General features: G+C 35.7%; 1 protein-coding gene across 1 annotated transcript; it reads right to left on the reverse strand.

The window, feature by feature from the left end:
- Window positions 1-21,317: 21,317 nt before the first annotated feature.
- LOC131033957 ((R)-mandelonitrile lyase-like) lies at window positions 21,318-23,817 on the reverse strand. The gene is made up of 5 exons (XM_059208522.1): window positions 23,663-23,817; window positions 23,326-23,399; window positions 22,526-23,176; window positions 21,458-22,280; window positions 21,318-21,360 (listed from the first exon to the last, which is right to left on the reverse strand). The coding sequence occupies exons 1-5, from the start codon at window positions 23,815-23,817 to the stop codon at window positions 21,318-21,320; spliced, it is 1,746 nt and encodes a 581-aa protein (XP_059064505.1).
- Between the last annotated feature and the right edge of the window lie 48,272 nt (window positions 23,818-72,089).

Raw genomic sequence — 72,089 nt, forward strand, 5'->3', positions numbered from 1 at the left:
CTCGCATCTCCAACCCGGGATCCTGGAATACCCGTCTCAGTGCCTCCCTGTCACCATCTCGATCGTATGGAATCAACTCTCCATCGATCGGAATATGCAAAATCCTGTAAACATCCTCCAATGTCACTGTCATCTCACCCATCGGCAGATGAAACGTGCACGTCTCAGAGTGCCATCTCTCAGCCAACGCAGTCAGCAAACCCATGTTTGCCCGAAACTCAGGCACAAATAGCACATGTGTAAGACCCATCTCCTCAATGGAAATCCTATCCTGGATCGACAACTCTGGTCGCAACCTCTGAGTCGATGGGAATCTCTTCCGTGACTCCAACATAGGCAGATACTCCTGCAGTCAACCAATCAATCTTGTCAGTTATCGTGGCATTCACTGTTTATCACAAAATGCTACTTGCTATCTAAATGCATTTGGTTATCTATCTTAGTGACACTCACTATTCATCACAAAGTGTTGCTATCTACCCTCGTAGTACTCCCTATTCATCACAAAGTACTACGTGTGTGACATTCCCTGTTCATCACAAAGTGTCACTCACATTCGCACTCCCTGTTCATCACAAAGTGCTGCCTATCTTGGTGCTCCCTGTTCATCACAAAGTGCCTTGATCTATCCTAGTCTTCCTCAAGGACCTGCTTGAGTGTATCCCCTCAGTAGCTTATCCAATTGACAACGTATGTTCATCACAGAACTGCCGATTTGACCTAAAAGACACAACCTATGCATTTTGACACACAAACGCACTTTTAACTCCTAAACGCGCTTATAGACTGCACAAATGCGCTTCTGCAACACAGACGTATTTTCTGAACGCAAATGTGCCTATACCATGCACAAACACGACCAGGGAACACAGACATCCCTACATGACATAAACGCCCCTACAGGGCACAGACACTTCTACATTTCACAAACGCGTCCGTATTCAGCACAAACGCGGTTCCAGGCATAGACGCGCCTGTCCGACACAGACACGCCTGGCACTAACACAGACGCGATTGCGCATTTTTGCACTTTTTAACTACCCTATTCCTAGTGCATTTATTGCTACTTAGCATGCATTAATGACAAAACTTGAAATGCGTGAAAGTACGAGGAGGTTCTCGGGTACTTACTGGCTCTCCTGCATCTGTTGGTCGCTGGAATCGGCGAACACGGTCGAATCTATGAATGAAAGCCATCGCTGCTGACTGCTACTGCTCTTTTCTCGCTCTGCACTGTGATCTTGTAAGGGTGTAGATGACAATGAGGATGTATTTTCCCCCGTGGTCTATCTTATAGACTTCCCTCGCATTCATTTCCCGAGTCAGTCTTCGTTATCCCGTGACTTTGTCACTTTATCTGGTCAATCCATTCTATCTTGTCTTTCTTATCGAGAGATTGTCTGGGATCTTTCCAGACATTTTCATCCAATCTCTCGAGGGGGCATATCATTCCCATTTTGGGGCAACTCTGTATCAGTTCATCTTATCTTCTTTGAAACAACGCGACAAGCCGCATTGTCTCAAAGAGGGGCAAAATGTAGACACCTAAAATTGTCATGTCTAATTAAATAAATATTTTATTTATTTAATTATCTAAGCCTAATTCCTCTATTAATTAAATAAATCTTTATTTATTTAATTAATTCATGTATCCTCTTCTAGCCTTATTTCTCATTTAAATAAATACATTTATTTATTTAAATTATCCCTTTCCTAAATTAAATAAATATTTTATTTATTTAATTGTCCTACTTCTTCTATTAATTAAATAAATCTTTATTTATTTAATTAATTCATTATCTTTTTCTACACATGACACATGTCATTCATCTCTTAATTCATACACTACATACCTCTTTCATTATTTTGGTATTTCTTATACCTACCCTCTAATCCTAGCCGACCTCTCTTTTTACACCTCTCAATCTTAACCCTCCATTTCTTATTGTGTCTTCTATTTAAGGAGATGCTTTCTTCATTGTCAAACCCTAATGACATATGCTAATGATCTTTTATGCAATTGACTACACTACGATCCTACTTGCAACCACATTCCGTTCTTTGTTGAGCTCTTGTGCATATAAAAATCTGAGAGCAAATATATCAAGCAAGATCAATGGAGATAGGAAGAATGGAGATCAAAACCCTATTGGACATGTGATGGTATAATCTTTGTGATTTTGAGTTATTTGCATTGTCTTAGGTAGTCTTCATATGTTATGGTGGATCTTTGTTCATTGTTAGGCTAAGGTTTTGTGGTTGAATTCATTTAGCCTTTCAATATTGTTATTATTGTTATCTATTTTCACAATAAATAGGTTGCTCTCATTGTTTTTTCACCTTGAAAAATTTCACACTTTCATTTGAAACCTATTGGGTGTGAAAGAGGGGCAAATCCTCTAAATGTTTTCTTTAGTTTCACTTGAATCCATTGATTTTTGACAAATTTACATTCATTTTTGTACAAACTATCAAAAAACATACCCAGGGTTTGCTGAGAGTAAAATAGATGTATAAGTCTACGTCCCACCATTGAAAAAAATCTCAAAATGGGTGGGAAGGTATATTTTAATGTTGTCTTTCATTTCTCCATGGTTGTAGGGCTCAAAAATCAATGTGGCATGTGCTTCATGTGATTGTTAGTCTGATATTGCTGATGTATCAGACTTATGTAACAATGAAGAGTGGATTTGCAGGGGTATATGCAAAGTAGACCCATTGGGGTTTGGGAGAAGGAAGTGAAGGAGTGTGGGGGTTGGTGCAGACCTATCCCAAGGTCTTGTGGGCCTTGGTGTAGACCAAACATCAAAACTAACATGACTATCCCTAGACAGTGCATGTGAATGTCATACATTAACTAGTGATATAATAAGGCTATATTTGCAACATGGAATGAATAGCTGGTGTTTTTGTGATGTCAAAGGAAAGAGTGAGGAGGTGCTAAATAGCCTTTATAAGTGTCAAAATTCCTTAGGAAGAAGAGGCCATTAAGTGGAGGTGATTGTCTTAAAACATCTTTACTGTCACAGTCATAGGATCAAACTTGTACATGTTGTTCAGTGAAATGTTTGAAATCATTCTTGGTTGTAAGGCCTGTATGAACTGTCTCAAAGTTGTGTAGGGTTTCCCTAGCATGGAGAAAAAGGGTTTGTGGTGTTGAGAGTTCTTAGGATTGTGCCTCTTGTCCATCAGATAGTTAGTCCCAATGGTAAAGCATTGATTTTTCTCAAAAGGAAGTGTAGATAGAAACTTGGAGTCCAAAATTTTGGTTTATTTGTAGTATCTTAGTCTTCAACAATACATTCACTTTGTCCAAATCGATACCCAAGGCCTAGTGAATGTCGAGTACTTGTGTGAAGGCTCAAGCCTTGTAGAGACCAATGTTGAAGTTAGTTAATACGCCTAAAAGGAGTCACGTTTTCAATGTCCTTGCATCTGCATCACTTTTGTAGGCCTTATTCTAATTTTTGCATAAATTTTGCAAATGAAGTTCATTTTTTTGCACATCATATATCATCGAAAAGCTCTTTTCACCAACTTCATGGTGGTTGAGGTATTTTTTTGATATTTCTTAATTTTCTACTCCATTTACTTTGATAAATTTACATGTTGATTTTTCTTTATTTATTTTGACCAAAGGAGTTATTTTGTGAGGGAAATTTGTTGCCTTCTATTTCTTGATCATGGATGATTACAAAGTTGTATGTCTGATTCTATATAATTATCTTGATTATAAATCGCCAATGGAGCTATTATTTCTAATATTAAATTTTCCTAAAATCACTTTTGGTCAAGATAAAAAAAACCACAGGTGCTATAGAGAAGAGGAAATGGTTTGATAGACGAGATGAAGCTCTTGGTACTCTTCATTTATCCATTTCTCTTGATCTTTGATATCATGTTGAATCTTGTACACATCTTACTTATATTTAAACTACTTGGTGAATTCATTTGGCAGGCCAGATAAGATGAGGAAATTTCATTCGGAGAATAAACTAATGAGCCTTGATCCTAGACATTTTGATCATATCCAGGATTTCTTCACCAAGATGAATTTTCTTTGAAACCAGTTGTCTAAATTTTGGGTTACAAAAGATGAAAATAAGTTGAATCTTTCCATTCTCTCTAAACACGGTCCTGATTATTGTGTATTTATTTCTCCATTTTATCCTACTATGGATGCTCTAGGTAGTGCACACAAAATGCCTTTTGTTGATGGTTTTGCAGCACAACTCAGAAAGGATCAATAAAAGTTGGCACAGATGGGCACATTGATGCCGCCATAGTTTCGAGAACATTTTGCAAAGGGCTCAAATCCAATGACTAAAAGTGACAAGGACAAGAAATAGATATGGATTCTAAGTATAAAGAGAGAGCTAAGGATTCTCCTTTATAGCCTACTCCTAAGTCCAAAACCACTTCTCAAGTGGAACCATCCAAATAGAAGATCAAATATGATTATTACAATAAACAAGGACATGATTAAAATAATTGTTATACAAATATTACGGATGATATTTCTCACTTTCTTCAAAAGAACAATATTTCATTGTCCTCATTAGTATCTCCACCTTCTTCTTTATCTTCTAAATTTGTATCTTTTCCATCTTTATTTGCATGGTCAAAAACTTCATATTTTGGAAAAGGTAAATAAATGTTGGCTTCTACTATTCTTGACAGTGGTAGATGGCTTCTTGATTCAGGCGCATCACATCATATGGCATCTTCTATAGATATGTTTTTTTTAACCTTATAGTTCACCCTGTTAGGTCCCGGAGACAACTGAGAGGGGGGGGGGGTGAATCAGTTGTCTAATAAATTCAAACCAAAGACAACTCAACCAACTTAATGCTTAATACCGGTAAACCAGTGTAATATGCCGGTAGATAGTTTTAATAGTTAAATGAAATACCGGCAAGGATTAATGCATGAAACAAAAATACAAAGTCATCCACAACACATAACACCAATATTTGTACATGGAAACCCTGTAAGTGGAAAAACCACGATGGGAAACCTTACCCACAATCAGATGATACTACTGCAGATAGTAAGTGTATACAAATGGGGTCTGCACATGCAGAAAGGCCAAGCGCCTAGAGCTCACTGCTCAATCACAAAATGAGAATCACACTGACTATAGTTGGATGGTTAAATCCAATAAGAATGTACTACTCAAAATAGCATCTTCATATGCTAGATTCAGTACCAGTGTAGTTCTGATTGTCTTCTCAAAAACCCTCCTTCAATATTCAAATGATGTTTGTGTGTATAGCTTTTCTTATTCTCGTATATACCTTCACACAATCCTTTTTCGCATTCTACTTTTGATCTTACATTTTGTAGCGTCCTAAAATTGCGACACTTGCAATTTCGACTGCATTTCGGTCTTCACGATGGCGACGCAACACGCAACCTGAATGGAGACCCCGAAACTTGCTCACGACACTGAAAACTGCATTTTTCAAGCACCCTGGCCTGAACCTCCTTGCACCCTGCTGTCCCGGGAGGTGGGACCAGAGCGCCCAGCGCCCTGGTCCCCAGGACCATGGTGCCCAGTGCCCTGGTCCTTGGGTCCTATTTTTGGCCCGGTCTCCTAAGGGGTCTCGGGTCTTTTTGTTTGCAATTTGGAAATTATCATTTCCTGGTCGGCCTAAGGTCGGGAAAATCAGTCTATCAGCCCTAAATGACAAGTATATAAACTACATTTTCCTCTTTCATTCGATATGATGAAAAAGGCGTGGAAACTATACTCAAGCATTCAAGCATTCAAGCATTCCTTCTAAGTCTCCATTCAAGGCTAAGTGTTGCATTCAAGACAAGGATTCAACCATTGAAGAGGAGATCACATACTACATACTACTACAACATACAACATACAACATCTAAACCTTTGCACATGAGGATACCAACATCCTTAGAACAAGGTATTAGTACTTGTTTTACAGTCATTTACATTTACAGCTCTTGCTCATTTCTTGGTTAATTCCAAAACCAGGGTTTGACCTAAAGGCAAACCCCTAATCCCTAACCCCCCAATCGTCTTCACTTTTTTGTGTGTAGGTTGCAGGTACGCAGCTGAGATTGAAGATCTGGAATCCTTGTGCAGAGATGAATAGATCCCCCTTCGTTTCGCGGATTTTTCGGAGGACCGTGGCGCCGGGCGCCATCGTCCCGACAAATTTTGTTCAAATTTGCAGGACAGCGCCGTATCAACATTTTACTACTAATTCCAGGTCCGCAGCTTCATCCTATAATACAAACTCAGTTTATAAGCAAATCTTTGTCACTTTCTGTGCATTCCTAGCTCAATTCCTTTATCAATATTCTTTACAAAAGAGGGTAGCCTTGCTATCTTGACCCTTGAAATTCATTTAGCATCCAATCTTGCATTGCATGGGATTGGATCTTGTGGGTTTCAACCCCTCTTTTGAATGTAAAGTCTCCCCCCTAAGTGAAAACCATCGAATCCTAGCGAACCTCCCTTCTCTCTCCTTGGAGTTGGAAGAGGGGAGAGCAACTAGGGTTCGGTCGCGATTTTCCGCTTTACATTTTGGTGAACCCGACGTGAACATCCTTTCTAATTTTTTATGCTTAGATCTGAAAAAATTGATTACATTTCCATGTTTGATCTTTTGTAAAATTTTAGAGGTGATTGCATAAAAACCCTAAATTTTCTTTTTAGTAATTGAACTTGCGAAATGTCTAAATGTTAATGCTTGTTTCAGATCTGTCCTTCTATTACAAATTATCAATTCATATCTATGCTTTAATTTTGAAAATTAAGTGGTTAAGTGTCAAAACCCTAATTTTTGAAACCCTCTTTATTCAATCTTTGTCCGACAATTTCACTGATCAAAACATCTCCAAATTAGCTGTAACTTTGGATTCCGCAATAAAATCACAATATCTTTCATCCCTGAAAATTTGGAAAAAAGTTGCGAGGACCGTGGCGCCGAGCGCCATCGTCCCTGACATTTTTTCCGAAATTTCGGGAGCGAGATCTTACTGTGTTTTTCTGCTAAAATTCAGAATTTTGGCTGATTTTATCAATTATAACACCTTCAAAATTACAGTCAAAGTTGGTCTTGTGATTGCTGGGATTAAGGCTTCTAAACATTCAAAAATCATTGAAACTGAAATTTTGTGTCAAAATTGTGTTCTTACTGTCCTAAATCTGAAAAGTGTGTTTGCATTCATTAAAAATTTCAGTGCTTTATTCAAATTCTTGCATTTTGTGACTTTTGAAATTAAGTGCTTAATTACAACAACTTTGATTTCCGCTTTCAAAATTGAATTTTGCGTGAAATTGAGTCAATTTTCAAATTTCAAAATTTGCATTGCTCTTGACTTTCCCTCTAAAATCATAAAATTCAAAATTTCAGTTTCCCTCTCTTTTTCAAAAATTCAATTTTTGCATTTTTCGACAATCTTGGTAGGGTTCAATTTCGAGATTGCAACTTTAATTTGGCCTATCTACAGATCGTAAAATCACTCAATTTTTTCAGATTAGCTCTAAAATCATCATACCTTTCATCCCTGCAAATTTCGAAAAAAGTTGCAAGGACCGTGTTGCACTCCGAGCGCCACGGTCCCGGACATTTTTTCCAAAATTTCGGGCGACTGTCATGATTGCATTTAACAGCTTAAATCTAGAAGATTGGCTGATTTTACTAAAAATTGCTACCTCTAAAATCAAAATTTTCTCTCCTTCTCTAGTGCATGAGTTTTACAACAATAAGCCCTACTTACACTATTCCCGTTAGACGAAGCCATAGAATTAAGTCTTTCCGAGGTTTAACTACCGAGGAGATGGAACCTAATTTGAATAGCCTTTTTAACGAGGACATGGGTAATTCCTCTAATCCTCCTAATGATGAAGAAGCTCTCCATGAGGTTTCTGAAGAACAAATTTTTAAATTGGATAACCAATTTGATGATTTTCGACAATGGATGTCTCATGAGTACCCTGATAGTCAAGCTCGTCCTTTAATTGAGGGTCTAAAACGTATGCTTCAAAGTGATAAGAATGGAATTGATATTTTGCGTGGTATTGCACACATCGTGGATTCAAATGTGATGCCTATGAAGAGTTGTGCCAAAACTTTAGGTTATACACAACCTCCTACACAAGTCGATCATTCTATTCCTTTGATGACTTCTATTGCTAGCATACCTACTTTTACATCGAACATAATGGCTACTTTTACACAAGACATTCCTCCTGTGATCACTAGTCATGGGGGCAATCCTTCCTTTTCAATTAACCCTCTTCCTTCATTCAATCCGACTTCTTCATTCACTCCTTCAATGAGTGTTCCTATTACATCTTCATAAATGAACATGACGCAAGGGGGCAATTCATTTAACCCTTCCATTCCTCCTTGTAGTGTTCCTCCTCTCCAATCATCTCCTATGACTAATTATCATAGGGTCCCACCACCTTACTCTTTACCTTCCTTCAATAACATAACACCTCCATCTCAATCTAACACATCCAATATGAATTCTTCGACTGAAGCGACCATTAACAATCTTGCACAAATTGTCTCTTCTTTACAGCAACAAATTGCCTCTATGAATCAATCTAAGTTTAGTGTGCCCACATTTGATGTTGCGAGCCCACTTTCTCTTGACATTGTTCGAGCTATTCCCCCTAAACATGTTGAAATTCCGCATTTGGAACTTTATAATGGTAAAGGAGATCCTCTAACACATGTTAAGACTTTTCAAACAATTTGTACTGATTTTGCTTATGACCAAAGGTTGCTTGCAAAACTGTTCACTAGAACATTAAGAGACAAAGCCCTACAATGGTATTGCTCGTTTCCTTCCTATTCTATTACTTCTTTCGAACAACTTGCAAATGCTTTCATTCAACAATTTCAAAACAATATAAGTCCTAAAGTTACTTTGATTGATTTAATGCATTGTAAACAAGGTGTTAAAGAAAAAGTGACTGATTTCATTGGTAGATATAAGCATTTGTATGCTCAAATTTCTTTTCCAGTGCCTGATAATGATATTCAAAGAATCTTTATTTCTAATTTACAAAAAGATATTCGAGACAAACTTCTATTTTCTGAGTTTACTTCTTTCCAACAGTTGTGTGCCACTCTTCACAATTATCAACTGATTGTGAGTCAAATGGAACAATCACATCCTATGGCTCCGAGTGATAAGGGTGATAGTAGTCAACAACCATTTGGGAAGATTAAACCGAACAGAGATTCCATCAAATTCAATGAAAACATCATCAACAACAATGTGAATGCAGCATCAGGTGTGCCTCCTATTTCTAAATTTTTCAAGAAAGAAAGAAAGTATACTCCTTTGAATGAATCATTGCATAGTATTATGAATAAATTATTGGAACAAAATGTGCTTACTCTTCCTCCTATAAGGCAAATTGATCCTGCAAAGATTACTTCACCTTATTTTGATAACAAAGCCTTTTGTCAATTTCATCGTCAGCCTGGGCATGATACTGAAAAATGTTTTTCTTTAAAGGGTAAAATTCAAGATTTGATTGATAATAATACTATTTCTGTTTCTGGAGTGAATGATAAAGGCAACACATCTGTAGCTCCTCCTAACCAAAATCTTCAGATTTTCACTGATCCATTACCTTCTCATACTTCTCATACCTCTAATGCAATTGAGACTAATGATTCCTCTTTTTCATCTGATGGTCTTGTGTCTATGGCTCCAAATGTGATTAACTTTGTAGAGCAGAAAGAAAACCCTAAAGAACCTTCCATCACATTTAATTCTAGTGAAACCATTAGGGCACCTGATGGTCCTTTATACATAGTTGCAAAAGTCAAGAATACACCTTGCCGTGGAGTGCTTATTGATCCTTCGTGCATGGTTAATGTTATTACTGAAGAATTTCTTTTTACTTTGCAATTGAATCAAGTGATTTATGACAAAATAGATGTGATTGTGAAACTATTTGATGCATTTTCTTCTCCTGCAATTGGTTCTATTACATTGCCTATTGAGGTCTATAACAAATCCCTTGATGTGAACTTTGCTATTATTCCATCTTCCGAACAATTTCGTGTGAAGCTTGGCTATCCTTGGCTATCTTCCATGAAAGCTATTGCTTCTCCTATTCACAAATGTTTGAAATTTCCCCATAATGGTGAAGTTGTTACTGTCAATCATAGTCTCTTTAAACCAGCTGAAAGAACCTCTAGTGTTCCACTTGATTACTTTTGGCCTAAACAATTCCAATCTCTTCCTCCGCAAAGTGATCATCTTTTCAAATCTTATCAAAAGTGGAAAACAGATATGATCCTATCTTTAAGTGAACCTAGAACACCTAAACTTGACATTCCTATCATTCTTGAGAAGGAAGTTCTTCCTTTGAAAGATAAAACTAATGTCTTTCCTCAAGAAGATTCCCAACCCATCCCTATGGATGTGACTATGTCTATGCCTAATAAACTTCCTAAAAGTAGACCTATCCCTCCTCGTCATGACGGACTTGGTCTCCTTCCTAAACCAAATATTCCTCCTTTATATGGAGCAGTTCCTCCTCCTTCCTTTTATAGAGAGAAGAGACCTTCTTCTTCTCCTATTATCTAGCCTAAGAGACCACAACCTAAACACCCAAGTGATAGGGATGAGAACATTCCTCCTCCTCAATCTTCTTCACTTCCTACTAAGACTAGACGTAATCGTTCTGCACGTGAACGCCGACGAAAGCATCGTCTTAGGGCTCAAGAAGTTGCTTCTCAAAATTTACAATCTCCAAAAACACCTTCAACGAGCATTATTCCATTTTCTCCTCAGCCGGACATTGAGCCTAAATCTCCTAAACATAAGATGCATGATGGTCTTGATCCTGTGCGAGTTAAAGATCCTATTTTTATAAATCTTGATGATGATATAGATGAAAATGTTATTCATGATGAAAATATTACTTCTCTTGCTTCTGATAGTGAATATGAACTTGTTGATATTGATAACCATTTATCTACTGAATTTTCTAAAGCACTTATCCTAGCTCCTAGACAAGAACAATCTGGCTTGGAACATGAACATAGCCCTTGTTTGGATCTTGTGATAGCTCCATCTGCCGTGTTGAATGTTCCTCCTCTAGCGTGTTCCCTGCCTTCCCGAAACATTGATCAGCAAGATCGGGGGGTAGATGACGTGCCAGACTAGTTACATTAGCATAGCAGATTCTCTCCTCCTCTCTTGTGTTACTTCTTCTATATGTTATTCTCATTCTTCTATTTGTTGTCCTTAGTGTTGTCTACTTGAGGACGATGCAAAGCATTGAGATCTCTCGATCTCTCTCATGTTGACTCAAAAGACACATGTGTTCCCTTCTTCTAGGTGACCTTCCTTGATTGGGGAATGAAGAACAATTATGCATACATACATATGATATATATACATGACTTATCATACAGCATACTGACCCCGAGGAAAGCGAAGTCACCTTGTGCTTTGTGTTTTGTGTCTATTATCCTTGGGTTTATCTCACACTTGGGGGCTAAATCCTTGTGATAACGTGCTCCTTTCTCGTTTCTTATATGTATCACTACCTTAAAGCAATCACCCCCGGTGAGGCGTGTGCGATCGCTTTAACATAGGGGGGCATACATCCCATTCATATCTTTTCAAGATACTTGAGAATTTCTTGGCAAATTTAGCTTTGCCTTGAAAATTCTTGATATCTTTCTTGCATGACTCATAGTAAGGGAACCTTACTACTGACAGTCATGGTTCTTCCTCGTGATCTTCCCTTTTACTTTGTCAATCGAAGTCGTAAGATCCTTAGTCCACTGGGGGCTTGGTGTATCTTGCCTCCTTGACGTGGTGAAAGTCTTTCAATGTTGTTTCCTTGTACTTTACCGGAAGTATGAGCATACATACTCCCGCTAAAGTGGGGGCTAAATGTAGCGTCCTAAAATTGCGACACTTGAAATTTCGACTGCATTTCGGTCTTCACGATAGCGACGCAACACGCAACCTGAATGGAGACCCCGAAACTTGCTCACGACATTGAAAACTGCATTTTTCAAGCACCCTGGCCTGAACCTCCTTGCACCCTGTTGTCCCGGGAGGTGGGACCAGAGCGCCCAGCGCCCTGGTCCTTTAGGACCAGGGCGCCCAACGCCCTGGTCCCCAGGACCATGGCGCCCAGTGCCCTGGTCCCTGGGTCCTATTTTGGGCCCGGTCTCCTAAGGGGTCTCGGGTCTTTTTGTTTGCAATTTGGAAATTATCATTTCCTGGTCGGCCTAAGGTCGGGAAAATCAGTCTATCAGCCCTAAATGACAAGTATATAAACTACATTTTCCTCTTTCATTCGATATGATGAAAAAGGCGTGGAAACTATACTCAAGCATTCAAGCATTCAAGCATACAAGCATTCAAGCATTCCTTCTAAGTCTCCATTCAAAGCTAAGTGTTGCATTCAAGACAAGGATTCAACCATTGAAGAGGAGATCACATACTACATACTACTACAACATACAACATAAAACATCTAAACCTTTGCACATAAGGGTACCAACATCCTTAGAACAAGGTATTAGTACTTGTTTTATAGTCATTTACATTTATAGCTCTTGCTCATTTCTTGGTTAATTCCAAAACTGGGGTTTGACCTAAAGGCAAACCCCTAATCCCTAACCCCCCAATCGTCTTTGCTTTTCTGTGTGTAGGTTGCAGGTACGCAGCTGAGATTGAAGATCTGGAATCCTTGTGCAGAGACAAACAGATCCCCCTTCGTTTCGCGGATTTTTTGGAGGACCGTGGCGCCGGGCGCCATCGTCCCGACAACTTTTGCTCAAATTTGCAGGACAGCGCCGTATCGACATTTTACTGCTAATTCCAGGTCCGCAGCTTCATCCTATAATCTGAACTCAGTTTATAAGCAAATCTTTGTCACTTTCTATGCATTCCTAGCTCAATTCCTTTATCAATATTCTTTACAAAAGAGGGTAGCCTTGCTGTCTTGACCCTTGAAATTCATTTAGCGTCCAATCTTGCATTGCGTGGGATTGGATCTTGTGGGTTTCAACCCCTCTTTTGAATGTAAAGTCTCCCCCCTAACTGAAAACCATCGAATCATAGCGAACCTCCCTTCTCTCTCCTTGGATTTGGAAGAGGGGAGAGCAACTAGGGTTCGATCGCGATTTTTCGCTTTACACATTTATACCATAACTTAGGACCAATTTTAGTAGGTTGGCTCTAAAGGATAATATAATAAAATTAATTTACAAATCAATTAATACCCGATGCAATAACCAATTCAATATGTTGGCTTAATTGATTTACAACAATAATAAGTCATCTCCATAGCATGTCATGTTGATCTGGAAAAGATAAATCTGCTTTTGTAAGCTAGACCTATTTGCCGGTAACAGCAAATATGCAAATGCTAATATACCAATAAACAAAATTCCAAGACAAAGTGTCCACACAATGTCTTCAACATAACCAAGTGTTTTCCATATCATTCCAAGTGTCGGTGATCATTATATCTTGATGGTGTACCAGATACCGGTGACTGTGCATAATTCACTTGCTTGCTGGTGAATGTTGCTGATTCTCCAAAGTGCCAGAGTTGATAAGTGTTTAGTAGGTGTTGACATCAATGAAAAAACCATACCAAAATACCAACAATCTTCCCCTTTGACATTGATGGCAACACAAGATGGAAAACCCATCAAAGTGCCAAAACATAAACGCCAAGTACCAAAAGCTAACAATCTCCAAAGAAAAGATCATAACCAGAAATCAAAATACAGATACAGAGAGTAATAATCTCTCCCCAACAACAATCTCTCCCACTGGGAGCAACATGTGTTTTCTTTGTGTTTTTCCATATGAATCTCTCCCCCTTTGACATCAAATGCCAAAGTTATTACCAAGCCAAGTTCATATACAAAATACCAATCAATTTAGTATACCAACTACTCCCCCTGAGAAGTAGCTTCCCATCAAAGATAGAGTAAAAGATTTCTCTGTTAATTTTGTCAGTTGATGACAATCATCAACTTCCTAAGTCTCCACCAGTGGGGGTATGACCCCAAGCTGGTCTCTGAGATATTCAAAAGTCTCCTTAGGTAGAGGTTTAGTAAAGATATCTCCAATCGGCTCTTTTGTATTCACATAAACCAATTTTATTTCCTTTGCTTCAACATTTTCCATTAGAAAATTCAGTTTGATAGAAACATGTTTGGTTTTAGAATGTAATACCGGACTCTTAGATATATCAATTGATGCAGTGTTATCACAATAGATAGTAATAGGTTCCTTGCATTTTACCTTTATGTCTTTCAACATTTGCTTATGCCATAGTAACTGTGTATAGTTAGTTGCTGTTGCAACATATTCTGATTCTGTTGTTGATAAAGATGTACAACTTTGTTTCTTACTCAACCAAGAAACTAGTCTGTTTCCAAGAAAGAATGCTCTGTTTCCAAGAAAGAATGCTCCCCCGGTGGTGCTTTTTCTATCATCCACATCTCCTAACAAATTTGCATGTGTATGCACATAATTCAAAGTTTTCATCTCTAGGATACCATAATCCAAGATTTATAATGCCTTGTAAGTACCAAAAAATCCTTTTTACTACTGATTCATGATTTTCTCTAGGATTACTCTGAAATCTTGAAACAATACATACTGCATGCATAATATCAAGTCTAGTTTGTGTCAAATACAGTAAACCTCCTATCATAGATTTGTATCTAGTTGGATTAACAGGTGTAGATTCATCCCTTAGTGATAGTTTGTCATTTGTAGTCATAAGTGTGCTTACTGGTTTAGAGTTCTCCATCCCAAATTTCTTTAGTAACTCTTTTAAGTACTTGGATTGACTCAAGAATATACCTTTATCAGTTTGTGAAATCTGTAATCCTAAAAAGAATTTTATTTCTCCAATCATAGACATTTCAAATTCTTGCTGCACTTTAATAGAAAATTCTTTACATAATCCATCTTCTCCTCCAAAGATTGTATCATCAACAAAAACTTCTATAACCAAGATGTCATCATTAGTCACTTTATAATATAAATTTTTGTCTACATTACCTTTAGAAAAACCAATCTTCAAAAGATACTTATCCAATCTTGCATACCAAGCTCTTGGAGCTTGCATCAATCCATACAAAGCTTTTCTTAACCTGCAAACCATATCTTTGTTATCTATCAAATAAAATCCATCAGGTTGTTCAATATAAACTTCTTCTTAAAGATCTCCATTAAAAAATGCACATTTAATATCCATTTGATATACTTTGTAGTTCTTATGTGCTGTAAAAGCCAAAAATAATTTGATAGCCTCAATTCTAGCTACCAGTGCAAAGGTTTCATTGTAATCAATTGCATCTTTCTGATAATATCCCTTACACACTAGTATTTAATCCAATATTTATGTTCACATGCCTCATTAACTCATGATGGTTCAATTTGAAAAATAAGACATACCTCTTCATTTTCCAATCTTCCTCTTGTCATAACTCCTTTATACTTGTTTCCAATTATCTGATCTTCAAAGTGATTCAGTCTTACATACCGAGGTGTCTTTGTTTGTTGTTGTTCCTCAGTTACTATGGAATTTTCCGATGATACTGGGGTAACTGGATCTTCATTCTGTACCGATGGATTCAGAGTAGGTTCATTTGTCAAAATTTCTATTGCCAGTTCAGAGTCAATATACCTTGAAGTTCCTTTGAATTGTTCATCAATCTTTACATTTGTACTTTCAACAATTTTCTGCAATCTTTTGTTAAAACATCTATATGCCTTTCTCTTAGATGAATAATGAAGAAATATTCCTTCATCACTTTTAGGATCAAATTTTCCAATATACTCATCTCTTCTGATATAACATTTACTTCCAAAAATTCTGAAATATTTAAGAGTAGGAGTAATACCAAACCATAGTTCATGAGGGGTCTTACCAGTTTCACCTTTGATGTGAACTTTGTTGAATGTATAGACCATTGTACTAGCTGCCTCTCTCCAATATACATGTGGTAGGTTTGCTTCTGATAACATACTTCTTACTGCATCCAAGATAGTTTTGTTTTTCCTTTCAACAACTCCATTCTGCTGTGGTGTCTGAGGTGCTGATAGCTATCTTCTGATTCCATTTACTTCACAGAATGTATTAAATTCCTTAGATGTAAATTCTCTTCCTTGATCTGATCTTAGACATTTGATTTTCTTACCGGTTTCATTTTCTACCATTTCTTTGAATAGTTTGAACTTTCCAAGTGCTTCTGATTTTTCTCTAAGAAAAGTAACCCAACACATTCTAGAATAGTCATCAATGATTAGCATGAAATATCTATCACCTTGTAAGCTTTTATTTCTAGCTAGACCACATAAATTGGTATGAATTAAATCAAGAGCATTATTGGATTTTTCTGGAATACTTTTGAAACTAGCTCTAACTTGTTTTACAAATTGACACTCCTTACATACTGTATTGTGAGGTTTGACAATTTTAGGTAAATCTCTAACTACCTTAATAATGCTAATTTTCACCATGCAATCAAAGTTTACATGACAGAGTCTCTTATGCCATAGCCAACTTTCATCAATATGTGCAATTAAGCATTTATTTTCACTATTATTCAAATGAAAAATATTACCTCTAGTCTGATTACCGGTCACAATTTCCAAACCAAATCAATTCATGATTTTGCATTTTCCATTTTTGAATTGTAACTAAAATCATTTCTCAACTAATTGACCAACACTCAAAAGATTATGCTTTAATCCTTCAACATAGTAAACATTGTCAGTGTTATGCTTACCATCAAGAGATATTGTACCCTTACCTTTGATCAAACAAGCTTTGTCATCTCCAAATCTCACTAAGCCTCCATTGTATTCTTGAAAGTTCAAGAATTTACCTTTGTCTCCTGTCATATGATGTGAGCATCCTGAATCAATGATCCACTCATCCTTTACTTCAACTTTAGCTGTCAAGGCCTGTTCTACTAGTTGAGCAATAGGTGCCAGTTGATCTTCTGTTATAGCAACAAAAACCCATCCATTGTCTATCAGATCCTCATCAGAATCATCAGTCACTCCTTCATCAGTAGTGTAACAAGATTTGTCTTTATTCTTCTTAAATCTGTATCTCTGATATTCAGGGTTAGGCTTGTATGTTCTTCTAGCTTCTTCTCTTATCTAGCATGTCTATCAGGGCATCTTGAAGCTATATGACCAATCTTATTGCAGTTAAAACATTTAAAGGGTGATTTACCTTCATACTTACTTCCAACTGGACCTTTAGGCATTTTCCTTGCAAATAGTGCTTCAAGTTCACAAGTTCTTCATTTTCTTTGCTGCTTTCTTCAAGTTCTCTTGCATAAAAGGCTTTCTAATCAAATTTGTCAAATGATGGAGCAGATGATGTTGATGCTTTAAAGGATAAATCTGTCTTTATGGTAGCAACAGGATCAAATTCTTCAATTTCAAAAGCTGAAAGTTTTCCAATCAATGTATCCCTAGTTACTGATGTATTAGGCATTGTTCTTAATTCATTTATAGTAGTGACTTTCATTTTATATGCCGGTGGCAATCCTCTTAAAATTTTTGAAACAATTTCATCCTCACTTAAGGTTCCTCCACAGCATTTAATACCCAAAACAATCTCATTTACTCTTTCCATAAAAGAAGAAATCCTTTCATCTTCTTCCATTTTCAGATGTTCATACCTGACTCGGAAGCTTTCAAGTTTTACAATTTTGACTATGGAATCTCCTTCATTCAATGTTTCCAAATGATCCCAAATAGCTTTAGCAATAAACCTATCTGATAGCCCCATGATTTGTTGATCGGATTATGCACTCAAAAGTGCTTCTCTTGCTTTGCAATCATTTTCCTCATCTTTAGTCAAGTTGGGTGGATTGGGCTAACTCTGAGTAGGAGCAGTATAACCATTCTTTGTAACATCCCAGATGTCCTTTCCAATGCAATTTAAATGTGTCTCCATTCTGATCTTCCATATGCAATAGTTGGGTCCATCAAGTTTAGGACTGTCCTTCTTGAAATAGTTAGTAGACAATGGATCTCCTCAAGCTGTTAAACTTCCACAAAAGAGGACTACGCTCTGATACCAATTGTTAGGTCCCGAAGACAATTGAGAGGGGGGGGTGAATCAGTTGTCTAATAAATTCAAACCAAAAACAACTTAACCAACTTAATTCTTAATATCGGTAAACCAGTCTAATATGCCGGTAGATAGTTTTAATAGATAATTGCAATATCGATAAGGATTAATGCATGAAACAAAAAGATAAAGTCATCCACAACACATAACACCAATATTTGTATGTGGAAACCCTGTAAGGGGAAAAGCCACGGTGGGAAACCTTACCCACAATCGGATGATACTACTGCAGATAGTAAGTGTATACAAATGGGGTCTGCACATGCAGAAAGGCCATGCGCTTAGAGCTCACTGCTCAATCACAAAATGGGAGTCACACTAACTACAGTTGGATGGTTAAATCTAATAAGAATGTACTGCTCAAAATAGCATCTTCATATGTTGGATTCAGTACAGGTGTAGTTCTAATTATCTTCTCAAAAACCCTCCTTCAATCTTCAAATGATGTTTGCATGTATAGCTTTGCTTATTCTCGCATATACCATCACACAACCCTTTTTTGCATTCCACTTTTGATCTTACAAATAAGATCTTACATTTATACCATAACCTAGGACCAATTTTAGTAGGTCAGCTCTAAAGGATAATACAATAAAAATAATTTACAAATTAATTAATACCCGATGCAATAACCGATTCAATATGTCAGCTTAATGCATTTACAACAATAATAAGTCATCTCCATAGTGTGCCATGCTGATCTAGAAAAGATAAACTTGTTGGTGTAACCTGGACCTATTTGCCAGTAATAGCAAATATGCAAATGCTAATATACCAATAAAAAAAACTCCAAGACAAAGTGTCCACACGATGTCTTTGACATAACCAAGTTTTTTCCATATCATTCCAAGTGCCGATGATCATTATATCTTGTCGGTGTACCAGATACCGGTGACTGTGCATAAGTCACTTGCTTGCCGGTGAATGTTGTTGATTCTCCAAAGTGCCAGAGTTGATAAGTGTTTAGTAGCTATTGACATCAATGACAAAACCATACCAAAATACCAACACACCCAACATCTTAATGGGTAACAATATAGAAATAAAAGTTTGTGGGAAATGTTCAATGATATGGGTGAGGGATAATTTGATGATGTTATTTGTGTACCTTCATTGACCACTAATCTCCTTTTAGTTTTACAAATCACCCATGGCACACAAGGTAAGATAATGGAGTTCACTCTCAGTCATGTTTATATTAGAGATATGGAGACTAGAGAAATGATTTCCATAGGTGTAGTTGATCATGTATTCTTTTTCTCCTTTTGTTCTTAATGATGGTTTTCTTTTCAATGATGTTCAAATCATTCCACGAAAGGTTGAATCATGTTTGTGATGAGAAGTTTGGTCATTTGAACCTTGGTGTTCTTTAAGGCCCCTTTTGAACTTTCTCCTCCTCCTACATCCACTTCTTCAGATTTGGATATTTCTTCTATTTAGGAGGTTAATCATAGTTTTCTAGATGTTTCATTGTGGGATAATTATTTGGTAGGCATTTTATATTTGTTGGTTGAGTCTTGAATGATTCATCTACATTGCCTTTGAAGATTGACCTTGATGAGTTTCCTCCTTCACTTGGTTTGTCACATTCCTTGGTTGAGTTTGACCATGAGTATATGGGGACTTATTCGAGCTTGGGGACCCCTCATATTTTAGAGACTTCTATTTGGAGACTTCATCCATTTTTTAGTTGGACATTGTCATGATTTTTCATCATTTGATGAACTTGTTTCTTCCTAAGGGGATATGTGTTGCCTATAGGGATTTTTTCATGTCTTTGTTTCTAGGCACACTTCATTGATATTAGAGCTTCTCCATTATGGGGTATATTATGTCTCTCCTTTTCCTTCTTATGGGGGATCGTTGATTATATATATGGTGTATGTAGTCCTTGGGGGCATGATTGTGTCCTCCATGCACCATCTTGTTTTTTTCTCTCTTTTTCTCCAGACATCATCTTGTTTCTTTCTCTCTTTTGGAGAGGAATTTTCTCCCATGAGGTTTTGACCTTTTCTCTATCTATGAGAGACTTTTATTGCATTTTCATTGTAAATGGGTACCTAATATGGCCTAGTTACCATGAGCCATTTTGCATCTTTCTCATATTGCATAATAATATTATCCCTAAGTTGCAATTAGCGAGGGGTGTTTGAGTAAATATGGTTTATCCTATTTTACTCTATGCTTAAGTTTACTCATGCATTAATCATTTAGGTGTTAAGAAATTTTTTATTAATATTTACTAAACTTGCATTGATATTTGTAGTGGGGTAATTTGATATTAGCTACTCTCTACCTTCTCTCTACCTACCCTCTCATCTTACTAAGACATATGTCAGTGTCTTATGCTCTCACCTCTCTATCTTTTTTATTTATAATCAAGGTTCTCATACACAATTTGAAACCTCAATAAAATTCATGTGAACATGGTGAAATATCTTTCTTTCCTCATGAAGATTATATTGCAAGTTGCAAATAATAGCAATCAAGCTTTTCTCCAATAATTTATCTTTCTACACATTTAAATTAAGATATTAACTCAAAATCAGCACAAATTTAAATGGGAAATGACATGAGTACAAATTTCACCATTGCAATATTGTGTAGTTACATTTAAAATGATTTATGCACACACACACACACACATGTCTAGAGTTGATAGTGTAAGAATTATCATTTTTACATAACAATTTCATAAATTTATTTAATATAATTAACGGGACATGTATGGATGTATATTAACATCATGTACTATAAATATATCCTATTATTGAATAATAGATCAAAATATCATCACATTCCCCCAAAAAATAAAAATTAATAATATGGGACCTCGAGAATGAAATACTTGCAAAATTAAACATTACCCCAATTTAAGCCACCATATTATGAAAAATCATAGAGAGAATTATGTAGCTATTTAAATTATAAATTTTGGAGAAATAATTCCTTTATAAATCATCTATTAAATTTAAATAAATGGTGTTCTTTTGCATTAATTTTAATAGTATTTATAGTCATGTCAAAGAAGAGACAACACAAAATCAACAATTACACATGTCATCAATTCCATTAATTGGAAATGCAATATTGAATTATATGATCATGAAAGAAAATACATTAAGTGCGTAATTTATTTTAGTGAGATCTTGGGGTATTTTTAGGTCTTCATATGGCCTTGGATGATATCAATTCCCATATACCTGCATATGTTGAATAATCAAATGCTTTTGTTAATGTTTTAACTTAAAATATTTGGAGTTTAAATAATATAGATAAATTGGGAATAAAAATAAATACCTCCCAAGCATCATGGTAGTGGCTTGTGGATTAGTACCAGGAGAGTCCTTATAAATTGAGCCATCAATGACCCTTAGATTATCAACACCTTTCACTTGATATCTTTTGTCAACCACCAAACCAGCTTGACAACCTCCATGGTAATGGTAAAATGTCCCTAGTGTGTCTTTGCAAAACTTGGCCAAGGCATAATCATTTGATTGATTCTTCGGTAATGGAGGCCCAAAGAATCGAAGCATTTTTGAAGATCCATTATTAATAAATGCAAATTCTTGAATAGAAGATGTCATACTTAAATTAACCATTGCATTCACACCAATCATACATCTTCTTATATCACGAGGGTGTGAATAGTAATTGTAATGAACATAAGGGATATCATGAGGATTTGTGCTTTTAAGTCGAAGCTCACCTCTTGACAAAGGAAATGCCACTTTACTTACAATAAATCCCAAATATTGTATATTGGCATTATTTTGTTGAGAAAGGCTACCAGACTCAATGTATAGTTGTGACTTGTCTACAATGCCAACTACTTGTGTAGTAGCAAATTCAAGTGGTTTCGAGGATTCTATTGCAACTGTTGCACGTGGATTGTCTTGAACCTTTTTCCCTACTAAGGGTAAATCTAAAAGAACTGTAATATTCATCTTTTTAAGTTCTTGTGCTGGGCCAATTCCACTTAATAGGAGAAGTTGAGTGCTACCTATGGCTCCTGCTGACAAAATGACCTCACTATTGATTGAAAATTGGTTAAGCGATACTTGATAATGCAAACTATCCATACCACTCATGAACTCCACTCCTCCAGCCTTAATCTTTCCTGTAATATAGATTCTTTAAAATGTTATGCACCAGACAAAGAATTATGAAAACAAAAAATACACTACGAAAATTGTTTATAAATAATAATGTTGACTTCTAATTTATCAATATCTTATAAGAAAGATGAAAAAGTTATTAATCTGAATATTAATTTACCACTAACCAAAAACAAATTCAACAACAAATATTATTTTTCTTTTGAGTAAAAACACTTTACTCGAAAAGAAAGAGATGTATACGAACCTGATACCAAATTGAAAAGGATTCTGCTGGCAGTAGCATTCAGAAGAACTACAATATTTTTGGGATTTGCGTACTGAAGAAGATCTGCGGCTGTATGTCTCTTTTCATTCTTGTCGAAAATTGAAGCACTGATCTTGGAGCCCTCCAAATGATCCAAAGTATATCCATTGTAAGGAACAACTCCTGCTTCGAGAAGCCCATCCTTCAAAGCAGAACTCCAAGTATATAGTTTGTCTGGTTTGAAGGCATTTAACTTCTCCACCCATTCATACGACTCATTAACAAGCTTCTCATCCCAGCCCATTTTTCTAATATATTTAGAGCTCGCCCTGCTGTAGAATCCACCATTAATAGCTGTTCCGCCTCCTAGAACTCTGGCCCTTGCCAACTGCATTCCATCTTCTGAGACAAAACCCTCCGCTACATAGGGATAATTTTTAGGATCACCTGAAAGTTTGGAAAAGGCTTTGAAGTTCTCAACATCGGGATTTCCATAAGGAGAGTCTCCTCTCTCCAATAGCAAAACAGAATAGTGCTGTGACAGAGTTGCTGCTAGGGGACACCCAGCTGTACCACCGCCAACTACAATGTAATCATATGATCCTGAAGCTGCCTTTTGAGCATCGGCTGTCATAAATGGATATGGGTACTCTGCAAACATCAAGCAAAGACCAATATCACAGATTGATATTGTATATAGAAGGAAAAAATGTTTATGAACAAAAGATAAATAATTTGTACTGACCCAGATTAGGAGTCGCTGCTTCTGAACAGAATTGATGGTGGTTATTTGTAAACACCAAGAGGCATGAAATCAGAAGAAATACTATCTCCATACTGATTAACCAGTGTAAATCGTCTTTCAGATTTGTAACTGCGAAAAGAATTTTGTGAAGTATTTGTATTCGATGAAGTTCTTTTATAGATGAGACGCAAGGATGACTGAAACTCTTGCTTGTGTCATGACTTTGTTAGGAGTACTTGAATTGTTAATTGTGTATTTAGAATTGGTACACTGGATTCTTAATAATCAGCCGGCAATTTGTTTGTTATGTGTTTAGATTAGCTTCTTAAGACCATTAAAATAGAAAGCCGGCACTTGTTGTTACTTGGGATTTACGATGTTCCAACAACTACCTTCTAAGAATTGCCATCAGCGATCCTCTTGGGTCCGCAGATAATATCGCCACCATCTGCCGTAAACTTGATGTGTGCATATATATTACTTCTAAATATATACGCCTCATTTGAAGAAGAAGTAAACGCAGCATCAATCCCTCTTGCAAAGGCATCGCCGATGCTCAGGGATCCCTTAATTTTTTTGTCATCGGTTGAGCCTCTTCTTTGTCGCTGAAGTTGAATGCACTCTCGACATAAAGTTTCACACGGCAAAATGGGTCGACATTACTTTCTTAATCAGGTGGCGTGTCCTAGACATTCAAGAATAAATCTCCTTTAAGTTATATCAGTTTTAATGGGCAATAATGAATTATTGATTATTTTATTAAATAATATATTTTTAAATTGATATTGAATTTTAATATTTATTTAAAGTATTAATGTTATATATAGATCGTAAATAGTAAATAATACTCTTTTTGATTTGTGGCTATATCTTGTGTAAGGTGAATAATTGAAATTAAGGATATTACCACCATTTAATTATGACTACTATAGAACACGGTTACAATTTTTCAACACTAAAGTGAAAAAGAGAGACTAAAATTATTAGAGGATTAGTAAATGCATGTTATGATTATGGACTTGAATTATGAAGCATATGATTCTTTAAAGGAATATATAGGCAATGTCATCTTGAACAAAACCATAGAATATGTCTAGGTATAAGGATTTCTAGAATAAATCAACAATTTTATAAAATCCAAACACAAGGTTTGACTCTTTCAAATGTCACAATTGATGTAATATAAGAAGAAACAAGAGAGTTGACATTTTTCAGCATCTCAAGTTAAGTCTTGCAACACTAAAAGTATTGCTACTATCTACATGTAACAACCATAAAATATTAAAAAAGAAAACAACTTTTCAGGTACAAAGCTATTGAAAAAGTTGAAGTTATTAGGAAATAAGTAAATCAATGTTCTAAAAATCACATTCTCAAAACTACATAGTGTAGATACCTAAAATCATCCATTTCTTGTAACACATTTAATGGTACATCTTTTGCAAAATTAGCCAGCTCTAGTATCCTAGTTAACCACATTCTCATCATCTCGACAGTAACTAATTAAATAAATTATATTATTTAAATTTATAAAGATTATGCTCAAAAATTTTAATTTATTTCAAATTAAGTAAACATCAACTTTCTATTTATTTCAATCCATATCATAGCTATCTACAACTATCTAAGACTTCCACTTGCAAGTTTCTCATTCCTGAATTAAAAAAGGTTAAAAAAATGAAAAAAATATAAAAATAACTCACCCCATCTTTGTGGCCTCTATCATGCCAACCCTTCTTGATCCACATGGCTCCTACCTTTTCATACAACTTTGCACCCACCATGGATACCACTTAGCCTCTTATTTCTCACACATTCTTTGTTTTACAACCATTAAACCCTAATTATTATGTCTTTCATGTACACTATTTTTGTATTGTTCTTTTTTGGTATATTTTCTAATTTCCCATCAATATTTAGGGCTTACTCAAATTGCATACCACATCCATTAACCCTAATCTACAAAGACTCCTCATTATACCTATAGTGCACCTCCCCGATTCATTCTTTATGAGAGGATGTGATAAATATTTTTGGACTTGTTCATGCTCTTGATGCCTCTTCTTTCATTCTTTATACTGATATTCTCTTTGACATTATTCGGTTGAATATGATTTATGTGGTGGTGTTATGTCCTGGACTATTATGATGATTGGACTTGCATTTGGTGATCTATATGCACTTATTCTTCATGTATGGATTTCATGAGGATATGATGGCATATTGTTAGGGTTTCAAGAAGATCCGAAGCAAATATGAACTAACAATCATATGAAGATTTAAATATAAAAGATAAAGAAATAAAGCAGGACACAGATAACACAGAGATTTGACGTGGTTCACCCAGAATGGGTTACATCCACCATACATAGCCGTCCAATCTTTCTTATTATCTAGCAAAAATAGTACATAAACCTTACAATGCCTTAAGCATCCCAGCCGCTTATAACATGCATTTTTAGGGCAACAAACAAAGTCGACCTTTTTAGGGTTTTATTACAATGTCGGTTTTCATCAACAAAAATGGCAAAAAAAAATTCTCTAGGGTGGGCTGCTGCCCCCGGACCCCGGCGAGAACACGTGCTGAGTGTATAGTACTTTGTAGTACCCCTACCCTAGACAGCTTTGTAAAACTGGTTTGACCTTGGTTGAATTTTTATGTGGCAATCTTGAATGGTTGAATTACCATGAGGTAATGTTTAGTCAAATATTATGATTATTGTGCATATCTGTTAATGTGCTTTCGCATTGATTCTTATGCAAGTTTAAATTGTCCTCTTAATTCTTGTTATTAATCTCGAGCTAACATCTTCATTAAATATATATATATATGTATGCTTGTCTGACTCTTGGTTGCAGGAGATTGCAGGTACAGTACCGCCTAGGTGTAAGGTTCGTCTTCACCTGGATTCGCAGAGTTGAGTATACCTCTTTTGTCCTTAGAATTTGGGTTAGGTGGTAGTAAAACCTTCAGTTTACCCTAGTCATACTCAAATGAGCGTCGCTTGTGTTCCATCAATTTTCTTTTCATTTGGGTTTGCGGGTCGGGTAATTGGTTGGCTTACTTGGTTTGCATGCTTAGCGTGTGGTAAATAGAGTATTTAACCCTAAGTATTTATTTTGATTTAATGTGTTCATTTAAACATTAGTAATTGAGGAATTAAAATAAATAGGTTTCTTTTATGTGATTAATCATTAATTAAAAAGATCGCTCTATTTATTTTTGTAGCGAGTTTAATTTAATGGTTAATTTTAAATAACAAATTTATTCAGTTTATGCATTTTAAAAAGGAAAGATTTAAATTTATTCGAAATAGAACTAATTTAATCTCTTTTGCTTTTTGGAATAGAAAGATTAATTTTAATTATTTAAGAAAATCAATTTTGATTAGAAAAATGAGTTTTATTCATATTTATTTTATATAGTGTGTAAGATTGATTTTGAGAATTTAATTTAATTAAAAATATTTTACCCTCATTAATATTGTGAAATGCAACTATTAGCTTTGTTAATTAAAAATTAAATGAGGGAGAAAATCATTTCTTTTAATTAACTAAATTTAGAATCTCAATGCATAAACAATTCAACTCTGAGATGATTCCATAAACTTAATTAATTAATTAAATTAAGTTGCAAGCTGCATGATATTAGAAATATATTTTTATTTAAATTTTAGTGGAAAAATAAATTAGATTAATTATATTTATTGTTCCTAAAATTTTAAATAAATAAATAAAAGAATAAATAAATAAAAATGAATAAAAGAATTAATTAGAATTAAAGCATTGTTTTAATTCTTTATTTAGAAAATTAATTAATTTGCATGACAAAAGAAAAGAAAGAATAACAATTTTTAATTATTGCTTGTTAGCTTATCTTTTGTTATAAAATTAGAAAATAAAATAAAATTACTTTTATTCTAAATTTAGATTTTTTGAGAAAAAGCTATTGAACCTAAAATTCTAGTTTAAATAGGGAATAGGTCTTTATTTTAGATACATAGGAAATAGGTCAGGAATTTAGGTGAAGAAATTTATTGGAAGCTTATTGAAAAGATTAGGGCTCTTCTACAGATTTCTTCCAGGAAAGCTATACCAGGTTGGGTGGCTTCTTTGATTTGTTGGTTTTTAAGAAAATAATTCTACTTTTCTCTGAATGGTGTGTGTGTAAATTATTTGTCAGATCCAAAACCCTCTTCTGGTTAATTCAGGTTTTGATGTTAATTTTCTAGTTAATGGGAGTAATTTAATTTTGAGAAAATTAGGGAAATTATTATGAAAAAAAAATTATTCTCTCTTGTTGGTTTGTTCTAATAGTCTTTTAAATAAATCTTTGTGAAATTAGTTGATTTCTTTAGAAATAAATTTAATTGTGAATTAAATTTATTGGTTTATCTAGTTTAAAGAAAAAGTAATGAGAATAAAATTCTGTGAATGAATTTTATTGAGTTGGAAATTTTATTTCTATGTAAATTCTGTCAAAGGGGTTTTAATGAATGTGAAAATTATTTACATGTTTTAAAAAAATAATAAATAAAAATAATAATAATAATTAAAAATAAATAAATAAATAAATAATAATAATAAAAAATATATATTATAACATATTAAATTTAAAGTGGGTTTTAAAATGTTTAATTGTTTTATTAAATATTAATTAATATATTTGAATATTATATGTTGATTATTAATTATTAATTAATATATATTTTAAATATATGTTAATCATGATAATTTATATATTAATATATATATTAATTAATACTTAATTCGTTAATATTGTGTATTATTAAATTATTAATTGTTTATATTTTTGGGGATAAATAAATATATAATAATTAATATTTAATTTTGGTATCTGTTTTATTGAAGAAGTATCTTTTTGGGAAAAAAATAAAATATTATTTTATTTGGAAAATTGTTGAAATGAAATATATTTATTAAATTGATAATTTTTAAATAATATTTTATTCAGGAATATATTATACGATATGTTATTGGAATTATTAGAAATTTAATAATGTATCGTTTGGAAAATTGGTAAGTTAATGAGATTTTCATTTAGTAAAATAAATGGTTAGTTTATATTTTTCCTCTATATTGAGACATAGACAAATGGAGTATTGCAATTGTGGTGTTGTATTCTCCTCGTTATTGTGATTTTTCTATTAATGTATTTTGAATACTTAGATCATTTAGAAAACTTGATCGACTTTTATTGTTTAAACCAATAGGAAAGAAGATTGTCCTTTTTTGGTTATTATGTATGCAAGTTTAATTTTTGTATTCTCTTTTGTTTAAAGTAATGGCAAGGCCTTGATATGTTTGTTTGGACCCTGTCATTTGGTTGATTTGGGGTACCTGTTTATGTCTTTGGTTTCTAGTTTGGTTGTTGCCTTGTGATGGTGTTTTAACGGGTCTTGTCCTTTATGCGGGTGTCAAGTGGTGATTTGTGGTTGGCCATAGCGGTTCAGGTCTCTAGTTAGATAGTTAGAGTACTGTCGGGCAATGGACCTTGTATTAGTTTTTGATATGTTCAGTTGGATCCGTTTCTTTTTAGGGATCATTTATGTAATTATTGACCAATGTGGTTAGTTGTTTGTTGGTATGATTCGCCTTGATGGCAGGAATGTAAATGATATGAAACTTATGTACCCTTAACTTATTTAATTATCCGAGGGGTCTTGCAGTTGAGCAGACCCGGAGATGTAGCCCTCTAGGGGTGAACTCTGAGATCATTTTGGTGTTATGTGTTGCTTTTGTTTCATGTTTTAGTGTTAGCATGTATGGATGGCATTTTGATAGAATGTGTAAGTGGATTAGATGAAATAAATTGTAAATGCATGTATGCATGTCTTTTAAATGCAGTAAATTGGATCATGAAAGAATGTAGTTTGGAATAATGGAATATATTTAGGAAATTAAGTATGCATGGAAAGATCTCGTTAGTTGTGGTGAAATTCAAGTGTGTTATTAACTAGATGCGTGACTTAAATTTTAATAAGAAAAATATGAACGAAAGGTATGATTAAATTGTAATTCTAATGGATGAACTTCATTTGGGTTATTTACATTTTCAATCTTGATATTAGCTATATTTTAACCTTAATGGATGTATTCATATGTTACCTATGATTTAGTCTTAAAGAAAGAAATTATTCTTTGTATAAGTATTATCTTGTCTTGAGTTAAGTTAAATTTGGAATAAAGTAACCACGTAGGGAAACTCTTTAGCTGTTAGTTGATGTCTTCCGCTGTATAATTTGTTCTTTGATATCTTGTTGTATCATTAGGTTGTATTTAACTTTAAAAAAAAAAAAATTATTGCACTCCATTCGTGTGTTTTAGCTTAATCCCTTCAGGGTTTCCTAGCGGGGCATTACAACTTTGCTAATCAGTCGCCACATATCAACAATCTCCCACTTGGAGACTGATACTAGATGACACCACTGTACTTACAACATCCGCTGGATAAAAACACTGGGACTCAACTGGTATAAATTCCACAATTATCAATCAAGAAGACCAACAAAAATTGATGAAGAAATCAACTTCTCCTGTGGAATTGCCTTTGTGAACATATCGGTAGGATTCTCACTTGTGTGAATCTTCTCAAGCCATAACTGACACTCCTCCAAAATAGTCTGGATGAAGTGGTACCTGAGCTGAATGTGCTTTATCCTTGAATGAAAAGTAGAGTTCTTTGCAAGATGAATGGCACTCTGACTATCGGTATACAATAGGTGATCCTCTTGTGTCTGACCCAATTCCTCCAGAAAACATTGTAACCAAATCATCTCCTTGCTGGCTTCTGTAGCAGAAACATACTCAGCTTCAGTGGTTGAAAGTGCAACAACCTTTTGCAGCCTAGAAATCCAACTAACTATAGTTCCCCCTATAGTAAAACCATACCCTGTAGTAATCCTCTATGAATCAATATCGCCTGCCAGATCAGAGTCAAAAAATCCACTCAAAGAAGCATTAGATCTTTTAAAACATAATGCCTTCATAGTAGTTGCTTTCAAATACTGAAGAATCCATTTCACAGCATTCCAATGTTCCATACCCGGATTACTCATAAACCTACTCACAACTCCCACTACATGTGCAATATATGGCCTTGTGCATACCATTGCATACATCATATTGCCAACAACTAATGAATATGGGATGTTAGACATTTTATTTACCTCTTCCTGTGCCTTTGGGTACATCTCCCTAGTCAATTTGAAATGACTAGCCAAAGGTGTACTAACTGCTTTTGCATCCTGCATGTTAAATATTTTCAACACCTTCTTTATATACTTGCTTTGGGACAAATTCAAGGTTCTATTTTTCTTGTCTCATGTAATCCTCATACCAAGAATTTGCTTAGCTGCACCCAAATCCTTCATAGCAAATGACATGGCTAATTTCTATTTAAGATCATTTATATGTTGCATGTTAGACCTAGCAACAAGCATGTCATCAACATAGAGCAACAGGATAATATAATGGCCATTATCCAATCTCTTACAATATACACAATGATCAGAATTACATCTACGATAACCGTGTTCAGCCATGAAACTATCAAATTTTAAATACCATTGTCGGGGTGCTTGCTTTAGGCCATACAAACTTTTCTTCAACCTGCACACCAAGTTCTCCTTACCTTTGACCTCATATCCATGTGGTTGCAACATGTAAATTTCCTCCTCCAAATCTCCATGAAGAAAAGTTGTTTTGACATCTAATTGTTCAAGATGTAAATCATCTGCAACCACAAGACTAAGTATAGTTCTAATTGAAGTCATTTTTACAACTGAAGAAAATATTTCATCATAATCTATACCCTTTTTCTGTGCAAAACCTTTTACCACAAGTCTGGCCTTATATCTTTTCTGACCTCCTTCCTCCTCCTTCAGGTGATAAACCCATTTGTTAGGAAAGACTCTTTTTTCTGCAGGTAAAGGGACTAAGTCCCAAGTCTTATTTTTCATCAAGGAGTCCATCTCCTCTTTCATGCCTAGCTCCCACTATTGTTTGGCATCCACCTGCATTGCTTCTTCATATTCTTCTAGTTCACCAGAATCAGTTAATAATATAGAACACAAAGAAGGAGAAAATCTTTCAGGGGGTCTACTTGACCTTGTATAATGTCTAACACTTACAAGAGTTTGTGGGATATTCTGTTGTTGCTGAGCATCAGGTACCTGTGGCATTTCATTTTCAAGAATCTCATCCAACACCACATATTCTTGTTTGTCCTATTCATGCTTCTTTTCCTGCATCTGTTCTTTATACATGACCTTCTCATTGAATATATCATCTTTACTTCTAATTATTTTCTTATTTTCAAAATCCCATAACCGATAGCCATATTCATCTATCCCATATCCAATGAAGGTACATTTTTTAGATTTAGCATCAAGCTTGGTTCTATTTTCTTTATCGACATGGACAAAAGCTTCACAACCAAAGGTTTTCAGAAAAGAATAATTTACCTTTTTACCAGTCTATGCCTCCTCTGGAATACCACCATCCAAAGGGGTTGAAGATCCTCTATTTACCAAATAGACAGTAGTATGTACAACATCTACCCAAAAATGTAAGGGCAATCTAGCATGCAATCTCATGCTCCTCATGTGTTCCATGATAGTCCTATTCATTCTCTCTGACACACTATTTTCCTGTGGAGTTCCTAGAACTGTCTTCTGCTTTCATATCCCATTTAAGGAGCAGTAATGTTCAAATGCTTTGCTGCAATACTCACCTCCATTATCCGATCTGAGACACTTCAAATTTTTTTTCTGTCTCATTGTCAACCAAAGCTTTCCATTTCTTAAAAGTTTCAAAAAACATCTGATTTTTGTTTTAGGAAATATACCCATATTTTTCTAGTTGAGTCATCAATAAAAATAACATAATAACAAGAGCCACCAAGAGATGATACCTGAGCTGGTCTCCATACATCGGAATGTACAAGCTCTAACTTCTCACTCTTCTTCTCTTTCCCAACCTTGATAAATCTAACTCTTTTATGTTTACCATAAACACAATTTTCACAGAACTCTAAATCAATCTTCTTTAGTCCTGGCAATAGATTTTTGGAGTGAAGAATTTTCATCCCTTTCTCACTCATGTGCCCAAGCCTCTAGTGCCACATTATTGAATCTATTCTTGCAACATCTATTGTTGATGTCCCTACAGTAACTTTATCTCTAGCAGCTAAGGTAGAGTAAGTGTTACCAGTACACAGATATAATGTGCCTACCTTCACACATTTAGCTACTACTAATGATCTTTTAGTGACCTTCCAGATACTGTCTAAGAAGGTAACTATGCAACCTTCACTACCTAGTTGCCCTGCAGAAATTAAATTTCTTCTTAAGTTAGGAACATGTCTTACCTCATGCAGAAACTAGTCATTTCCATTCCGCAACTTGATTTGTATCTTTCATTTTCCAACAATTTGACAGGGCTCATAATCACCCAAATATACCTATCCAAAATCACCTTGAACATAATCTAGAGAATATTTTCTATGGGGTGTAGCATGAAATGAAGCCCCAGAATCTATTGCCCAGGAATCATTAACGTTATCCAAACATATTAGCTTCCTTACTGTCATTTTCATTTTTGTCTCCTTCTTTGTTTTTTTGAGACCAACAGTCTTTCTTTAGATGACCGAGTTTTCCGTAGTACCAGCAATCTTTCTTTCATCTAGATTGAGAGCGTCCTTTCTTTGACTTCCCTCATGACTTCTCATTCCAAGGGCCTTTTCCTCTTTCCTTTGATCTTCCTATGTTCTCCACATTAAAAACACTACTTGATGATGTTGGAGTCTCACCTGTGCTTTTCCTTCACATTTCCTTGCTTAGGATAACACCAACAATATCATCAAATACCAAAGTATTTTTATCAGAGACAGAGTTACTTACAGCCATAACCAAGCTATTCCAGCTTTTTGGCAAAGAATATAAAATCGAGAGAGCCCTAACCTCTTCTGCAAAAGTAAATTTTACCAAAGACAATTGACTAGTAATTGTATTAAATTCATTTAAGTGCTCCGCTACAGATTCTCCCTCACTCATTTTCAAATTAAACAAACGCTTCATAAGAAATACCTTATTCAAAGCTGAGGGTTTCTCATACAATGTCGCCATCAAATCTACAGTCATTTTTTCTTCTATGATATTGAATGCTATAGACGGTGCAAGGCACAATCGAATGGATTCCAATTCCTTTCTATCTAAAATGTCCCACTCTTCATCTGACATTATGGTCGCTTTCTTTTCCTTTCCTTCCAATGGCTGCCACAAATCCTTTTGATACAAGTAATCCTCCATCTGCATTTTCCATAACTAATAATTCTGGCTGTTAAACTTTTCGACCTTGAATTTGGAATCCTCCATTGCTCCCACTCAAATCTGAAAGTTCTACCAATTTACAGAAAACCTCACTCTCATACCAATTGTTAGGGTTTCAAGCAGATCCGAAGCAAATATGAACTAACAATCATATGCAGATTTAAATACAAAAGATAAATAAATAAAATAGGACATTGATAACATAGAGATTTAATGTGGTTCACATAGAATGGGTTACGTCCACCATACACAATCGTCCAATCTTTCTTATTATCCAACAAAAATAGTGCATCAACCTTACAATGCCTTAAGCATCATAGCCGCTTATAACATGTATTTTTAGGGCAACAAACAAAGTCGGCCTTTTTAGGGTTTCCATATCAATAGTACTTTGCTGATCAGTCGGCACATATCAACACATATTACTAGTGCTAACTGTACTTCATGATTATATTAGATGAGTAGATGCTATGGTTTTCATGATTGCTTGCTACTGTATTCCTGATAGAGACAATGCCATATCACTCATTATGAGCATGGTATGATGTTGTGTTTCTCTTCACTTGCTTGGTTATTTATGATAAATAAAATTATACATGTTGTCTTGTGGTTATTTGTGGTTGTAGGGTTGTAGGTACTAGACATCAACTCCACCTGGTCTCATAGGTCTGAGCGTGTCTTAATTGCAATGAAAAGTTGATCAAAGATGACATGAATTCCTTGATGCAGAGAGTCTTGGTGCCGATATAGGATAGGTTCCCCTTATCCAAGAACAAACCAAAGACCCTAGCAATCAAACAACACTCCAGGGGTTAAGGAACATCAATTTGACAATTCCCAAATCCCTTTCTTCTCTACAAAAGACTACTGGTACAACATCTCTTTCATTTATGGGTACAAGGTCTTTTACGTTCAATAATGGTTTAGATCCTTCTCCAGTGCAAAAATGGCTAATTAAGGTTTGATTTGAAGTCCCTTAGGTCAAGGATACCTCCTACAATCATTGATTTCAGTTTCCCTCTATCGGTTTGGGTAACTACTACAACAAGGCCTACAAAACCTAGTAGCCCTGCCAAACTAATTTACTACACTTAACTCTTTGTTTCTCCAAAATACCAGACAACAAATCCTGGATTTGAGTACCCTTTTAGGAGACAAAACTTTTTCTAAGATTATTTACCGGTAGGAAACACAAGAATCCAAACCTTGCCTGGTTAGGAGACCAGTATAGCCCAATTAGGCCTATTTTACAAAGGAGTGTGTAGACATAGGCCTTAACTCACAAAAGAAACTCAAGGAATACTCTTAAGCCATTGTAAATACACAAATTCCTAACTCTTAGGCCATGATCAGACCTTTAACCCCTGATGTGAAACCTGTTTGCTTACACTTGTCGGTGGCCACATGGAGTTGCCCACCTTAATGCATGAAAACCTCGCCTCCGACTGGTCCTAACCTGCAAAAGGCTAAAATCCTAAAATATATTGGCCATACTTGCATCCCCTTCAAAGTTGTGAACCACCAGTGAATGATCAACAAGGTAAGGCCATTTCTTTGTAAAACCCTAGACAAAACTCTCAAGTCTAGACTACTTACATAAATTTTCCTATTTCTTCCTTATTCGGGCAAATTAGGACCTTAGACTTGATGGATCTAAAAGGTGATTGGCCACTCTAACACATCCTACTAGTTTCCTAATTCAAAAACGATCGTACAATATGGTACACCGTGTAGAATAATGGAATTGCAGGAAATTCTCATAAATATATTACTTCAATGTTGCCAAAGTTTAAAAAGTCATTATCCCCTCATTCTCCTCCTCAATGATGACTGGGGATGAATTTTTATACCTTCCTCAATGATTATCAACCACCCTTTGAACCAAGGTGACCATAGGAAATAAGTTTCTATTTACAACCAAAAATTATCATTAAAAGTTGTCAACAAAGTTCTCAAGTCTGAGCAACTTTTGACATATGTTAAATTCGACTACCTAGAGGTGCTTCAACATGTCCTAAATATTTCTAAGACATCTCCAACACATAAACACCTAGTAAAATACTCAACCAAATACCCCTAGGCCCATATGCCCATGGTGGCTTATCAATTTTCCAAATCCATGTCATTGGGTAAAAAGGTGGGGTTTATTACAAACAAATCAAACACCAAACAAACAAGACTACCCTATTACATAGATTGAAAGGTCACATTCTCATGTCTATCCTTTATCCTTTATTTCTCTTATTATTTTAGTCATGAGGTTCATGAGGTGCTCCTGCACCATACTCCAGGGGTGAATAAATCTAAAGTCCACTTGAGATGAGGTCATGTAATGTAGTGCCATGCTTCTTGATTTGATCTTCATCCAACCAAATGGCTTTAGATTCTAGTTTTCCTTTCCATTTGACTAGGTATTGTTTGTACACATTGTTCCTAGTTTTCTTTACAATCTTGGTGTCTAACACTTTTTCAAGTTTAGGTGTCTCATTTTTGCGAAAATCTATATCTGTTGCTTCTTCTAGGACCTACTATGAGTTACCTACATTAGAGTCACCTTTAATAGGAGTTAGATCACAAACATTAAAAATAGGAGATATGCCAAGGTCAGATGGTAATTGAATTTCATAAGCATTGGTGCCAAACTTCTTCAAGATTTGTCATGGTCCTACTTTCCTTTGCATGATCTTAGTGTGTTTTCCCTTGGGTAACCTTTCCTTCTTCAAATTTGCCCAAACCAAATCTCCAACTTGAAAGTGTACCTATCTCCTTTTCTAATATGCATGTTCTTTGTATTTTTCTGATGACTTTTGAAGTTGTATTTTGACCTGCTAATGAACTTCTTTTATGCCCTCAACAAACCTCTCACCATCTGCACTTATGGGATCCGTATGGGGTAGTTTTCTCAACTCCAATACCCCCCTTGGATGCAACCCATACACAATCTGAAATGGTGACTTCCCTGTGCTTCTATTTATAGTGTCATTGTAGGCAAACTCATCCTAAGGTAAGATTGAATCCCACTTTTCACCATGATGCCTTGTAAGACATCTCAACAAATTCCATAGTGACTGGTTTACTACTTCTGTCTGCCCATCCATTTGTGGATGATAGGCTGATGAGAAGGACAAATTGGTGTCAAGTTTCCTCCATATAGTTCTCCAAAAATGGCCAACAAATTTGGCATCCCGGTCAAACACTATGTTCAATGGAAGTCCATGAATCCTTGCTACTTCTCCAAAACACAAGTCTTCTATATAAGATGCATCACTAGTGGACTTACATGGCAAGAAATGTGCCATTTTACTAAACCTATCCACTATCACAAATACATTGTCAAACCGCTTTTGGGTCCTAGGTAAACCCATTACAAAGTCCATTGACACACTCTCCCACAGTCTTGAGGGAATGGGTAAAGGTTGATAGAGACTGGCATTGGTACTTCTTCCTTTTGCCTTTTGGTAAATGGTGCAGGTGTCTACAAATTTCCTTACATCAACCTACAATTTGGGCCAAAAGTAGTGCCTTCTTGCCAATTCAAGTGTCTTGTCCAAACCAAAATGACCTGCCATAGCTCCACTATTCTTTTCCTTGATGATATTAGTCCCCATTGAGCATTTTGGTATGCACAATTGCCCGCCTTTGAAAATAAGTCCATCTTGGATCAAAAAATCAGAAAACTCCACATTATACCTTTTACCAAACTCAGTACATGCCTTGTAAATATCCTTCAAGTCCTCATTTGTAGCATACATGTCTTTCATTGCATCAATCCTAATTCTTTCTAATTGGATTTTAGATATGGTTAGCACTCTCCTACTCAGTGCATCATCCACTTTGTTAGCTACTCCCTTCTTGTGTTTTATGGAAAAGGTATAGGCTTGTAGGGATTCTACCTTCATATGCCTATGGCTTAACTTTTCTTGGCTATTAATGAAACTCAAGGCTTGGTTGTCAGTATAGACCACAAATTCCTTTGGTAGCAGATAGTGTCTCCATTTTTTTAATGCCTGATACATTTCTAGGTCATAAGAATAATATTTTCTCTTAGCCTCATTGAGTTTTTCACTAAATAATGCTATAGGTCTGCCTTCTTGGCTTATGACTACTCCTATATCCACATTACTAGCAACACATTCAATCTGAAACACTTTGTTAAAATCAAGTAATGCAAGTACCAGTTGTTGAGCTACCTTTTTCTTGAGAGTCTCAAATGCCTCATCTGCCTCCTTTGTCCAAGAAAACCTGCACTTTTGACCACCTTTTATGGTTTCCAACATTGGATCACATATTTGACTGAAACCTCTTATGAACTTTCTATAAAATGTGGCTAATCCATGGAAACTTCCAACTTCACCAATAGTCTTAAGAATAGGCCAAGAAATTATTGCATTTACCTTATCCTGATCCATCTTCAAGTGACCTTTGGAGATCACAAATCTTAGGTAGATGAGGTCTTCTTGCATGAACAAACACTTCTCTATATTGATCATCAATTCCTCTTCACTCAACCTTTTCAAAACCATGTCTAGATTCCTCAAGTGTTCTTCCTTTATCCTACTAAATACTAGGATGTCATCCAAATACACTATTACAAACTTCCCTATGAGTTCTTTCAAAACTTCATTCATGACTCTCATGAATGTACTTGGGGCATTAGACAAACCAAATGGCATAACCTTCCATTCATGCAACCCTTCATTTTTTTTTAAGGTTGTTTTCCACTCATCACCAGGCCTAATTCTAATTTTGTGGTATCCACTCTTTAAATCAATTTTAGAAAAATATTTTGCACCCCCCAAACAATCAAGCAAATCCTCTATCCTAGGCATTGGAAATATATACCTTATGGTGATCTTGTTGAGAGCTCTTGAGTCAGTACAAAGCCTCCATGTCCCATCCTTTTTGGGTGCCAAAATTGTCGGTACTGCACATGGGCTAAGACTCTTTCCAATCAGATCAGAGTCTAGCAACTCTTGAATCTGCCTTGCCATCTCCTCATTTTGCTATAGTGTGAGTTTGTATGTAGCCTTGTTAGGAAATGTAGCCTCGACGATCAAGTCAATACAGTGATTGATCTCTCTTATTGGTGGAAAACTCCTTGGTACTCCATCTGCAGCCATTCCTTGGTATCTGCCAATGATCTCCTTCACTTCTGGACTGAGATCCTTGTCCTTTCCTTCTGCCCTATCATCTATAGCAGGCTTCTCCTTTGAGGTTGGTATTGGAAGCAATGCAAAGCATATTTATTCTTCCATCTTTATCTCCTTGAGGAATGGTTTTCCCTCCATCATCATCACTTTGAACTCGGTTTCTTTTTGCTCTTCATTGTTTTCAGTCAGGGGTAGTAGCTCTATGACCTATCCATCTTTGTGATGGAATAGGTATTCCTAAACCCATCATGGTGTTATTTGAGGTCATACTGCCATGGTCTTCCAAACAAGAGGTGACAAGCATCCATGTTAACAACATCAAACAAAATCTTATCTTTATAAGCTCCTATCTGGAATTCTACTCATGACTCTTCTACAAGAGTTTGTTGCCCTTTTGTGAGCCAAGACACCTTATAGGGTTATGGATGGGTTATCCTCCTCAATTTCAACTTCTCTACCATTTCTATTGACACAAAATTCTCAGTAGACCCTGAGTCAACCAGAACTTCACATTCCTTTCCTCTTGATTGGCAAGCGGTGCGGAAGATAAAATTCCTCTAAGGTGGCTCCATAGGTGTTGGTACCTTCAAGAGGGTTCTTCTCAACATTAGTGCTTCTCTAGTCTTTAGATAACCATATGAATCAGGTTTACCACTACCTTGGTAATCTGATTCTTGGGTTAGATTGGCTCTCCTTTCTCCTTGGGAGCTAGACACCATCTTCTCTGGGCATCTACTGGCAATGTTTCCCTCTTGGTTGCAGTTAAAACATTTTATTGGTCCTGCTCCTCTTCCTGATGATCTTCCTCTAAACTTTGGCCTTCTACCTCTGAAGTTGCCTTTGTTGTTGTTGTCATTCATTGAGGAGTCTTGACTAATCTCTCCTTGCAATTCAAAATTTGATCCTCTTCCTCTGAAGTTTCTCATTCCTCTTGGTTGCTTACCCCTTCCTCTATTGTTTCACTCTTGTCTTCTTTTGAGCTTCTCCTCTACCTTTAATTCTAATTGATAGCATATATGAATAGTGCTAGGGCACAAGAGGTTCAACTCTTCTTTTATGTTCCACCTTAGGCCGTTTAGATACCTTGCCACTCTTTCACTTTCATCTTCAACCTTCTCAGACTTTATGCTCAATTTCTGAAATTCTTCAGTATAGGCACACACATCCATCTCTTTATGTCTGAGATTATGCCTTCTCTTGTGTAATTGGACTTCAAGGTCCTCTGGTAGATATACTCCCTTGATCTCTATAATCATCTTCTTCCAAGAGGTGATCATTCATCTTCCCTCTTTCACTATTTCTCCTGGAAAAAATTCCACCATTTTTGACTTGGCAATCTTCATCTTTTGGTTGTCAACAATGTCTTCACATTCAAAGAAGTTGTTTAATGACTCTATCCAGTCCATCACTCCATCGACATCCATCTTCCCACTGAAAATAAGAAGATTTGATTTCTAGTCCACGGTTCTCCTCTCCATAGACTTCAAGGCATTGACCAGGTACCTATGCTTTGCAAGAACTTCCTCTTATTCTTGCCCTTGTGGGTTCTCCTCTTCTTCTCCCACTTCCTCTGAGCCATCAGGTCCTCTCTCCAGCCTTCCTTCTAAGTTCTCAATCAATCTTCTAATCCGATCATTTTCTTCTCTGTTCTCTTGCACCATCTTGGAAAATTCCACATTTATCATCTTTAGAGGCATTCTTCTAGCCTCACCCTCTGATTCTTCTACTGACATGTACTATTCTTCTTCCCAAACGGATTCCTCCTTTGCTCTGATACCACAACTGATGCAGAGAGTCCCAGTGCCGGTATAGGATAGGCTCCCCTAATCCAAGAACACAACAAGGACCCTAGAAATCACACAACACTTTAGGGGCTAAGGAACATTAGTTTGACAAGTCCCACATCCCTTTCTTCTCTACAAAAGACTATCGGTACAAGATCTCTTTCATTTATTGATATAAGGTCTTTTACAATCAAAAATGGTTTAGCTCCTTCTCTAATGCAACAATGGATAATTAAGGTTTGATTTGAAGTCCCTTAGGTCAGGGAGACTGCCTACAATCATTGAGTTGAGGTTACCTCTACCATTTTGGGTAACTGTTGCGACAAGGCCTACAAAACCTAGTAGCCCTGCTAGACCAGTTTACTACACTTAACTCTTTGTTTCTCCAAAATACTAGACAAAAAATATCGGATTTGAGTACCCTTTTGGGAGTGAAAAAACATATCCTAAGAGTTTTTACCGGTGGGAAACACAATAATCCAAACCCTCCTTGGTTAGGAGACCAGTATAGCCCAATTAGGCCTATTTCATAAAGGAGTGTGTAGACACAAACCTTAACTTGCCAAAGCAACTCAAGGAATACTCTTAAGCCATTGAAAATACACCAATTCCTATATCTTAGGCCATGATCAGACCTTTAACCCCTGATGTGAGACATGTTTTCCTACACTTGTCGGTGGCCACATGGTGTTGCCCACCTTAATGCATCAAACCCTCACCTCCAATTGGTCCTAACCTACAAAAGGCCTTTCAAAACCTAAAATAAATTGGCCATACTTGCATCCCCTTAAAATCCATGAACTACCAATGAATGTTCAACAAGGTAAGGGCATTTCTTTGCAAAACCCTAGACAAAATTGTCAAGTCTAGACTACTTCCAGAAATTTGCTCATTTCTTCCTTATCTGGGTGAATTAGGATCTCAGACTTATTGCATCTGAAAGGTGATTGGCCACTCTAACACATCCTATTGGTTTTCTATTTCAAAAATGATCGTACAGTATGGTACACCATGTAGAATAACAGAATTACAGGAAATTCTCAGAAATATATTACTTCAATGATGCCAATGTTTACAAAGTCATTCTCCCCTTATTCTCCTCCTCAATGATGACTGGGGATGAAATTTTATACCTTCCTCAATGGTTATCAACCACCTTTTGAACCAAGGTGACCATTGGAAATAATTTTCTATTTGCAACCAAAAATTATCATTAAAAGTTGTCAACAAAGTTGTCAAGTTTGAGCAACTTTTGACATATGTTAAGTCCGACTACCTAGAGGTGCTTCAACATGTCCTAAATATTTCTAATACATCTCCAACACATAAAAACCTAGAAAAATAATCAACCAAATACCCCTAGGCCATATGCCCATGGTGGCTTATCAATTTTCCAAATCCATGTCATTGGGTAACAAGGTGGGGTGTATTACAAACAAATCAAACACCAAACAAACAAGACTACCCTATTACATAGATTGAATGGTCACATTCTCATGTGTGTCCTTTAGCCTTTATTTCTCTTATTATTTTAGTCATGAGGTTCATGAGGTGCGCCTGCACCATTCCTACTACACACTCTAGGCTTAAGTTGATACCCTTGTTAGTTAGCGTCTTGACTTGAGTCGTTTGTCAACATCATGTGGTATTTCGTTCGACCCTATGTTGGGTTGCCTTGTAGGTTTGTGATTATTTATTTAATTAACAATTAATTGATTTGTATACTTTATTAAGTATTAAAATAAATTAATGGATGACATTAATATTAAATATTAATGTGTGATTATTATTATTGGGGAATTACTATTCATTGATGTTTATTTTATGGATTAGTATTGTATTGGTGCTTTTATATTATTATTATTTTATGATTTAATGTTTATTTGAATATTTATTATTTGACCCTTTGATTTATTGGATTTAGTATTTATTATTTATTTATTTATTGTTGTGTTATTTATTGTTTATTTAATTATTTATTATTTTAATAATTTATTGTTTATTTATTTATTGATTATTTATTGATTGATTGATGGATTACTTATTTGTTAATATCTATTTACTTACCCTTGTTATGATTCCCCATTTTGGTCGTTCTGACTATGAAGATATTATTATTTAATTGTTTGTTTATTTATTTATATTATTTAATGGTTTAACATTTATTGGGCATTTGATTTATTTATTATATTTATTAGCCCTTTCTATTTTATTTATTGGTTAATGGGTTTATTTATTATTAATTTTTTTTTTTTTATCCATTCGTTTATTTATTATTTACACTATCTACCCTCTTTTATTATTGGCTATGAGATTTGGAGATTTAAATAATATTATTTTATAATATTCTACCTTGAATTTTTGTATGGTTGGTAGGAAATATTATATTTTTAATTATTTTTTATTGGCTACATTTGAGCCATAAATTTTGATTAGAGCTTTCTGAGAATTCTCAAGGGTTCTTTTTGTTGGAAATTTTTTTGATATTGTCTAAGGATTTATTGATTTAAATTTGGAATTAGATTTGGCTTGGAGCTTGCTTTGATTTGGATTTTTGTTGGATTCTCGATTGCACTTCTCCAAATTCTTTTGTCCATAACATCTTTTTCACCAGGTTGGAGATTTCATCCTTTGTATATTTGATTTCAAAAAATAATGTATTCATCGTGTCTACAAATAAGAGTATGGTTTAGTTGTGTCATTAAATATTAGACTTGGGATTGCCATGTTTCCATAATTTAAATTTTAACAAAGAGTTTTGATGTTTGTCGTGAATGATTTTCATTTCTATCTCCTTATGTGTTTACATGAGGATATATGTATGGTGGTTTCGATATATTTCATAGTTTCAATTTAGTATTTAATCTTTTCGAAGTGGTGTGCCCTTATCAATATGTGTCGGCGATGTTTTCATGCAATTGCTGAATTTTTGAGCCTTGTCATAAATTTAATTTTTATTTTTGTTCTATATATGCGACAAGAGATTTTGTGTGCACGATAAGAGGTTCTATATGTGCAATAGGAGGTTTTGTGTGTGCTATAGGAGTTTATGTATGTGTGATAGGAGATTCTGTATGTGCGACAAGAGAAGCTATGTGCACTAAAAGAGGTTTTGTATGTACGACAGGAGGTTCTATATGTGTGACAGGAGGTTTTGTGTGCGCTATAGGAGGTTCTCTATGTGCGACAAGAGGTTTTGTATGTACGACAAGAGGTTCTATATATGCTATAGAAAGTTTGTATGAGCTACAAGAAGTTAGATATGAGTTGTTAAGCTTGTGTATGTGCTAGTCTGTTGTCTTTTCATTTCCTTGGTCTTTTTAGCTTCCCAAGAAGATTTTATGAATTTGTGTTTTACTTTAGAGATTGTTTTCAAAATTCTTTGTTATTCTAGATTTGTATTTATGATCAATGTGGTTTATCATTTTTTTGTGATTAAGCAAGATGTATTTGTCTTGGTTGTGTATTGTGCATTTATATGGTTCTAGCAAGAAGATATTTCCTTGCTGAGGATGTTTGTATTAATTGTTTCTTGAGCAAGAGAGATCACGTCTTTCTCATGTTTATAGATTTTATATGAGGCTCTTGGTTCTTATATACTTTGGATTTATGGCATTTTGGCCATTGTTTCGGATATGTATATGTATATGTATATGGAGATGTTATTATTATGTGGAATTGATTGAGTCTCTATGTTGTTGTTATTATACATTATTGCTTACCCTAAGGTCTTGGAACATGCTTAGGGAGATTGGCTGTCTTGAGTTAGTTGGGGTCACATGAGAATAGGCCACCAAGATATTCCTTCTAAGGATGCTTGTGGGTCTAGACTTATAGGATCTCATTGAAAATTTTCTTGTTTAATCAACTGATATCCTTAATAATTATTTAGATGGGTCGGATATTTAGGATTCATCTAAATAAGATAATAATTTGGTTTCTGGTGCCCCATCTCATATCCCTTGAGGAGAAACTTAGGATGAGCTTGGGAAGTCCAGAGAGATGGCAAACCAAACTCCCTTGATTCTCACATAGGTGGAGATTGTTTTGCATGTCTATCAGGGGTGTGGATCTCCTTTCTTTTTCAAGGTAGCATGCGATGACTCTCTTCCCTACATGTGTCCTTATTCCTTATGCCATGATTGTTGATTAGCCTCTAGGATTTTTATACTTCAATTTAGCATTGTGATGTGAATTAGATTATTGTATAAGTGGTTTCTTGCAATTATGGTTATTGTTGTGTCTATTTCCTTTGGTTGTTAGGTGTTAGCATAGGTCTAGAGTTTGTGTGGGACCTTGTGTCATCACCTAGCATGAGGGGTGGTTCCTTATTTGCTCCACATGGCTGGGTAGTTTCATGCCTTCTTATATTGGTATGTTCCTCATTGGATGCTCTTGTGTGTGGTTGTGGATTCTTTATCCCTTTAGTTTATGGATGGATTCATGGAGAAGATTGTTGTATACCTTAAAGAATGTAATACAATATTGAAATATGATTCATGTGACATTTATAATAGTACGATAGGAAATTACGAATCATGATATAGTTGTATTTCTAGATTGGAAAACTGAGTATCTTGATATAAGTAGATCTTGTACTCATGTAATAAGGAAATAATGTAGTAGGTTGTGATCACGACTCTTCTAATAGAATATAGTGTTGTAATCCCTACTAACCCTATGTTGTATCTTGGTTATTCAATATATATGTGTTTAGGGATTAAGGTTCATGGATGAATAATAATGCTACTTGGATTAGAAATATGTGTACCTTATGTGATTGAATTGGAAATTATGCTTAAAACTTGTGTGGAATCTTCTTTTAGAAAATAAGAAATGTTTATACTTTAGATCAATATTTGGATGTGTATGGATAATCAATGTTTAAGTGATCATGTAATAGATGTAAGATGATATTGCAATCTTCTAAGACATGAATGAATTAGAAAGGTTATTTTTACAATTAATGGTTATAAATCTTGATGCTAAACAAAGTTATTCCCTTAATGCTCTTATTTTAATGGATGTTTAATGGAGCAAAAGTGAGCATGCAAAGCGAAGAACTATGTTCCCTTGACAAGCAATTTCACAACATACATTTAGATATCTCCAACTAGTCAAACTGGTAGAGATATCTAGCTAGACAAATTGAAATAGCAGACACAGAGAGTATTTGGTCTAAGTCTGGGCATCTCGGTGAAGGACAACAACACAGTACATGAACGTCTACATGACACATTGTAGTCTTGTATGGATCGCAAACAGAAAAGACTTAGAAACATGAAAAATCATCTTTGTATTCTTTAGATAACCCACAAAACCGAGAACTTAGAATCGTGACAATGAATAGAATATAATAAATAGAAATAGAAATAAACATGAATGAAATAAATAAAGAAAGAAAAAACTCTTGTGCATTCAAACACCTATAAAAAACCTCCACACATGAAGAAGAGGAAAAATGTTGGGGGTTGTGTTTAGAGGCTTGCCTCAGTCAAACCCCTATTTTGTTGTATTCACATCCACAAAAAACCTAGATAGATAGATAGATAGATAAAAAGATAGATAGCTAGAATGATAAAATGATCAAATAGATTGGGGATATGATAAATCCCAAGATTCTCAAAGATGAGATAGATAGAATGATAGAAAGATATTACCAAAGAGGCTTGAGAAAGCCAAGAGATTTGAAAAATATTATTGTCAGAGATTGAGAGTGTTGTAGCAAACTGGAGATTGTTGTAGAAAGAATAAGAACAATAGAAAGTTGTGAGATCCAAGAGAAATAGAGAGATTGTATATTGGGGAAACAAGAGAGATTGTAAGAGGAGAAAAGATAAATTTAAAATGAGAGAATAGGAGGGAAAGAAGAGGTTGGCGAGCCATTTAGAAGATTTTGAGCCATTTCCACCAACCAAGATTGATGACAAGTGTCAAAATGCATAGAAATGACATTTGAATGTTGAGATATCGTGATACAAATGTGTGGTGCATGGACGTCCATGCGGTGCACTAGTGTATAGACAAATAACGCTAAAAAATGATAAGTGGCAAGAGAAACACATAGCTAACATGAAGTAGAAGCTGGAGGATGGCTATTGAATAGTGCCTTTAGAATTAATACAGGGAAAAGGTTGATGCAAGGGGTAAAATGAGCCTACTCAAATGCTAGGGGAATGGACACTAAAGTGCCTACAAAAGTGTAGGTGGATTGCAAAGAGGTATGCAATTTTTCAACTCTACATTTTTCCCCTAGTTGGCGGGCTTATGATAAACATAAATATACATGCTAAAGGAAATCTATTGAACATAAAATAACATCATGATGCCAAAAGGATAATATAGAGGAAGCAAAAAAATATTTGAGCCAAGGAATCATGACCCCAAGCTAAAGACCTACAAAACGAATGCATTAGATAGAAAAATTTGCACAAGACAAGGCTAGAAAGTGAAAATTGCCAAGATAGTGGGGTTAGATCAGGATAAACATAGATACATAGATAAGAACATGAATAGCACATACATGAATCCACATAATAAGGAAAACTAAAATTTTTGAGTCAACAAAGTGAAAGAGGCCTCTATATAAAAGGTTGTCTCAGTAGTAAGCATCATCCCCAAAACGAAAGAATCCACACATAGAGGAATTCTAAAAAGGAGAGAAGAATGTAAGGATCAATTGCCTCAAGGAAGAATGCACCCAAAAGTCAGAGAAGTAATTGATGTCAAAGAGATAGTACATGACCCAAACAATAGCTTTATCTGTAGCTAGCAATCATATAGATGGTAATGATTTAAAAAGATAGATCACAATCTAGCAAGTTGTGTTATGCAAGGTGATCAAAGATTAGTAGCACGAACCTCGATATGAAGGAAATAAACTACTAATAGAGATAAATAGATGATATATAGGACCAACCTTGCTATGGAGGGAGGCCACTATAAATAAGATCAATTTCTATAAGAGCCACAAAGGGAAAAAACAAATACTCGCCACATTGGGAGACAAAAAGATAGTCACTGCAACGGGTGAGAAAGAAATATGATAATAATAGAATGTGTAAAAGAATAGGATAGAGGTGAAACTCAATATCACTTTTTGTGAAAAGAAGAAGAAGGTGCATCGATAGATAAAGAATTAATGACACCTAATTGATGAAGTTATTGTATCTTGTTTATCAAGACCTTATATTCACTTGTGGAATGGCCAAGCACTTGATGATTGGCATAGAAAGAATGTTTTTCTTTATCATCCTTGTGAAACTTATGTGTAGGAGGTCGAAGAGAAATAAAATAGTCTGTAAGAAGCTACAACAAAAGCTCTTGATCAAATTAAGGATGACAAGCAAGAAACAACCCTTTCTCTTGGGGAGAAGAATTTGATTGTTCACAAGAAGAAGACATAGGAATATTAGAGAATGAAGGTGATGAAGATAAAGGAGAAGCTTTGTAACCTAAACCCACTGTAAAAGAGTGTAATTTCAATTCCAAAGGGACCTTAACTCCTTGACCCATGCATCCAAGATGATTTCCTTTGTATCGATACTTAGAAGTAATAGTGAACCTTGAACCATAACATGATTGCAACTCCTCTAAAGGGGGAGGATCACCTTTAATGGTGTACCCAATGGTGTTCACATGATCTTATGATACAATAGAATAATTATCTTTGATAGCAAGTGTGAATGATACTTTTGGAAAGTTAATGTGGATAGGGTTGACTTTATATTATGTAATGAAGGAGCTTGTAAATTCTAAGGAGCCCAAATCATCACCAAGAAATGCATTTGATTGAGAAGAAGATTATTTTGAAGGAGATGGAGTAGCAGTAGACTTAGGACTTTCTACTTTAGGAGGATCTTCTTTGCAGAACACCTTCTAATGGGTTTCATCTTTAGGAGGCTCCATGTGAATAGTTGTCAACATATTAGAAGATAAATAAGGAATATAGTTCTTAAAAGTAAGTGTAACCTAGGCATGACCAAGTAGTGCAATTTGACAAAAATGTATAGCTTCAAGATCAATGTAACTACCTAATTGCTAGCAAAAAAATTAATAGAACCATAAAGGGTAGAACTAACCACTCCTAAAGCATGAATCCAAGGTCTACCCAAAAGAAGATTATATGATAAAGGCCCTGGCATAACATGCACCAAGGTTAGAAAAGTAACTGGTCCAATATTTATAGACAAAGTAATAGTGCCCACAGTGGTTTTACTGGTATTATCAAAACCACAAATGAACATAGAAGATGTTAAAAGAGACTTAGAATCCACTTTGATTTTGGGAAATAGATCTGTACTACAAACATTGACTGGTGAACCAGTATCAATGAGAGCTATTTAGTGCCAACACCATTAACATAAATGATTATCATTAATGGATCTGCTTGATTTCTTACTTCTAGAGGTGATAGTTCATGTGAATAGAATGTAATATTCAACAAATCCACATTAATATGACCCATCAACCCATTTACATTGGAAGGCAATGAGATATTTTGAAGAGCTTTCTCTAGTATACCTTGATAAACTAGAGTGGTCTGAAACAAATCCCAAAGTGAGATCTTAGCAGGAGTAACACGAAGTTGGTCAATAAGATCATAATCACTAGATTTATTGACTAAAGGCTTAGGTGCTTGAGGAAGATTTGGTTGAAAAGGTGGTAAAGAAGTATTCAATAGATCAACATGTTTCTTATTTCTACGAGTGTTATAAGTGTGGGCTACCATTCTATGAGAAGGAGCCTTAGACAGTTTGTATCTTGTAAAAAGATTTAATGAGTCACTTTTAAAATGAACACCATGAATAGAAATTACCTTCTTTGGAGAAGGACTAGTTGCAATCACACAAATGATTGATCTCTTAGATCTGCTAGGAGCATAAAATATGTAACAATAACATTTACAAACTCAGTGCAACTTGTAGAAGAATGAGTTGAAGGAACTTTCTTGACATCGACCTATGGGAGATCAGAGGTGAGATGAAATTCATTAGTGGAGAGAGTGCATTAGAATGAAGAGAAGGTAGAGTAACATTAAGAAAGGTATCAGTGATTTCATCCTCTTGCAACAAAATAAATTTTGAGATAGAAGAATTTTTACAAGAGGGATCAAAGACATTGAGTGACATAGGCACAACCAAGTCACCATAGCATGCATGAAAAGGAACATCATTAGTACTTTGAATAAAATTGGAAATAGAACTAATAAAAGAAGACAACAAATGCATTTTTAAAATAGTAAACTAGATTAAAGAAGAAATGCATAAATGATTCAATCGAAGGATGACATATCATTTAAAAATTGATGACATGGAATGGAGTTCGGGGTAGCACCCAAACAATGTTTTCGGGAAGAAGGGGAAAGATTAGAATTATACTTTTCTTTATTTAGGGGGGGCGATATTCAATAACAAAAGGAATGATAAAGAATGCTTTTGAAAATAATACATAAGAAGTTTTCATGTCGAGTTCACCAAAATGTAATGGTGCAAAAGTGACCCTACAAAGGGAAGAATTATGTTCCCTTGAGAGCTAATTTCACAGCATACATTCAAATATCTCCAACTAGTGAAACTGGTGGACATATCTAGTTAGAGAAATCGAAAGAGAAAACATAGAGAGTATTTGGTCTAAGTCTGGGAATCTTGGTCAAGGAAACCAGTGCGACACATGGACATCTGCGCGGTGCACTGTAGTCTTGTACGAACCATGAACATAAATGACTTAGAAATGTAAAAACTCAACTTTGTGTTCTTTAGATAACCTACAAAACCCATAAGTTAGAAATGTGACAACAAAATATAAATATAAATATAAATGAAATAAATAAAGAAAAAGAAAACATTCATGTGATCGAATGCCTCTAATAAACCTGCACATATGAAGAAGAGGAAAAATGTTGGGGGTTATGTTTAGAGGCCTGCCTTAGTTAGGCCCCTGTTTTGGTGTTTCCACCTCCACGGACAACCTAGATAGATAGATAGATAAAAAGATAGATAGCTAGAATGATAAAATGATCAAATGGATAGGGGATGTGATAAATCCCAAGATGCACAAAGATGAGATAGATATAATGATAGAAAGATATTATCAAAGAGGATTGAGAAAGCCAAGAGAGTTGCAAAAAGATTATTGTGAGAGATTGAGAGTGCTATAGCAAACTAGGGACTGTTGTAGCAAGAGTAAGAATAAGAGAAAGTTGTGAGATCAAAGGGAACTAGAGAGATTGTATATTAGAAGAACTAGAGAGATTGTAAGAAGAGAAAAGATGAATTTAAAATAAGAGAATAGGAGGGAAAGAAGAGGTCGATGACCTATTTAGAAGATTCTGAGCCATTTCCACTGACCAAGATAGGTGACAAGTGTCGAAATGCATAGAACATAAATTTGAACATTAGGATGTCATTGGATAAATGTGTGGCAGGTGGACATTCATGTGGTGTGATAGTGTGTAGAGAAATCATGCTAAAAAATGACAATTGGCAAGAGAAACATGTGGCTAACATGAAACAAAAGTTGAAGGATGTCTATTGAAAGGTGTCTTGAGCATTTTGATAGGAAAAAGGCTTATGTAGGGGCTAAAATGAGCCTACTAAAATGCTATGGGAATGGACACTAAAGTGGCTACAAAAGTATAGGTGGAATTGGAAAGGGGTATGCAATTTTGGACTCTACAAGATATAATCATATAAGTTTATGTGTGGAATTGTCGGGCTATTTATGTTGTAAATAGTATATATATGTCGTAAGTGAAGTTAGTAATGGATTAATAATGAGATAATAATGGAGAAGTGCATTATATAAATAAGAGGAAAAAAATATTGAGAATTGGTGCTTTTAAAATGAATCTAAGGGGGAATAAATAGTAAGTGGATTATAGAGAAATGTATTCATGATATCTTAATTAAATGAACAATTCCTTAAGCTTAGGAAAAAGAAAATTTTAGGAATCAATGCCAGAGTTAATGAGGTTAATTGGATGTGATATTTTTGTATAAAGTTAGTTATGTTCATGTGGTTAGAGTTATGTTAAGTAGTGGCGTTGAGATACCCTAGGGAATGTTAGATGATGAATATTTTATTTATTTCCGCTTGCATATTACATTCTTGTGATCATGCTTTAGGTAGGTTATGTGCATGGTTAGAAAATGTTTAAGTAGATGTAAATGATTATTGAGTTATATGTGTTTTATTGGTTTATTGTTCTAAAAAAAATTATCTCTATTTGGTAGTTAGTTGGTTACTTTTTCTAGGGTATTATGTGTTAGATAGTTCAAATAAATGGAAGACAAGTGAGACGGGGGGGGTCAATCAGTTGTCACATATTAACGGAACCATTAGCAATTAAAAATTTAATACCAGAACCCAAAAAATTAATACCAGAATAGAAGTTAAACCAATTAAGAATAAATAACAATCATAGAATAAATACCATCCACGTGACACCAAGAGTTTTACATGGAAAACCCACTAAAGGAAAAAACCATGGTGGGAAGCCTACCCATAGTTAGATAATACTTCTGCAGTAAGTATGTGAATTACAATTAAGGGGCCTACACTTGCAGGAAGGCCAACACACTAGAGCACTCTGCTCATCACAAAAGGAGTCTCACTGACTACATAGAAATCCATACTACAATCCGGAGAAGTGTTGAACTACAAAAGACAGCATCTCCTATGCTTGAGTACAGTTCTGGTTAAGCTCAATACCAAAGGACTAAATAATCTTACATAAACCCAATTTGATCTCCATTGATAGACCAAATCCTCTTCCTAATATTACATTATTCGCACATTACATATCCATTTCTCATTCAATATGTCTCATACCATGATGATCTACAATGAGATCTTACATTATATATACAAATCCTCGACCATAAATAATTAGGTCGACCAACAGACAATAAACCAATTACATAATTACAAAAAGTGTTGGCCTTAGAATAAACAAATAATATCCAACATATAAGACATCTCAGAAATACATCGAGAGATCCAATCCACATGCTTCATTAAACCTATCCATTACCTATACCAATTGGGAACCAGTATAGGTCCACACGCTATAGAAATGATCTCCATCTGCCAAGTCTCGAACATGATCACCAATAGCATCCAGAAACTCCACCAAAAGCTGCACCAACACCACTTATGCAATTCATCAAAGATCATCAAAATCTCTACCGGTGAAACCCTCATCGGAACTAGAAACCAGGCTTCTAAGAAAACAAGATAGCATATGATCACTAGAGAAAAACCAACTAATTGAATATGAGCATGAATATCATGAATAAGATAATTTCATAACCAAACTATACCGGATCATGTCAGATCCAAATCAACCAGAAACCACTCAATCTACCAGGACTAGAAGGGTATCATTAAGCATCCAAATAGCTAGTGTTGGCATCAATGACAAAACATTAAAGTAACACATAATCAATTCCTCCAAATGGCCAACAATCTCCCCCTTTGGCATTGATGGCAACACTAGATGTGAAAAATATCTAAGTACCAAGAAATGTCAAACAAGTCTCCCCCAATGGAAGACAACCAACAATTTCCTACTCACAGAGGTAGCAATGAGGCTCTGAAACAAAGACCAAACTCCCCCTATGAATGATATCTCTGTAAATCTCTGAATTATACATATATCTATCCCTTTATCTTTATCGCTCCCCTTTTATTTTTCTTATTAATATCTCTCCCCATTTTATTTTTTATTTTTCACATCAATATCTCTCCCCCTTTGACATCAATGCCAAAAATCTAACAAAAATATCTAAGCAAAAACATAAACCTCTGAATCACAAAGCTAACTACTCCCCTTGAGTAGTAGCATCCCCACATCAGTGCGAGAATGAATAGGATCTCTGATAATGCATACCATATCGATGCCAAACCACATCAATCAAGTCTCTAATGGAGGGGCAAAAACTCCCAATTTGTCTCTCAGGTACTCAAATGATTCCTTGGGTAAAGGTTTAGTGAAAATATTTACAATCTTCTCTTTAGTGTTCACATAAACCAGTCTAACTTCATTTGCTTCTACCTTTTCCTTCAAAAAGTTATATTTGATAGATTTGTGCTTTGTCTTAGAATGAAATACTGGATTCTTTGATATATCCATAGCAGCAGAGTTATCACTGTGAATAACTACCAGTGCATCACAATCCACCTTTATATCCTTCAACATTTGCTTCATCCATAGAACTTGTGTACAATTAGTAGCAACAACAACATACTCAACTTCAACAATAGATAAAGAAGTACATGATTATTGCTTACTAATCCATGAAACCAACTTCTTTCCAAGAAATAAAGCTCCACTGGAATTACTTTTCTAGTCATCAACATCTCCAGCCCAATCAGCATCTGTATATGCACATTAAGTAAAGTTATCATCCTTAGGGTACCACAAACCATATTCTTATGTACCTTGCAATTATCTAAAAATCCTTTTCACCGCACTCTCATGATTCTCTCTAGGATCACTCTGAAATATTGAAACAATACAAACAACATTCATAATGTCAGGCCTAGTCCGAGTCAAATAAAGCACACCTCCAATCATGGATTTGTATCTTGTAGGATTTGCCGGTGCAGAAACATATTTTCTTGTTAATTTCTCACTTGTAACCACAGGAGTACTTATCGGTTTAGAATCTCCCATACCAAATTTATTCAACAATTCCCTAGCATATTAGTTTGATAGATAAAATACCTTTGTCAGTCTAAGTAATTTGCAAACCTAAGAAAAATTTCATCTCACCAATCATAGACATCTCAAATTATTTCTCCATATTCTTAGAAAATTCCATGCATAACTTATCTTCACCTCCAAAAATAATGTCATCAACAAATGCCTCAATAATCAATATATCATCATCAGTGATCTTATAATATAAATTATTGTCAACACTACCTTTAGTAAAACCAAGCTTCAAAAGATATTTATCTAACCAAACATACCAAGTTCTAAATGCTTGTTTCAATCAATATAAAGTTTTCCTTAACCCGCAAACTATGTTTGTATCGTCTGATAGTGTAAAACCATCATGTTACTCAATATAAACTTCCTCATCAAGATCCCCATTGAAAAATGGACATTTAACATCCATATAATAAACCTTGTAGTTTTTATAAGCAGCATAGGTAAGAAATAGTCTTATAGCTTGAATCCTAGCTACAAGTGCAAAAGTCTCACCATAATCAATTCCTTCATTCTAAGAATATCCTTTACAAACCAATCTAGCCTTATTTCTTATAACTTGACCATCCTCATTCAATTTATTCGTAGACACCCATTTAGTTTGAATAAAATTCTTATTTTTAGGTTGGGGAACCAAAGTCCATGTGTTATTTATCTCAATTTGATCTAGTTATTCTTCCATAGCTTTCAACCAATATTCATCTTTGCATGCCTCAATTATTGATACTAGCTCAACTTGTGCATTAAGCATACCTCATTGCTTTCCAGTCTTCTTCTTGTCATCACTCCATTGCTCTTATCCCTAATTATCTAATCTTCTGAATGATTCAATCTCATATACCTAGGAGTCCTCTAACTCTCTATCCCTCTTCACTGATCTTCAATCACTATATAACTCTCTGATACTATCAGAGTAATTGGTTCAACACTCTGTTATAGTAAAGGTTCTACTGGTTCAGATATAATCATTTCCACTATCGATTCCTTCTCATAAACTTTGATTTGACTTCTATTCAGCTCATCCACTTTGACATTAGCACTCTCCACAATTCTCTGTAATCTCTTGTTATAACATCTAAATGCCTTGTTTGCATTAGAATAACCAATAATTATTCCTTCATCACATCTAGGATCAAATTTCCCAATAGTATCATCTCTCTTGATATAAAATTTACTACCAAATATTCTGAAATACTTAATTGTAGGTGTATTGCCAAACCATAATTCATAAGGTCTCTTACCAGTTTCTCCTTTGTTATGTACTGTGTTGAATGTATAAACCATTGTGCTTATTGCTTCTCTCTCGTAGATATTAGGTAGACTATCTTCCATCATCATTGTTCTAGTAGCATCCAAGATAGTTTTGTTCTTCCTTTCCACAACTCCATTTTGCTAAGGTGTTCGGGGAGCAAAAAATTGTCTTCTTATACCACGCTTCTCACAAAAGTTATTAAACTCACCGGATGTGAATTCCATATCATGATCTAACCTCAAACATTTAATCTTCAATCCTGTCTTAGTTTCCACTTTAGCCTTAAAGATTTTAAACTTTTCAAATGCCTCATATTTTTGCTTCAGAGAAGTAACCCACATCATTCTAGAATAATCATCAATGATTAGCATGAAATATCTATCACCTTGAAAACTTTTAACTCTAGCGGGGCCACACAAATCAGTATGAATAAGATCAAGAATATCATTAGATTTATCTTGTATACTCCTAAAAGAGGTAATGACCTGTTTCCCCATTTGAAATTCTTTACATACCGGATTATAGGGTTTCATAATCTTAGGTATATCCCTAACTACCCTAGTTGAACTGATTTTCACAATGCAATCAAAATTACATGACACGGACTTTTATTCCATAGCCAACTCTCATCAATCTGTGTAATCAAACAAGTCTTCTCATCAGAGTTCAAATGAAATATGTTACCTTTTGTCTATGTACCGATTGCAATATCTAATCCAGATCTATTAATGATTTTGCATTTTCCATCCTTGAACTGTAATTGAAATCCCTTATCCACTAATTGTCCTACACTCAAAAGATTATGCCTTAAACCTTAAACATAATAAACATTGTTATTATTGTTATTATCATCCAATGATATAGTTCCTTTTCCTTTGATCATGCATGCTTTTTCATCTCCAAATCTAACTAGACCACCATCAAATTCTTGCAAAGATAGAAACTTCCCTTTATCTCCAGTCATATGATGTGAAAAACTGTTGTCAATTACCCATTCATCCTTGTCTTCAATTTTAGCAACAAGTGCCTTCTTTTCAAGTACATTCTCTTCCAGTGTTGGATCATCTTCCTTGATAGCTAGGAACACCCATTCCTTCCCATTGCCAGAACCACTAGCAGAGTCTTTTGTCGATTCATCATCAGAATCAGTAATGCATTCCTCATCTTCTATGTAGCATGATTTGTCTCTATTTTTCTTGTACTTATACTTGTTCTGATATCTAAGGTTAGGATTAAAAGATATTTTAACTCTTTCTTCAAATCTTGAATTCCTTTAAGGATATCTAGATGTAAAATGACCAATCTTATTACATGCAAAACATTTAAAAGGTGATTTTCCTTCATACTTACTTCCTACTGGTCCTTTAGGTATTCTTCTAGCAAATAGTGCTTCAAGTTTTTCAAACTCATCATCTTCTCTCTTCATATCTTCCCATTCCTTTGCATATAAAGCTTTCCAATCTTGCTTACTGGTTGCAGATGTAGATACATGAAAAGCAAGTCCAGTCTTCATAGCTCCAGAGGGTCCAAATTATTCAATCTCAAAAGCAAATATTTTCCCAACTAAGGTATCTCTATTCATAGATGTATTACCCATTGTTCTCAACTCATTAATAGAAATAGCCTTCATTTTGTAACCTAGTGGTAGGACTCTCAAAAATTTAGAAACAATTTCCTCTTCGCTCAGAGTTCCACCACAATATTGAATTCCCATAACAATCCCATTTACCCTTTCCATGAATGCAGTAATCCTTTCATCCTCTTCCATCTTCAAGTTTTCATATCTCACCCGATAAGCACCGAGTTTAGCAATATTCACTATAGGGTCATCTTCATTAAGAGTCTCCAACATATCCCATATAGTCTTTCCAGATGATTTGTCAGTTAATCCCATTATTTGTTGATCAAAGAGTGCACACAAGAGGGCTTCTCTTGCTCTACAATCATTCTCAAGATCCTTATCTAGGTTTTCTGGACAAGGGTTGCCAGATCCTAGATAATGAGATGTGATAGCATTCTATGTGATCTCCCAAATCTCCTTTCTAAGACATCTCAAATGAGTCTCCATCTGAATCTTCCATACTGTGTAATTTGTTCCATCAAGCCTAGGAATATCTCTCTAAAAGATAGCCTAGACGAACTGGATGAACTTGAATTGTTAGTCACCAGAGGATCATCCTCAAGCGGTTAAGCTTTCTGCAAAGAGGACCAAATCTCTAATACGAATTGTTGGACAATTCAAATAACCAAAAGACAACTAAGAGGGGGGGGTGAATCAGTTTTCATAGATTACCAGAACCATTAGTAATTAAAACTTTATTACTAGAACCCAAAACATTAATACGAAAATAACAGTTAAACCAATTAAGCATAAATAACAATTATAGAATAAATACCATCCACATGACACCAAGATTTGTACGTGGAAGACCAGGTAAAGGGAAAAACCATAGTGGGAAGCCTACCCATAGTCAGATAATACTTTTGCACTAAGTATGTGAATTACAATTGAGGGGCCTACACTTGGAGGAAGGCCAATAGCCTAGAGTGCTCATCACAAAAAGATTCTCACTAGCTACATAGAAATCCAGACTACAATTTGGAGACGTGTTGAACTCCAAAAGATAGCATCTCCTATGTCTGAGTATAGTTTTGGTTAAGCGAAATACCGGAGGACTTAATCCTCTTACATAAACCCAATTCGATCTCCAATGATCGACCAAATCCTCTACTTGAATGATATTAAATTATTCTCACATTACATATATGCATTTCCCATTCCATATGTCTCATACCATGATGATCTACAATGAGAGCTTACATTATATATACAAACCCTCGACCATAAACAATTAGGTCGACCACTAGATAGTAAACCAATTACATAATTACAAAAAATGTTAGCCTTAGACAAAACAAATAATATCCAGCAAATAAGACATCACAGAAACACATTGAGAGGTCCAATCCACACACTTCATTAACTCGGTCCATAACCTAGACCAGCAGGGACCCAATATAGGTCCACCCTCTACAACAATGATCTCCATTCACCAAGTCTCTAACATGATCACCAACAACAACCAAAAACTCCACCAGAGGCTACACCAACAACACTTACGCAACTCATCAAAGTTCTTCATCAAAATCTCTGTCGGTGAAACCTCGCCAGAACCAAAAACCAATCTTCTAAGAAAATAGGATAGCATCCGATCACTAGACCAAAACCAACTGACTAATTATGAGCATGAGTATCATGAATAAGCCAATTCCATAACCAAACTATACTAGAGCCTACCGGATCATGTCAGATCCAAATCAACTAGAAACCACTCAATCTGGGACCAGAATGGTGTCGGTAAAGCATCCAAACAACTAGTGTTGGCATCAATGACAAAAAATTAATGCAACACATAATCAATTCCTCGAAATGGAAAATATTCTGGTGCACATTATAATATTTATTTTTTTATTGTAATAATTAAAGTTTAAAGTTATGTCCTGATAAATATTGAAACCCTAAATGTCAACCCATTGATGGTAGTAGTGTCTTATCACCTCAAACCTTGATCCTAGTGGAACCTAATATGGCATTCATTTCATTTGTAAGTGTATGCAGGAAAAGCGGTGCAATGAAATAAAAAATATAAAATTAAATGACTTGCCCACACACCAATGGGACTCTTGGTGCAAGTTATGGAGCTATATGGAATAGCTCAACTTCCCAAGGGATGTTCCATTGTTCTCTATCTCACAAGACCCCTCAAGACAATGCCTTTGCTCTCAGATCACTGAGCAAAGTGACTTAGGGATGACAATCATGAGAATGAGGGATGCTTTTGATCAATCTTAGTATGAATGCATCATATCTATGCATGATTTAACAAATGAACTAAACTAGTGAGGATAAGATGAAAATATTAGTGAAATACTATCCTAACATAATATACCAGTTTATATGATTAACTAAGATGATAGAAATGCTTCTAAATTCATTATTAGATTTATTTATATTTCAAAGAGAGACTAAATGTTTGATAAAAATGAGTATAAGTGTGATGCTAAAGACTTGGATCCTTTTGAAGAAGGAATGAGCTCTAATTATAGGGAAAATAGGGCAGTGGATGGTCAAGATTGGATGATCTTATCAAGGGTCTGGATTGAAAGTTATCAATCCATGTTTACAATTCTTACCAATGAAATGGTGACAATTGTCAACATAAGACTGCTTGAGAGGGGATGTAAGAAGCATTAAATGCTTGAGAAGACCTCATGGTTACCTTAGGAGCTAAGGGTTAAGGTTAGGTTAATATTACCCATTGGATAAAGATTTTACCCAAAGGATAAACTCTTGTGCAAGGGCTAAAGGAATAACCATGGTCAAAGCAATGAATGCTTGATGAAACCCTATGGTTAGATGAGGGTTGAGTTAGGCAAAGAGTCTCTATCCATGCCACAAAGGGTTAGTTAACCATTAATGGTTTGGAAGACTTTGGGGACAAATTTGTAAGAGTCCTTCCAAATTTGGGGGTATTCAACAAGTTAGCTTGTTGAAGGCATAAAGGCTTTAATGCCTTTGGGAGACTTTACTCCAAATTTGAGAAGTGACATCCTCAAATTTAGGGAAAGGGGATAAGTGAAGGGTTTAGGCTAATTGATTAGGATTAGATAGGTTCTACAAGAATTTAGAAAGGGGGTTTAGGAGGCAAATGGGAAATGTAGGAAAATGCAAGTGGGTGGGGATAATAGAATTAATTAAAATAAATTGCTTTATTTCAATTGTGGTTGCAAGTGGAGGATTTAAATAAATTAGATTTATTTATTTGGAGTGAACAATTTAATTAAATGTAAATTTAATTAAAAGTAGAGAGAAGGGATTTAATTAAATATAATGATTTATTTAATTAAATGACATAAAAGGCTTATGTGAATTTAATAAATAAATTGAATAATGTATTTAATCAAATAAAGGAATGTGGATGATTTAATTAAATTAGATTTAACTAAAATAGAGGAATGAGAATAAAATGAGCATTAAATATTCATTTAGGAATGTGGTCATTTTTATGCATCTACATTTTGCCCCTCTTTGAAGTGACGTGTGTGCACATGTTGATTCAAAGAAAATTGATGTGTCATCAAAATTGGATCAGTGTTGAAATGTCAATGTCGTGCCCCAAATTTTTATAAATGATGTTAATAATGCCCCCTCTGGAGATGAATAAAAAAATTGAAAATTTGGTTGATTTGATAATTGTTGTAGATTTGATCACATTTTTAAAATTGTTTATGTTGAATGTACCAATTTGATTCATCTCTCGATAATGATGTTTGTTAGGGTTAGAAGCGAGACCACGAGCAACATACATGTCTCGCCGCCTAACCCTAATTTCCATTTACCCTATAAAAAGGTGAAAAGTGGTTTTATTTGTATCATCTATGCTTGTTGACTTTGGAGAAAGTGATATTTGGAGAGAAAGACAAAATGTCGGTTTCCCATGCTTCTCAACAATTCAAGTGCCTTCGTCAGTACCGAAGGCCTGCCACATATGGTCCACCTATAAGTCATCAAATTTTGCCCCTTTTTGCTTTTTGATTTATCATTTTTTAGCACGTTTTTCATTTTTAATGTCGGAATCTCACGGGTTAGTGCGTAGGGTATGCATCGTAGCGCATACGATAAAAACCATAGCACGTACAGTTTTGGAATTAGGGTAGCGTTAGGTGGGAGTTTCGTAGCGCACAACAGTTTTAGGCTAGCACATTAGTTAGTTTTAGCGCATAGGGCTAACAAGATAGTGAGCAGGGGGGAAAGGGTAGCACATAGGTAAAACCTAGTGCATAGGGTTAGCCGGGTAGCATAGTGGGATTAAAGGGTAGCACATAGGTGAAACCTAGTGCATATGATAAAGATGGCGGCGAATGGGTAGAATAGGGTAGCGCGTAGGTGAAACTTAGCGTATTGGGTTAGCAGGGTGGCGCATGGGTAGAATAGAGTGGCACACAGGTGGCAGCTTGGCACATAGAGTAAAGTCAGCAGTGCATAGCAGGGTTTGACTAGCGCGTAGGTGGCAGCTTGGCGCATAGAGAAAAAAATTTAGCGTATAGGCAGAAAATGTAGTGGAAAGTATGATTTTGTGAGGTATTTTGAGAGGAATGAAGATAGGTTGGGGTAAGTAGGTGTCTGCCAAGTTTTTGTGGATGGGTGTGGTAGCCAATCTACGTGCTTGCTATGAGGATATGTGTGTTGTTTTGATAAATTTTTAGATTTGTCATTTGTTGATTTTCCAAGATGATTGTTTGAATGGTGATGTTGATGTGTCTGTTGTTTAAGATCTTTGATTTGTTTTTGTCATGAATATGATGTCTGATGTGAGTTCCGATATGGTGTCTGATATGAGTATCGATGTCGATTTTGTTTGTTCGATATGGAATCTTGATATGGATTTTGATAGATAAAAACTTGATTTGATTTGCGTTGTTTCAAGTTGATATGAATGGTGATGTTTGATATGGTTGATGTTTGATATGAAACTTGATATGATTTCCAGTGTTTCAAGTTGATATGAATCTAATGTTGATATGGATTTGATATGAAACTTGATTTGATTTTCAGTGTTTCAAATGATATGAATTTTGATATGTTGATATGGATTTGATTTGATGTGGGAACTGATATGAAACTTGATTTGATATTTAGTGTTTCAAGTTGATAAGAATCTGATGTTGATATGAATTTGATATGAAACTTGATTTGATTTTCAATGTTTTTGATATGTTGATATGGATTTGATTTGATGTGGGAACTGATATTGGATATGTTTTGTGTGTGACATGAGCGGCTTGGGGTTCTTCAGTCACGGGAGTGATTTCTGAGGTCGTGGTCTCTGATTCCACGATTGACACAGGTAGACAGAGATATTATTGAGAGATGCAGATTATCCTCTTTATTAGAGATGCCCCAATATATCATTAACTGGGGTTTATTGAAAGCTTTGGTAGAGAGGTGGCATAGTGACACCAACACATTTCACTTGGCGAAAAGCGAGATTATAGTCACACTAGAGGATTGGTATCAGATTTTGCAGATCCCTATGGTAGGTGCACTTTTGCCGTATGAGTAGACTGAGGAGGGTGGGACAAAGGTGATTCATCAGATTCTACATGATGATATGATTTGTGGGTATGAGATCCCCTGGTAGGTGTTTATTGATTTCGACTATGCCCCACTACCATCACTGGTAGGTTTCGTAGGTGGGTTCTTATGTCCCAATCGTAGGTCAAACGGACTGGTAGTGGGATGGGGGTTGGTCCTGGAGGATATGGTGACACAAGGTCGCCAGTTTGCATGGGGGTCCGCTATGTTGGCCCACTTATATAGAGATTTGCATCAGGTGGTGTACTTGGGGTATGGTAGTTTATCAACTTGGGTTACTTTGTTACAGGTATGGGTGTGGGAGCACATTCCCACAATGAGGCCACTTGTAGATAGGGATAGGTCAGTTGGGCATGCCTATGCATATGGATATATAGGGATAGTTGTCCAGCGTAAGCTAGGAAAATTAGAGCATTGGAGGAGGGTTCTTGATGATGTTGATACAATTGTCTGGAGATCGTATATGGAGAGCAAGGTGTGGGAGGAGGATGGGCTAGAGATTCCCTATGTATATATGTCCCAATTTCTAATAGGGCAGATGCTATTTGTCATCAAGAGATTCCTGCACAGCTGAGTTCAGTGGCAATATGGTCGACAACAGGGTATACAACAAGGAGCATGCTTATATGCTTGTCGGAGACAGGATGTGCTAGAGTGGGGTCTAGCCATTGATAGTGTTGCGATTGTGGAGGACTACATGCACCTAGCTGGCCAGATATGGGACTATGCCTATGGGGTAGTGGATGCAAAGATGACGGAGGAGTTCTCAGTGCTCTTTGTGGCTCATGTTGTAGCTCGGATATCTGATCTAGTGGAGATGATTCCCTCTTTTGATGACGACGAGGATGAGCAACCCGAGAGGCTAGGTAGATGGAGAGAGGAGGGAGAGGAGATCAAGGAGATAGGTGGGGATGGTGGAGTTGATGAAGGTGGAGATGGTGGAGGAGGTGGCCGAGGTTGTCATGGAGATAGAGCAGGGGCAGGAGATAGGGGAGGAGAGGAGATAGAGGAGGATTTGGTGGGGATAGAGGGATGCAAGGTGATAGAGGCGTAGATGGTGGGGATAGATGGATGCGGGGAGCAAGAGTAGTTCAGTGAGTAGTGGAGGAGAGAGGGAGGGGAGATTTGGTGATTGGAGGTGGTGGTGGGAAAGCAGGGGAGGTTATAATAGCTGTGGGTGGGATGGATGAGTTTATATGACCCACTCAAAGGAGGAGGTCAGATGTGCTACCCCCACTAGTGCCAAGGATGGGGAGAGGGACACAAGGTACCACGACACAGGTACCCCTCCAGATTCAGATTCCCACTCATTGAGAGGATGTTCAGATTAGATCCTTACAATTGTCGGTGCAGCATCTGTGGACATAGTTACTAGCACAACAACGTTAGATTATGCAGATTACCACAGAGTGGGACACAGAGAGAGAGCATCGGGGTTGAGTAGAGGAGCTTGCAGAGAGACTGTAGAGAGCGATAGCAGGTTCCCCGATGCGAGACACACTGAGGGAGATATGGAATACTACCATGGCAGTCAAGTACTATAGGCAGTTGTATGAGGACCTAGTCCCTAGAGAGTAGAGGGCTCCTAGTTCTAATGCTAGTCGGTCAGCTCAGATTCAGTCAGGGACAAAGAGAACAGGTGTGACTGGGCCACCTTGACATGATCCACCCAGAGATCCTAGTGCTGGGACATCTACCATGAGACCATCACCCTCAGGAGATAGTCATACTTGAGAGACCTTGTCTCTATTGTATTTTGATCATTTGTTGTATTTGGGACAGACATGACATCTTTTGTATACTTGATCCATTTTGAGATATATATATATATATATATGACACCATTTACTTTTCTCCACATGTGATGTGTTTGATGGATGATGCTTTATATATAATTTTGATGATTCTATGATGATGATGCAAATGATTTTAGATAGCTATATGTGATTTGACATTTGATGGATATGACTGGATGATGCATAATGTATGAGATGTGAGATCTGTATCTTAGTATGATGTGAGATGTATCTTGAAAATGAGATGTATGATAATGATAATGATGTGAGATTTATCTTGAAAATGAGATGTATGATAATGATAATGATGTGAGATGTATCTTGAAAATGAGATGTATGGTAATGATATGCTGTGAGATGTATCTTGAAAATGAGATGTATGATAATGATATGCTGTGAGATGTATGTTGAAAATGAGATGTATGATAATGATAATGATATGAAACTAATTGTAAAATGATATGCAACTAATTGATCATCCTCATTCTTCCATTTGTCATTCCTGTATAGTCACATGTTGTTGCTTTCTTTTTGTTTATCATCATTGATCTGTTTGGATATGTTGAAAATTTATAAAAGCATAATGGTATAATTGAACCATAATGACCTGAGAAAAATTTACATGATTTTTTATTTTGCAAGATGGCACAAGCATCGAGGTATAATTGAACCAAGATGACCTAAGTGTGCCTTGCATATAAACAGACAAGATTAAACCATTTGTATGCGCAAAGTGGAATCATGTCTTGAGACAAGTATTTGCATAGTACAAGTGATCACCTCACAGACAAAAAACTAAAAAATATTGGAGTCCCAATCACTTTCTCTAGCTCGATGCATTGTTGAGAAAATTTTTAGAGGATCCAATAGTTCAAAAAAAGGGTCAAGTGCAAAAATAGTTAAAACTTCATGCAAGATGTAAACATTTTATACTTTAGAAAATCATCCATCATGTGTTGTGAATTTGTTAAGTGTATCCATGTTTGGTTCTCTTGTTTGTTGAATGTTTGTTTTGACATGAATCTCTTGGTTTGCTACAAGTTTTGATTTATTGATAGGATGGAATGTAGATAAATGTTGCCCCTAGCTAATTTTACCGCCTGACCTGGATATGCACAATGATTACCAAGCCATGGTGGGATATGATGAAATGATATTTGGATAAACAAGGACAGTGACTATGAAAAGTATATCCTAGATAATGTTATTTTGATAAAGTACTAGGCGATGGCCGATGGTGCTTGATTGTGGATATTAAAGTTTGAGAGTAGAGATAGATAGACGAGCTATCCTCTCACAAGTAGCACCTATTGCCAATTTTTCACCATTTGTTTCTATTGCATTATTTTGTATTTTTTTTATTTTTTTATTTTTTTGTATTTTTCACTTTTTTGTGCATTAGACTGCTTAAGTATAGTATTTATTCAAATGGATGATATTGGCTGGTTCGTCGAGCACATCTCCTTCTAAAGTTGTTAGCTGATAGGTGCCTGATCCATAGGCTGATATGATGACATAGGGACCCAACCAGTTAGGTTCAAACTTTCCTTTCTTTTCTCGATCCAGTTGATTTATGGCATTTTCTTTAAGTATGAGATCATCAATTTTAAAAATCCTAGGGATGACCTTGTGGTTGTAGCTTCGGCACATGCATTGTTGATATTCTTTGAGGTGAGTATAGGCATGTTGTTGCATTTCATCTAGAAGTTCTAGCTCTTGCAGTCTATTTACTTGATAATCTTCATCTGGAATGAAGCCTTTTAAAGATACTCTGAGTGATGGAATTTCTACCTTAAAGGGGTAAAAGTGCTTCTGATCCATACACCAATGAATATGGCATAACTCCTATAGGTGTGCAAATGCTAGTTCTGTATGCCCAAAGTGCTAGATTGAGTTGCACGTGCCAATCCTTTCTTGCATCATTTACTGTTTTCTTGAGGATTTTCAATATTGTTTTGTTGGATGCCTCGGCTTGACCATTCCCCTATGGGTAGTAAGGTGTAGAGAAACGATGTTGGATTTTGAATCGTTCGCATAGTTCTTGCACATCTTGGTTTTTGAAAGGTCATCCATTATCTATGATGATGGAACTTGGAATGTCGTATCTGCAGATCAGATAATTAAGAATAAAAGAGGCAATTTGTTTTCCCATTACCGTGGTCATGGGGACCACTTCAATCCATTTGGTAAAATATTCTATTGCAATGATAATGAACTTGTGTCCATTTGAAGATGAAGGGTGTATTTTACCGACTAAATCTAGTCCCCACTGGAAAAAAGGCCAAGATGTTGTAAAGGGCTGCAATTCCTATGCTGGTGCATGTCTAAGATCGCCATGGATTTGGCATTTAAGACATTTCTTTGCAAAATGATAAGAATCCTTTTCCATTGTCGGCCAGTAATATCCCATTCTTAGAAGTTTTTTAGCAAGAGTAGGACCACTTGAATGTGTGCCATAGATACCTTTGTGAATCTCTTGTAAAGTAGATTCAAATTCATTATGATCAAGGCAACGAAGAAGAGTACCATCTACACCTCGATAGTACAGAGTATCAACAGTTAGAGTGTAAAGAGCGACTTGCTAGATAAAGTTGCATTTTTGGTTTCAAGATAGGTCAATGCATAGGGTATTGGTTTTGAGATAGTTATATATTGTTCTGTATAATGAAGAGTCTGAACTAGTTAGGGCATAGATAACATGGGATGTGGAATTGTCATAGGCTGGTGAAAATAGTTGCTCTACCAGAAACTCATAACGACTCTGTTGTTCTAGAATTTGTAGCAGTGAAGCGATAGTAGACATTGCATCAGCTGCTCTGTTGTCCAACCTGAGTATTTGGTAGAAGATGTTGTGTACAAAATACTGTTTGAAATCATCCACCATTCATTTGTATGGTAGCAGCTTGTCATCTTTCGTCTGATAGTCATTGTTGATCTAATTTATGACTCGTTGTGAATCTCCGTAGACTTTCAATTTTGTGATTCTCCATTCCATGGCCATTTTGATTCCTGTAACCAGTGTCTCCTACTCAACAATATTATTTGTGCATGAAAACATGAGCCTATATGATCTTTGTATGGTGTGTCCTTTAGGAGTGAGGAACAGAATGCCGACACCAGAGCCATGTTGAGTGTATGAACCATCAAAGTATAGGGTCCATTGCTTTGTGGTAATAGCAAGAACATCCCTATCTAGAAATTCGATCTCCATTGGTTGTTTATCTAGTAGTGGTGCATTAGCTAATTGATCTACAATTACCTGTCCTTTGATAGCTCGATTCTCTATGTAGATATCAAATTCGCTGAGAATCATTACCCATTTAGCCAATCTACCTATGAGAGCTATTCTGCTGAGTAAGTACTTTAGAGGGTCAATTTTTGCTACTAGCTTGATTGTGTGAGCTAGCATGTAGTGTCGGAACTTTTGAGAAGCGAATACCACTGTTAAACAAGCCTTCTCAATGAATTTATAATTGAGCTCATATCCATTCAAAGTTCTACTGATTTAATATATAGCTCGTTCCTTGCCTTCTTGATTTTCTTGTGCTAATAGTGCCCCCAATGATATGTCTTTTGTTGATATGTAGAGAAAAAGTGGCTTCCCTACTATTGGTGGTACCAAAACTGGTGGGTTCATTAGGTATTGCTTGATTTGATAGAATGATTTTGCACATTTGGCTTCCCATCTAAATGGTACATTCTTGTGTAGCAAATGATTGAATGGTAGACTTTTATCTGCTAGTTGGGCGATGAATCTCCTAATTGACTGGAGCCATCCTTGCAAGGATCTGAGTTGGCTGATGTTTTTAGGTGGTGGCATCTCCATGATGGCTTGTACCTTTGTTGGATCTACTTAAATGCCTTTTGTTGACATGATGTAGACTAATAACTTTCCTGATGTTACCCTGAAGACACACTTCTTAGGGTTGAGCCTGACTTGAAATTTCTCCAACCTGTCAAAAATTTTATCCAAGATGCCTAGATGTTCTACTTGGGTAATTGACTTAGCTAGCAAATCATCCACATAGTCTTCCATGAAGGTATGCATCATGTCATGAAAGATTGTTGTCATTGCACGTTGATAAGTTGTGCTAGCATTCTTTAAGCCAAAAGGCATGACATTCCAACAATACATTCCCCAAGGATAGGTAAACGTTGTTTTATCTTGATCCTTTGGAGCTATCTTTATTTGATTATATCCAAAAAAACTATCCATTAATGATAGCATTGCATGGCTTGTTGTGAGGTCTACAATTATGTCAATATTGGGCAAAGGAAAGTCATCCTTTGGACAAGCTTTATTGACATCTCTAAAATTGGTACATATCCTGATGCTACCATTTGGTTTTGAAACTGGCACAATGTTGGAAATCCATTCAGCATAGTCTATAGGTTGAATAAATCTGATGTCTAATAGTTTCTTTAGCTCAGCTTTGACCATGAGTGCTACATGTGGATTCATCTTTCTTATTTTTTTCTTAACTGGCTTAGCTCCTTGAGCAATGGATAAGTGATGCATGATTAAGTGTGGATCAATCCCGAGCATATTTGCATATGACCAAGCAAAATTGATTTATTTTTCTTTGAAAAATTTGATAAACCCTTATTTTTCTGCATCTATCAGATATTTTGGTAGGTGTATGTTTTTAGTTGCTCCCGTTGTACCAATGTTGATTGATTGAGTGGGCTCAATCAACATGGGTGATCACTCTTGATAGTGTTCAAGAAGAATGTCAAGTCTCCCATCTTTAGGTGCCTCAAAAAGGTTTTCACCCTCAAATGCGTCCTTTATTTCTACTTTTTTGTGATCTAGTGTTGCTATTGACTAGTTTTTGGCAGTAGATCCTTTATTTCTTTCACTTTTGTGACTAAGAGACTTGGCACTCCCTTGATTGTAGATGTCATTACTTTGTTCACTGGTAGAGTTTGTTTTCGGGTTTACGGTACATAAGTAATGGATAATGGAATCACCATTAGGGAAAATTGGTATGTCATGATTTTTCAGGTTCATCCCAGTCTATAAGATTAGGAATGACGAGTGGTAAGGAGTCATTGGGTGGGTCGCATTTGGCTACTGTAAGCGTTAGGATGGAGGTATCATCAAGGTTGGCGGGGATATTAAATATGTTAATGATTTTGTTGAGGTCCTCGATGGTATCATCTTCCGTGTAGACTTTCTCATAATGTCACTACTCATTTTCCTTGGCGTCGTAGATATTTTGTGGACCAAATTCAAGTAGTCTAGGCTTTATGCTTTGTCCTTCTTGAGAAAGGGGTGTATGACTATCATTTTCAGCAATATCTTTAGTAACATTTGAATAGCTACCCCATTCATAATCATTCGAATTAGTCTCAGAAGTATTATCCAAGTTTCTTTCAGTGTTGTGGATAGGTATGTTGTAGGGTGAAAACAGGTCCTTGATGATTGATACTAGTCTGATAGTTTTCTCTGATTATATATCAGATCCTGCTTCTACTCTTTGCATCTGTTCATATATTGTCTCTCCTCAGAGAGTAGTGATGTTTCTAGGGGGTGATTCTTCTTTGTTTGAAACAGGCTCCTCAACATGATGGACTTTCGCATAAGATGCTTCTTCTCTTTGAATGGCCAACTCCTCATGTTGTTTCTCTTTTTCTTGGTATTCCCATTCCTTTCATATTGTTTCAACTGATTCAAATAGTGTTTTTTGCCATGAGTCCTCCTTGTATTTCTTCTTTGCCTTCCACTGAGGTTTTTAATATTTATTTGGTGTCTTCTTTGGGGGTAGAGTGTTTTCATAGCCCAATCCTATTTTGTCTTTAGAGAACTGGGAAGGAGGATCCAATGGTTCTGTGACACCTTCCTGATGCTTACTGATAGGTCCTTTTCCCTTGTATCCCATTTGTTACATGATCAAGTAGCCTTTTCCATATAGTTGTGTTGGTATAGCTACGTCCATAGTAGCTTCTCTGACTTCTTCTTCATCCTTGTATAGCCAACTAAGGATGTCCTTTTCTTTTGATTCATGAGCTAGTGTGCCTAGTTGAATAAATTTGCCATCAAACTTGGTGATGGGTTGTTTTGCTTGATGTATTGATGCCAAAGGTAGCCCCATGAGATTTAGGTGATGCTGGCAAGTTGATTAAACACAAGGGATCCAAAGAGTACTCCCCCATGCCTTGTTCTTTGATTTTCATCTTCTATTTGAAATCCATAGATAAATATTTAGGCTTTTCTTGTTGAAGATCTGGTGCTGAGGAAGTTCATTTTTCTCTATTATGTGGAACCAAACTATCTTGGGCTGCCCCCATAGCATTACAATGTTGAAAAGGGTAATGATCTGTTGATATAGAAATATCTTGTCCATTATATGGGAACTTAACACACCAGTGGTAAGTTGAGGGTACTGCTTGCATTTCATGTATCCAAGGTCGACACAATAAAATATTGTATGTGAGGTCTATGTCTAAGACTTGGCACATAGTGTCCTTTTGTATCAGTCCCACTTGAATTCGCAACATCATGGTTCCCTTGGATGTCTTCATCATCATATGCTTTGATAGTGATGTTTTTGCGTGGATCAATAGTCTGCTCAGAGAAGCCTAATGCACGGATAAGTTTTAAGGTACAAATATTTAGTCCAGCTCCTCCATCTATTAATACTCTTTTTAACTCAATGTTTGTAGACCAAGACTTCAATGTGGAGTGGAGTATTGTGTGGATAGCTCAATGAAACATTATCATGCTCAGAAAAGGTGAGATTATGAGGCACTTTCATATGAGCTACTATGGCTTGGAATTTGTTAATATCCAGATCTTGAGGTACATTTGTTTCCCATAGCACCTGTTCCAAGATGTCCTTGTAATTTGGTGAAAGTTTCAACAACTCAAGTATAGATATTTGAGCAGGAGTTTTGCTCAATTGACTAACTAGATCAGATTGAATTTTGGGTATGGTGTTTGTTGCTGATGTATGCCTTTTCAAGACATATTTTTGAGCTCTGGTGTTTACATTGATTGATTTATGTTCACGTTTGTCCTTGATTGTAATGAAATTTATTCGATTGTCATCTATTGATATATGATTGATGGTGTTATTGTATATGTGATTGGTATGAGCTCCACATGTAACGTTTGATGTTGAAGCTCCATCCTTGTTGTAGTTTGGAAGAGGATTTTTAAAGGCCCCATGGTCACCATTTGTTTTGAGACCATCGACTATTAAATCACCTCTATCAATCATTTTTTTGATGTCCTTTGTTTCGATGAAAATCACAAAAGTGTGAGTGATTCCACCAAGGTAGTTTGACTTGTGGTTCAAAGTTGTTGATTGCTGGTAAGGAGATAATTTTGTTTGCCAGAAACTCTCTGAATGCTGACTCCAAGGATTGCCCTAATGGTGTGTAAATGCATTTAGGAAATTTGTTGGCGTTACCTCGTGAGTTTGTATTAGGTCCTCGATTTGTGTTATTGTTTTGAGAATTGTTGTTGTTGTTGGTGTTAAGATGGTCTGGATTGGTATTTGGTGCATAAGTTTTAGTGCCTTGGTTAGCACCCTTTGGATTCTTGGTATCCTAAGGATTGGCTGATAAAGATAATACTCATTGCTTGGACTTTACATTATTAGCCTCG

The sequence above is a fragment of the Cryptomeria japonica genome, chromosome 7, assembly GCF_030272615.1.
Source record: "Cryptomeria japonica chromosome 7, Sugi_1.0, whole genome shotgun sequence".
In the NCBI taxonomy this organism is placed as follows: Eukaryota; Viridiplantae; Streptophyta; class Pinopsida; order Cupressales; family Cupressaceae; genus Cryptomeria; species Cryptomeria japonica.

Excerpts from the sequence above, each read along its gene's own strand:
- LOC131033957 (XM_059208522.1), bottom strand. The coding sequence starts at position 23,817 with ATGCCTTTGCAAGAGGGATTGATGCTGCGTTTACTTCTTCTTCAAATG. Across the intron at positions 23,400-23,662 it reads CTGATGGCAATTCTTAGAAG|TTACAAATCTGAAAGACGAT; the intron begins GTAGTTGTTGGA and ends TTCTTTTCGCAG. Across the intron at positions 21,361-21,457 it reads ACTACCATGATGCTTGGGAG|GTATATGGGAATTGATATCA; the intron begins GTATTTATTTTT and ends CAACATATGCAG.